The sequence below is a fragment of the Gasterosteus aculeatus genome, chromosome 3, assembly GCF_964276395.1.
Source record: "Gasterosteus aculeatus chromosome 3, fGasAcu3.hap1.1, whole genome shotgun sequence".
NCBI classification, from domain to species: domain Eukaryota; kingdom Metazoa; phylum Chordata; class Actinopteri; order Perciformes; family Gasterosteidae; genus Gasterosteus; species Gasterosteus aculeatus.
Genome location: NC_135690.1, coordinates 12829564 through 12890511, shown reverse-complemented (window position 1 = coordinate 12890511; position 60948 = coordinate 12829564). Strand labels below are relative to the sequence as shown.

Sequence of the window (60948 nt, the reverse complement as noted above, 5' to 3'; positions counted from 1 at the left end):
GCAATCAAATGTTCAGTAACAAGTTGGGAGTTGCCAAAACTTTTTCTGTCTCTAAATCTGGTTTAGAAGAAGCCCAAATTGATTTGGATATTCCCATCCCGATGCTAGCAGTGGTCATGTAGTGGAATGATGAAGCTCATTTTCCCTCCTGGGCTAAACACGTCTGTTTTGGTAGCTGTGGCTCTTGCTCTTAACGCAGAGCAATGGTCTCATTTTTCCAACCTCTTGTGCCGTAATCTTCATTTAAGTGGAGGAGACTTAACCTTGGAACTTTTTTGTGCCAATAGCTGAATGCAGCCCAGAGCCAGGATCAGGTGTCATGAAACCTAAATTGTACTGCACTAGCACGCCGTAAAGGCAATTGTCTTTCTCACACACACACACACACACACACACACACACACACACACACACACACACACACACACACACACACACACACACACACACACACACACACACACACACACACACACACACACACACACACACACACACACTCTGGCCCTTAAACACACTAAAGCTTTGTTTCCTCCAACTGTCGCCACAAACTGTCTCAAGAGTGCTACTCCACATTCAGGACGGCCAGTTCAGAGACAGGGACCTTGAACAAAAGTATTAAATCACAGAAGGCAATATAAGTGTTACTGTACTTGGGCAGGAACGGATTCATTTGGTTGAAAGAACAATTGGTCACTAGACCCGTGTCATCCTTATTAGCCCTCTGTACGGCCATCACGTTTTCTGCATTCTGCAGTGTATAAATATATATCTATCCATCATATGCACTTTACAATAATAATCGAAACACTAGGTCCTTCATTTACAACCGCTGGTCATAAGTTGGATCACCTATTTCTAGCTGACGTTCTTTTTATTTACGGTTGTAATGATAACATTTATTGCTGAATTCTGATTTAATCCGCTGTAGCCAGCTGGCTATTTAAGCCCACGTTTGCTCCGTGAGGTGCTTAGAAACACGGTCTCCAGCTTCTTGTTTCAAAAGGAGACGCCTTCCTGTCTCATAGATGATGTTATGCAAAACCACGTAGAGGACACGAAAATAATCAGCATTGTTGTTGTTGTTGTTTTGCAGGATAGAGACAGTAGGCCCGCCAACATTACAACTGTCTTGAGCACGGCGGCTTTACAGCGGCTCCTGAATGCTGAGGGGGATTAAATGTTCATTTTTTTTTGTCACAATATGACTGTTCCAAAAGATGCTCGTCTCTGTCAAAAAAGCTCTTTAGACTCATAGACAGTGTCATTTAATGAGAGGCACTTACAGTGGACTCTAACACAATTCGGTGTTTGATGACAACCTTGTTAGGAAAATTGAATCTCTCAAATGAAATTGGTCTCGGTGATCAGTGTGTCACCCGGTGGGATTCATTTCGAATCGTTGACCCTTCGTGAATTAAAGCTCATCTTCTGAACGGCGCCGCTTCTCAGAGGCTCGCGCAGCAGGATGCAGGCTTCCAACCGCACCAGCTCTGCAAAAAACCTTCCCCTCTTTCCATTTGATTCAAGGATTAGATTTGATTACAGACTTGAGCTGGACAACCTCTGCGACAGCCGTGCAATCTCTCCCCCCCCGCCAAATCTTCTAGTTAAATTTACATAGAGCAGGATATTCCTCCAATTGTCCCACGTTTCATGAGCACAACAAGGATGGTTACAACACGTTACAAAAAAAAACAACCGTTGTCATACAACTAGGAGTTAATATGTTGACCGATATATTGCTATCAGCCACTGTTGAGTCAACGATTGGTAGTTGTAGCTTTTCAAAAATCCTTTAAAATGACATTCAGCTATTGTCCTCGGCTTGTACATATCTACAAACAATACACTGTTTCACTCCACACATCAGGTCCAAATGGTACCACTTAATAAAATGACTGTTCAACAACAAGACAAAGACATGTTTTTCCTTTTCCCTTTGGTGGAACTGTATTGTGTGTACTGTAAACATAGTTTTGACAGTAGCTCTCAAATGAAGAGAACCATGTGCCACACAAGCAAAAAAAAAAAAAGAATACAAATAATACAACCAAACTCTGTGCACTCGTAGTCCTCATCCTGGACTTAACGGCAGCAATAGAAAACAAGTAATACATCTTTTTGTTTTGCTTAGTCATGAAAATATCTGTTTTTTATACAAAAATTAAATACAGTTACAGTATGTTACAACTTGTGAGCTCAAGCGTGACTACAAAGCCTCTGAAAAAGAAAAGGTATTAGATTGGTTCTTGTCAAGGGGCTTGATAATGATACATGTGCAGCATTTGGCAAAACAACAGACACCGTTTCAACAAAGAAGGATCACCAGAATCACCAAAGCACAAGGAGGAGAAGGTGATGGGAAGGAGAAGAGAAGAAGTTGGCAAGTAAGGAAGGAGTCAAGTAAGGATGGAGGCAGTGAGGCAAACTCTTTTAACATGTCCCCGTCCGCCTTGTCATTTTTTAATAAGTTCAGATTATCCTAAGAAATCACGTGTCTAGTTTTGTACAGTTTGCTCTCAGTGTTCCGAGTGCTCTATCGGAGTCTGCTGTTAATTAAGTATCGGCCAATGACGTAATCACAAGGGGAGGGGGGGGGGCAACCGCGTCCTCGGGGACATTATAAGCCCGCATTGACTTCTCCAAGTCTTTCACAAATCCATCTTGCATTCAGTTTAACCCGACAAGCGCACAATCCGTCTCACTGGTGAGACCGTCTTCCACCACTGTGGCCTTGAAAATACAAAATAGCTACGTATATTGTACGCCAAGCACATTGTCCACACGTCCCGCGTCCTTTTTTTTGTGTCCCTGCGCTTGAGAGTTCAAGCTCAACACACGTGTTCTCAGACTTCTGGTGGAGGATCGGAGGCCCGGGTCTCGGGCCTCTCAGCAAAGGGAAACAATCGATAGCGGGAGCACTGCGAGGCTGAGCGCGAGCAGGCGGCCGATGCCGGGGCGATGGAGGGCGGCCCGCCCGGACAATTGGTCGTCACACTCCCCGGGGCCCTGGCAGCTCGCTCGCTCGCACAGGACGCCCGTGAAGCCGGGGGAACAGTGGCAACGCTGGTGGTGGTGGCAAGAGCCGCCGTTCTGACAGCGCAGCATCGCGTTGTCGCACACCCGAGCTGCGAAAGACAAAAGGAAACAGGACAGGGTGATTAATAGATCACTCGGCGACAAGGGCGGCGGAGAACATAAACGGGCAGGTTCGCAGGGCACGAGCTGGCCTCTTCCCGTCCTTGTCCGCGTCGCTCTGTGACACGCCACGAGGGTGAAGCCGATGACTTTAAGCGGAGGGGTGAGCGGAGGACAGGGAGAGAGCGATATCCAGGGCGAAAAACTGTGTGAGTGCTAGAATGCAGTTCCATGAATGATTGTTGATGACAAAAGAACACGGACGGAGGTTTTATGGAGTCGGGTGGGGGGGGGGGGGTATTTTCGGAGCACCGAAGGGACTTCCGAGCAAATAATCAGGCGAAACAAAAAGAGCAAATAAACCGTGGTGGTGATGAGGTGAGATGAATGGTTAGTGAATCAAAGGACGCTGGATGAGTGTGTGTGAAACAGCCCCCTTGTGCAGGACGGGAGAATACAATCGGTGTTCCCTTTGGCACAATGTCACTCCCATAGAAACAGAAGGAAGACATGGAATCAAAACCTGGCTCTACCTGCACCACCGCTCTCTTTGATATGCAAATAAGCAGTTTTAGATATTTGCCAGTTATCGTTTTATTCTCTGTGGTTAGCATTACAACAACCAATGTGCAATTCCCGGTTTGGAAAGAAAAACAAAAACTAAATTGGTCTATTGGCCACCCAAGCGCTTTGCATTCATATGGATTGTTTAGGACTTCCTAAGCCAACATTCACATTTACAAACAAGAACTCGCGACTCAATTATTCCAGGAAGCCTCTTTGTTGGCAGAGGTGGAATCCTGGAAGAGGTCCTATTTTTCAGGAGATTTCAGTGTAATTGGATGTCTAAACTTGCATGAATACAAATCACCTTTTCGTTTTTTTGTAATGTGGCTCACGCATCAGAATAAACAAATAGTCCCATTATTCCTGCCAAAACTCATTAAAACGGTATTGGTTTGCTTTTAACTTAATATGACTCCCATCTTCTTTACTCAGACATCACTGCTGTTAAGTGCTTTAAATAGAATTTCCCTCTGTGGAAAACGTTTTTTTTATCATCAATATGGGATCTGTAGACCATTTTTTCCTTGCCTCGTCTGTCCCTACCTTCAAAAACGCTAAAAGATTTGGAATACAAACTGTATGTTTACAGGTTGGTAATCTTTATTAGTCATTATGAGAACATAAACACCAGCTCTAGCCAGCAATCAATCAGGCTCCTTACTTATATTTCAGCAGGGCTGTGTTGCATGATGGATTTTTCTCTATGTGATTGTTGAACACTGACACAGAGGTAATGAGACTGGCGAGGAGCCGCTGATCTTTGATTCAGACTGACGAGCAAAGCTGACATTTACAACTGACGTTTTACATAGATTGCAATTCTTTGTCCACAGAACTCAAATTGTTTGTTTAAATTCAAATTTCCACACAACTCAGCAGCAGCCAATAAATCCAAGTGCCATTTATCCTGTTGTGTGCTCACTACTTTTATTTCCTCATTTTGTGGCAGAAGTATTCCCCTACGCCCATCCAACAGGGTTAAAGCTTCTTGACGGTTCAATAATGCCCCAAAAATGAGCACTTTACTAGTGCCAAATTGTCCGTACTTTGAGCTTTGCGTGCATAGGAATGTACCCCGGAGTGTTGATCTCCTCTCCCCAGAGCGTTCACACATTAATGGCCTTCTGGCTGCGCCGCACTCGGTCATTTTAAAGCTGCTTCCTTTTTTACAGCTAATCGAAAACACCTGCTCGGTTTGTTTTGGTCAAAATGGTCCGAGGGATCAGCTGAGTCCCCATTGTCTGGTCTACACATTAACTTTGTTTCCGGTTGCCAAAACATAATCTCTGCTCCCTCCAGCACGCCCTCCGTCTCGCATTTAGAGACCAATTAGTTTGCAGATGCCTTTGCAAACTAATTGCAGTGTCAAAAAAGCGAGTCAACAAATTATTCTGTGCTGCTCAAAACTCACACAATGACATCACATCATCTGTAAAATTAACATCTTTGTGATGCTTTTAACTAAACAGGGAGACAAATTAGTCTCTTGTTAGTTTTGTGTACAGTAATATGCTAATGCTATTACTATGCTAGTAATATGTGCAGAGCAAGATGCGATTAAACTAATTCAAACCATGTTAGTCAAACATATACATTTAGAAAGTAAATTAAAAAAACAAGATCATCAGATATGATAGATGTACAGTTCATGGAAAAGTAAATTCTTTTTAGAAGAGAATTTAGTTAATATATTATTGCACTTTATTGTTCAGTAATTGATTATGAAATATAATTTCATTCTGTTTGCATGATTTTACATATTTTTACATATGACCGTGTCTTCAAAAAGGGGTGTTGACTCACTGCCTCCACATTTGTGCTGGCAACATTTGATGCATTTTGAGTCCTGGCTCAGCACCGGCGGACTCTCTCTGAACATATGGGCACCTCGCACCTCCGTTAAATGTGTGACATTTTAGCAGTATAACCGTCATGACGGATCTATGCTTGGGCCTCGGTGTTGCACGAATCAACAGAGAGACGATTCACTACAATAACAACACAACAGTGATGGACAAGATGGACCAACAGCTGAAATAAATGTCATATTGGCGCTTGTGTGACGGGAAGCACAGTGATATTGAAAGCAGTATGTGTTTTTTCGTACTGTGCCAAATTCTTTTACATACAAAAGATTGGATTATTTTGTTAATTAAATTATATTTAATATATTTTGATACTGAGATTTTTTTTTAATGGCAGTTTTGCCAAAAAACGGGGATGCTCATCTTGTTTTGCCAAGGGAAAATGGGAGACTATGTGCCAGTTAATTAGCAGTACAAACATGGGTCCAGCCCGTACCTGCATCTGGAGGAACATTTTTTTTGGCACTCTGGCACCTTATTTGAAAATTAAAACAAAATGTGAATCAATTTATTTTCATTGCGAACATTAATATGGTTAGTATGCCACCTGGTCCTCCATGTGGGTCGGGCCGGCCTTAATTAAACAGTTCCATAACCTCCATCTTACATCACCTTCTGATGTCCTCTGTTCCCTTCGACTGAAGTTTATTAGAGAACAGTTTATTTTTTTGAATTCTTATGAAAGTGATTTAGGCTCCACCTCATGGGAATTTAATCAAATTTGTACAAATTGACTGATTAGATTTTGGTGGTCAAAGGTCACTGTGACCTCACAAAACACATTTCAGGCCATAACTCTTAAGTTTGCATTTGCCTATTAAAATGATAAACGGATTTGGGATAGACTTGGATATTAATTGCAACATGACTAGTTGGCGGAGAAGGATTTTTGAAGTCCTTTTATAACCATAGATTCACTGGTGCAATTAAATATGACTGGAGGCAGTTCTCAGATACAGGATCGGCTAATTATATGTTTTAGAGATAATTGTATTACTGTTATTGTGTCTTTTTGCCGTTGCGTCAGGGTAAGTTGAAACCCTCCTGAAACTCTTATCATATTAACACGGAGGCTTCTTCATTAGTCATGACTCGGGGTATTGAAGTCCATCGTAGCACTTGGCAGTGGCACTGATACAATAATGCATCTGAAGATGGAAAGTGCCTGATTTTCCTTACACTGAAGTCCTACATTAGTAAGTGCTTGTCAAGTCAGAATTGGAAGATAAGAAAGTGCTATTAAAGGAATAGTTAAGGCGGAAATATTCTCTTTCTGGCTTAGAGTCAGATGAGAAGATTGGTACCATGATCATGCAGCAATGCTAAGCCCCCACCAGCAGCCTGGTAGCTTAACGTAGCAGAGTCAAAGAAGTCTGGTTTGACTTTGTCAAGTTGCACTTTGTTTGTATAATCTGTATGCAAATAGAAATGTAAAAATTAAAAGGTTATCAAAGCTACATGTTGTTACCATTCATAGTAAAAGAGAGGCTGGTTGCAGTGAGTCTCTGGAGTCTCCGCTGGCTCTTCATGGACGTTTTTCTTGTAAAGAAATAAGACGCAACACATTTCTTGGAAATATTTAGAGGTGCTGTTTGGTATATTTTAAAACAAAGTCTGGCTTACATCTTTTTTTCCTCTGCGTTCAATCTTGTTAAATCAAAACAGATTTTGCAAAATTTTTACTAATTCTTTTGAAATATTGCTATATATTGTTCATTTCAAAATACTTATATTGACTAATTAAGTCCACATTGGTTCAAATATCCGTTGATTCCCTTTTACTTTCACATGTCAAATAAATAAAGCAAAACCAATTCAAATCAATATCAGCCTCCAGTGTCACAAACATGAATATTTATCTCTTTTCTCGGTTTTGATATGACTGTAGACTGTTGGTCATACAAAAAAGAAATGCCGCCATTGTTTGATGACATTTTATAATTATAGATTGATTCAACAATATTGTTTTTGTGGATTGTTGGTTGCTATTGCAGTTCAAAATGTCACCTCTCTTTGCTCAAGATTCCTACTAAAACCCCTACTGCCTTTGAGCACTTTTCAAGCTGAAGTAATTGCAGGATGGACAAACATACTATACGTCAGATTCAAACTTTGCTGTGAAAAGTGTAAAATGTAAAGATGCAGATTACACAGGAAGGAATGGCCAGGAGTTGTTTGTAATTAACTTAAGTTGAGTGTCTCTTCACCTCTGAATGCACCAACGACTGGATCATTCACATTTGTTCACCTCGTTCCCAGCTTTGTGAGTCCAGAGAGGAGAAAGAAACAACTCGTCTCAATAGTAGAAATCCTGAGTGCTCGTTACGTTTTTTTTTTTGCCTGGCTGTGAGAGCGGTGGTGCACACTCACTACACGATATCTGGGTTTGAGGATAAGCCGGAGTTAGCTAGAGATCAATCTACATAAACCCCCCTGAAGCCTTCTGTCTCCTTCCCCTCTATTCTTTTTTCACCTCATGGACACGGCACAGAGGGTGGACCCCCAGAGAGCATGCTTTGTAATTAAAAAGAGGGCATGATCAAAGGGGTTAGGAGGTTGAGGGCGATCATGAGGTCCATTCCCTACAGTGTTCTCACAACTAAAAGCCTGCCTTGTAGGGATGTTTGTATGCATGCAGGATGAAAGCATCTTGGCTTTGGGCAAACAACCTATTTGTGAATTCTACATTAGCCTTTTTTCGGTGCAAATTAAGTATTGTTAATGTCATGCTGGAGTTACAAAGCCCATAAGCCTACCTTGGTTACGATTTGCAACACCAAGAGATGAAGCATTTGCTCGATCTGCGTAAAGATGGGAAAGGTTAAATATTACACCGAGTTGTCATATTTTTCATGCTGTTATTTAGTTAAAGCACAGGGACAGCATGCAGAAATTCTTGTTTATTCTTTTTCTTTTACAATAATCGGAGTTATCTTGGCTGGTTTGCCGCAGAATTATTGAAAAGTTTCTGCCACGTGTTTTGAATTAGTAAATGGACTGCTGTAAAATTGTGTGCATGCAGCCTAAATGAGTGAAGCTTGAAGACAATGGCAGAGACGTGTACATATGGTAGCCACTTTTGTGATCCAGTATGAGGAGATGCCTTCAGGCATTGACATGCTTATGGATGCATGGCGGAGGCCATGTCTTCATGAAAACGTTTTTTCCTTTCTCTGGCTCAGGGCAAATATCTTTGTTAAAACCAGTTTCAAACAAATATTCTTATGTGGAATGAAGCCCCAAAAAGCCCAAACATGCAGGACGTTTTAGAAAACTAGCAAATTATACTGCAGAAAAAAGCAAATTATGCTGCAGTTTTATGTATTTCCGTCTTTAAAACAACGTATTTCTGGAAGGTGGAAAAGAATTGAAGGAATTGAGTGTTCAAGTGTACATTGGTCCATTTCTATTCATTTCTGTATAATATGTAAATATCTGGAGTAATTCAACAAAACGTTTAAAAAGCTTGATTATTATTACATTAACTGCTACATGGATACAGATGAAAAATTTGCTATCAACTTAATTTAGATCAAGTATAAAAAATAGCAGAGCACGGTTTGCAAAGCTATTAGCATGAATCTATGTAGTGTAAACAACTCTAATAAAATCCCTTTTGAAATTAGTTTTTTCTTAAAACAAACCATTGTATCACATTTTTCATTCTCATAAAGGCATTGGAGAAAGTATGGTTTTCTCACAGCATGCACAGGCATTCATAAAGTAGGATATCGATATGTAATTCTACATAAACGCCTCGGGAAAACATACTGATGAACGATAATGGAAATGAACAAAACAATTTCTCACACTAACATTATCAATCAAACAAGAGTTAGTCGTCACTGGGGGCGGAAGACATTAGTCAGCATGCCAATTCAAAAAACTTGATCAACTTACGCACTGTTCCTTGATTGCTGGGGATACCTGCGTAAAGAGCAAAGACACAATATTTCATGAAAGGATGGAACTCTTCAAAATTGACTGCATGAGAAAATGTAATTGTTCCCCTTGAATAATTCAAAGCCCACCGACTAATCAAATTGATCTCCCCTGTGTCCACTGATTAGCAGCGGCTATGACTGTGCAGAGCACCCGGCCACTGCATCGTCCGGCACCCGCCTACATCTGATGATAATAACAGGTCTGCCAATGACGAAATGTCAACAAAATCATTCATCTAAATATAGAAAAAGCCTTTTCGTCGGCATTGTTTCAAATAAACTCATATAAAATGAATGACGTTCCCGAGCTTTAGGCCGCTGCCTGTGAGCTGGGACGGAGGTTGGCAACCCGGTGTCTGGCTTTGTCTTTGTGTTTTCGGTATCTGGCTGTGGTTTCACCTCCTTTCTGTTACGTTAATGCAATCAGCAGGGAAATCCTAACACCACAATTAACACAAATTGGGATCATTTCCTCATGCTTTATCCCTTATTCCATGTGTGATTCTGTTTCAATGGGCTTTCAAATTGTTTTGTACCATATTCATCCCTTTATTACCAATTCTGGGCTGTCACAACACTGCTGGTCGAGGGAAAACCACAGATGTGCTGCTGCTATTTGCAAGAAAGCAAGCAAATGGCAATTCCTAACCAATAGTTGTTCTCCATGAGGAAGGAAAGCAATTTTGCCCTTCGAATCCAAAGCACGAGCCCTAACCCCTCTTAACCTGCAAACCTGATTTTGAACACAAGATGAGTTGAGGCTTTCTGCAAAGTGGGCTGTCAACATAATTCTTGAAGTGATTCCTCTCCTGCTCTCCAGGCTACTTAGAGCTTTTTTCCTACCCCCTCCTCCTTTTAGGGAAGCCTAAGATTAGAATCACTCTCAGTCACACTGCTGATGACAGCTATGTCCCACAGCAACGCTGGGCTCCATTTTGGGCTCTAATTTATCAGATGAACGGTCATGTATGTCCATATATCTTTACGTGCAGGGATTTGAATATGTAATAGACCTCGCCCTGTTCCTATCTGTGAGATAAATGACTTCCGTGATTAAAGAGGAAGACCCGGTGACAGATGAAAGCTATTAGACCATAATTACATTTTGCACATTCAGCATATTCTTTTTGATACCAGGCCTGTATATTTAATACCCTCGTAGGAAATATGAGCTTCACATAATGTATAAAGGCATGTTGAGGGGCCTGGGCTTTATTTATGAAGGAAATAAGAATAACTCAAGACAAAAGTGTTCATTCAACACCTGCGGGTCCAATATTGTTACGTCACTTCCGTGACATTATTGCATTTTATGCCACTACCAAACAAGTGCTAATATTGCTTTTGATATTGCTAGACCTCGGTTTCATCAGTTCAGCGCAGATGCGGCCAAGTGTTTGATATTTTAATAACGGCCTGTCAATCTGGCAGTGAGCCCCACATTGAAGTTAGAATCATAACACAGGAGAGGTGCAGGGGTAAATCCAGCAATATCGCCTTAGTTCACAGATGCTCCCAAAAACAAACTCCCAATCACAATCAAATGTGTTTCTCACACACACACACACACACACACACACACACACCTACAAGCGTGCATGACAACAGACTCTCAACCAACATAAGACTCCTATAAATGTGTAATTTGTGTAATTTATCAACAATAAATAGTCCATAAGAGATGTGCATAATACTCAGACAGGCAGTTGCTCACCGTACAAATATACACCAAATTAGAGTATCAATTCAAGTGAGTACGAGTAAGTTTGATCAGGGCACCATGTTTCAAATTTCAAGTCTGACAATCAAAATGAGCTTTTGAAAAAAAAAAAAAAAACTTTCGGAGGCTGAATGGGTGCGACTGGCGGACCAGAGGGTGAGATCTTCCACCATCTGGCCTCGCCTGGCCGTCCACGACCACATCCCTGAGTGGCTATATTAGATTTATTGAGGCAATGAGCCCCCTGCCTCAGGCATGGGCTTTGATAAATGTGACTCAACTCCCGCCCAAGATCATAATGGGGATAATGCAAAGAAGCACCTTCTGCCCCAGAACCACCACGTGAACAGGCAGAAAGATATCGAGCTTTAGGTTACACAAAGTAAATCCAATGTTACGGTATTGAAAGAAAGTTATATGGTCATTTACCGTCTGAATAAAACGCACAATTACTAATCTATTATTAAATCCATACAAGACACACTTAACGCACTCAACAGGTGCTATTATTTAAATGACAAAAAAAATAACCAAGAGGCTTATCAAGGCTTTCTGATGAACCACCTTCTATGGTTGAACGTCAGGTTACATCCAGGCGACTAAAACTGCCTGTTTGACGAAATAACGTTTGCTGAAGGTTTGCTCACGACCCCTTTGAGGAGCTTTCCTCTATATCTCACCGCCTTACTGAGAACCGCGCGCCGGCTGAGGGATAGGCCTGGGCTTTGGACACGAGGAGATAAAAGGGGTCAAAACGATCAACGAGGAGTCGCTGGATGGCCAGACGGACGAGCCGAACACAGACACACTCCAACAGCCACAAGCTGTGCGTTTGTTGCCGAGCTAGTTGATGGCTAAGTCCATCCAGCTTGTGAATTGGCTATTTTTGGGGGACAATAGAGTGATGCCACCGTTAGTTCCATCTTCGCTTCTGAGTTAACAGACATGAGGCGTACAAGAAAAGACTTTGAACAAATGGCGCGAGTTGTTTTTATGCCCGGGTGCAGGCGTTGTGTTTTCAGGTCGTTCGTTTGTCCCATTTTTGTGTACTTTTATGTACTGATTGGACTCCAGGATGTACTGATAATATATTTGTTAAAGGCCAAGGTCAGTGTGACCTCACGTCCGGCCCATTTTGGTGAGCGCAACATTTCAGGACTGCCTTGAATGATTTCTTTCAAATTTGGCAGAAATCTTCCTATGAACTGATTACATTTTGCTGTTTGATGGTTACTTTGACCTCAAATTACACCTTTTTGGAAAGAATTATGAGAAGTCAATAAAATGTTTGATTGGATAAATGATAATTAAATGCTTACACGGCAGATATCCAATTTTTAAAAGTCTAATATTCTTTTCAATACAAATTCCACTTCTTTTGGTACTGTAGGATGGCCACGGCCATAAGGAAACATACATCAACAAAAAATAACATTCAGTGAGGTGCAGCCCAGGAGCAAAGAGATAATATGATAAAAAGATGCAGCAATCTCTCGAGATCAAAGAGTAAAACTTGAAAGGTACGATGTTTCATTTTTGCATCAGACACCAGCGTCGGCTGTAGCCAGACTGAAAAACGAGTCTGCATGGCCACTCGTTATGTTCAAGCATAAAAAAGCATAAACTGATATACTTACATATATTTGCGGTTCCCTTGGGTATAGGCAGGTAGGAGCCCACACTCCAGGCTCTTCCGTGGTAGTGCCTCTTACAGCGGCTGCAGTCCGGCCCTGTGGTGTTGTGTTCACACTCACAGCCCAGCTTCCCCTTGTCAAACACACAGCTGTTGGCATGCAGGTTACACTTGCACCTGAGGCACAAAGATAACAAACAAAAGACAAATAACGTCATTGAATTGATACCCTCTGGACAGCATGCGAAAAGTCTGCTTGTATTTATAAATGCTATTCAAATTTGAGTGGAAATGTTGATGGGTTGTCCGACATGGATCTTTCCAAAACACAAACTAGGCCTCATATGTTGTTGCCTTGGCAAAGCCAATACATCCCTTTGCCTCTCTCTGAGGTAAAAGACACTGTAGGATTCGCTAATTGAGCACAAAACCGGGATCTGATAGGGAGATGATGGCGCAATAGAGAAGCCGTGACGGCGATTCACTTTTTCAGTTGCTCTGTTATTTGACAGCGCGGGTTTATTAGACAGAAATGTGACAGAGCTCACAGACGCTGCTGACTGGAGAGGAGAGGAGACATAATGGCTCTCAACGCTCAAGCAAACCCAACCCCTCTACTGACCACATGGAACAAGCTCACTTGTATTTCCTGCGATGTGTTTGTTTCAGTCTCACTTGTTTGTTTCTAACAACGTGAAAGGTCATGGAGGAAATAATGTGTTGTCAGAATGTAACCCTTTTGTTGTCGTTGTTTAAGTGAAGGTTGCGTTTACTCCCGTTTCTGTCTGAGGAAGAACAGTCCCAAGTGAGTTGTTACAGTTTCATATTTATATAAATCGGGGTATTGGATTTTAATCCTAACTAAACCTCGGCTTCTTACGAGATTGCGGGGTGGGAGAATAATTTGGAGGGACGGCCACCTTAGGGAGGGTGGGTCTGACACACTGCCCGTCTCCAAGGCTTTGTGCGGCTCATAGTTTCACATCATGCCGGTGTGTGTTTTTACAAAGTGCCTCCGAGGGAAAGATTTCCCCCATTTGAGACGGAGAAGCTGGGTATCTGTTGCCTTCGTTCCCCGGTGAACATGAGGCAGAGAAACGAGGGCAGCAGTCAGAAAAACATCCATTCTAATTGACTTCCTGGCTTTACTTTGACATCTCACATTAATGATAGATAACTGCGGGAAATTGTAGCCTGCTCAGTAAATGTGATAAGCAGCAGCAAAAAGGGCTCTAAATACGGATTTACTGGTAACACCCTTATTGGCAACACCTTATTTTAACACCTCTTTTTAGTATTTTTTAATATTATACCCACAAAGAAAGATGAAATGTGCTTGATTATGGTTTGAAGATATCCTTTTTAATGGCTTACTCCAATCCTAGTATATAATAAACCACTGATTATGCAAAAATGAAACCAAGCAAAACCTTTGTACATTAACAGATGTATTTTAAACAGAGTAGCAGCAAGATCTTTATACTGTACCTACACTTTCACTGCATTTTGAAAACATGTCTGTGTACAACTGTAAAAATATGGTAACCTAAATGATTACGACAATTAGTAATCACCATAATCGTATAAAAACATCACTGCAATTTGATAGATTATTATTATTATAGAACAGATTTTGAATGTTTTCAATTACTCAAAATACTCAAAATTGATCAAGAATATACTTAAAACATAAGATGATTATGGGATCCTTTTATTTGTCTTTTCAACATATACAATGGTTCGTGTAGCATTTTATGCGTGTCAAATTCCGCTTCTATGTCACAAGCATGTAGCAAACAGTAGCCCCTGCTGGTGTTTGTTGGACACCTCCATGAATATCAGCTTCCCGCCCTGTGTGGTCTTTATACTTCCTTGTTAATGTTTACATGGATAACAAACAGAAAGTCCATCTGCAAGATAAAGTCATCATCTTTCCTGGAGTTAGTTGCTGTCTCACAACATTAGCAGCCGTAATGGATGAATGCCAGCTCACATTCACACCAACTAAATGCTTCTGCCTCTTACCCCGCACTCCCCGTAGTCCTTAACTTTTTAATCAATTAAAGTCCCTGCTCCACAAAATTAATGACTGGGAGTCTCATTTCTGCCATGCAGACAGCAGCGGCTCCCTCAAGTCAAGAGCGATGAGATTTGACCTTCCACTTAATTAAAAACCAGCAAAATCTCGATCATGGAGCCCAACCGGTGCACGTGGTTCACTCCGGGGAGCTCTGGGATGTGGTGCTGGTGCCGCTGTCATTGTCATATTGAAATCAGAGAATGTTTCTGTCACCATTTTGGGCCACGAGAGAGACCCACTATTGTCCAGATCGTCAAACGGGGATCAGTAGGAAGACATCTTTTTCGTAACATTTTGATGATCGTATATTTATTGTACAGCACAATGACAATCTGTGTTATCCATTATCAAGTGAAGGGACCCTCCCTTAGGAGGCCAGACCATTTAAAGTCTTGGTCCCTTCCTCTTCAGTTGCAGTTCTTCAGCTCGGTGTTGAAATACTTGCAGAAAGGAGGGAATCAAGACGGTTCTGGGTGTGTTATTGTTCAGGGTGTATGTGAGGAAAGATGACATCGTCTCACTGTTATCAGGGAAATGTTCTGTGTAGGCAGGTCACTGGAGGAGTATATTACTGTGGCATTTTACAAATTAAATTCCTCATTGTTGTGAACTCAACAAATGAAATTACGTTCTTTGAACTGGTGTGAAGCAAGAAATGTAAAGGGAAGAAATCTCTGCAAATATAATCAAAACTATCTACAAGGTTAAATTATATTCTGTCTGGGTAAGACAATATTTAATACAACAACAATATAACAAAGCCTTCATGTCAATCAGGGTGGACTCGGGGCTTCATGGAATTAGGAGTGTTATCGTGACCTTCTAATTTCATTATATTACCTCCTTTAATCCCCACATTAAGAAACCAAACACGCAGCCTCTGCTGAATAACGTGGCACAGACAGAGGAGTAAACGTAGCCTGCGCCAGATGTGACAAAGAACATATATCTCTAAAGTGAAATGAAGGGGAGGTCATGCTGATATTGTGGACGGTGTGCTCTGCGTCTGCTGCCTAACCCCCCCCGGCTTCTCCTGGCTGCTCAGCGCCGACAGGCTCGCTGCGTCAAACACCGCTCTTCTAATTCGTGACAGCGGCTACGTGTAGCATCTCTGATTCAAGACAAAAAGAGCAGCACAGGACTTGTTAAGAGAACCTCAAAAAAGGAGAAGAGATGAACACAGCTTTAGATTTCTCACAGATTTTCAAGTTACGTCTTTTTTTTAAATGAGGTGTATGCTTTGGTGTTGAAAGTAGATGAACCGTTGAACTGCATTTTTGAGTCGATGTTTGTCACTGTACAGCATACAGCCCTGAATTAATAGCTGAAGACTGAAGAGCATGATAAAACTTCCATTTAGCGCCATGCCTCTCAAGACAAATTCACAGCACATTAGTTACATTACATTAGTTTACTGGGTGTCAACTGATAGAAGTGTTCATGCTTCTTGGAGTCTAAACGTCAGAATACAGAATGCAGCAGAGTCAAACAAATATAAATACCTTTATACCATTGACATCCAGTGCAAGCAATGTTTTAAAAAAAACATTGAAGCCTTTGAAGCCTAACCTATAACCTTGATGTGGGCTCTACAAGTCAACTCACTCAAGTGTCCTTGAGACGGAGTCGGCGTGTACAAACTGTGCTTGGCTGATTTCTTTGCACCTGATACTTGCAAATTCTGACGAGTCAAAGTAAGAAGAGCTCAGGTGTTGATTATAAACTTAAACGATGGCTTTGTTGGATCATGGGACACGTTGATGGAACAGAGACGTCCTTAATGTTATTAGTAACACCTGTGCTTTTTCATTGTGACAAGACGGCTTCATAAAAACACCTAAAAAGTTATTAAAGGACGCTTTTGTGTAGTTGTACAGTTAAGGTGACAAAATCTCCTTCCATCCCCATAGTGTTGTATTGTGAGTGTAATTCTTTGCCAACAAAAAAAAAGTCACACAATACACAAAGTTACAATTTAATTTGCCTATTAAATAAACCTTTTAAAAATAACTTTTCCAAATGCAGACATTACTCATTGAGAATTTAATTCATTCTCTGGACTTCTGGAGTTCTTTTTCTGTTTAGTTTTTTTCCTTTTTACCCATGAGAAAACCGGCCTCCCTCAGCTCCACACCTCAGCTGTTCCCTCTCACCGGTTGCCCATGGTCAGATCCTTTAATGCGCCTCCATGCTGTATAAATACATACTGAGGTTCGCTGAAACTTTCCTCAACCAGACACTCAGAGCCTCCCACATCCTGCCCAGTGACAGATGTGAAGAGATGGAGGTTGTTGAGGGGGAAACTTTGGCCTTGCTGAAAGTTTTTGATGAATGTCAATGTGTTACCTGGACAAAGCCGAATAACCTGCCAGCACTCTTCAGGGAGAGAGATGCTGTTTGATGTCTTCCACATAAGCGAAATCAGTGCTGTGAAACACGCCTGGTGTACACGGATCCAAATTTCAAGAATTTCAATTGGAAATCTGGCAGCTGATCCTTTTAACAATATGTGATCCTGTCTCGTAACGTTGTGTGAGGACCTTGACGTCCAGCTATATGATGAACATCCAGACCTCTCAGACGATCTGGGAAAGGCTTGAAAATGCTATTGAGGTGAATTTGGCGTACTGTATATTGCACTGCACTAATTGTTATCTTTCTTTGTTATATATTCATAAAAAGTTTGCTCATTCGTATCCTCTATTAGACATTATTTTTTTATCCTGTCTTAATGCCTTGCTTTTACATCTGATGTGAAGCTCTTTGAATTGATTTACTGGTGTATAAATAGCAAAACAAGAGAACATTTTGTTGACTTAAAGGGTGTTCCCAGAGTTTTTTTTGGCTCAATATGTTAAAAATGGACTGATCTGGAGGAAAATCTATTAAATATTCAGTATTTTGTCACAAAATTTGAATTGAGTGGTTAAGGCTTAAGTGTGTATAAGGTTTTGAAAAAGCATTTAAACCTTAATGTTAAAAATTCAATTTACTGAGGATACAATATAACAGTTAACTGAAATATAAGAGTAGGAGGGACTCATGACTTCATTCTAAAATCTTGTCGTTGGATGTTACAAAGGTATACAAATCCACTGGATGCTTTCATGTGGGAGCACATGTTGAAGGCCATCTTGTTTTAAATTAAATAATTAAAATCAAATCAAACGCAGTACATATTTCAATCAAATCCATAATTAGGGTTACATGAAGCTAAAAATAATTATGGAGCATTTGCTAAATACAGTTAACAGTTAATGCTTCTAAAAATGGCACTATAGGTAAAAAAAAGGGTAGCAAATACAATATACAATATTTATTCCTAGATGAACCATCATAAGTGGAAGGGATAACATACAGTTTGCAAGGACAGGGAAAACAATAATAAAACAAGAAGTTTAGGAAGAACAAGCCAAATGAGTTTGAGACTGTTACTTTAAATTGACTCGTTTTACATTCCGGGTTGGCATTGAACTCTTCCACAAGGAGAGCCGCAGAGTCACCTCATTACACCGGGCTCTGTCTCCGTGAAATTGAAGAGTCCGATTAGGCTTGTTTTCGTCGCTCTGTGCTGTGGCCAATTTTGCCATTCTTCGGAGTGTAATGTAATACATCTCAAGCAAATTGTTTGCGCCCCCACCCCCCCCGTCGAAATATAAAGTAGACACGCCGGTGCTCTCCAAATTGTTGGAGAAATATTAGGAATGGATCACAAGTTAATTCCCCCTGCTCCAATTTTCTGCCGAGGCGAAATGAAATTTGAATTTACGTTGCTTGGGCTACTGCCATTGAAGGCCTGTGATTTGTTTCAATGACAGGGCCTATTATTGAGGTTGTGCATTGATGTAGACATACAGTATGGTAATGTCTACCCACCTCAGCCCCAGGAGGGCTGTCTCATTCATGTGATGTAAGCCACTGAGACAAGGAGGAAGCCATGACAAAATCGGCACAGGGGAGATATATTAATATGGAAATCAGAGTGGGTGTGCGTGGGTGTCTTTGTGTGCTCATGGAAGCTATGTAAGGTGTGCATTGCTGCATGCATTCACCCAACAATGGCGTGAAGGTTAAAAGTACAAAGAGCAATGATCTGCACTCCGAAAAAACTACTATCAATACTTGAGTGTAATATATAGATTGAGTATATATACATTAAAGAAATAATGCTTTGGCCTTGCATTATTCAAATCAGGAGACACACACGTAAACATACGCAATTTATACTCATGAAGGCCAAGCAACCTTGTCTGTTCCACTACTAGTCAAGCTTCATCCTGCAATAAGCACAGCAAAAAGACATGTTGATGATATGACTATTCATTGCTGCGGGCCCACCAGAGACAGCTTATGTTGGTGTACTTTCCCTCCATATATTATTTAGAAAGAAAGCCTGTGCCTTAATGAGCACTAATTAAACGCTGGAGACGAGGAGATGACTGGCAGAAAACATCGCAGCATGTGACAGACATCTGTTGGAAGATGAGTTAGCAGGCAGTGGCAAAGCTGGGCAGGGCTTTACTTTGGTAGTGGAGTAACGCTGGGAGGGGGGTCGTGTGAACCTGCACCTGCACCTGACTCTCAAACCCTGTCAATCAAGCTGGCTACAGCTGTCATGGTCCACAGGGCCCGGACGTGGAGGATTTAAGGCGTGCGTGTGTGCATATAATGTATGTGAGGGGCTGGATAAGAGCCAGTGAGTTTGTGTGTGTGTGTAGTTTGCGTAGCTGGTGTTCTTACGTGAAGGGCAAGACTTTAATTAAGCAATTCAGAGGAAGATTTAAGTCAAGGAGTAAAAAAATGACCGTTGTGTGTTTAATAGGCTCGACTCGATGTTGACTTGGCTGTCAGCTCCCTTCCCAAATAGCCTTTTTAATTTCAACTAGAGAAAGCATCCATCTGAGGCTGCAAATACTCCAAAAAGGAGAGAAACCAACATTGCTCAGACGAGGGTGGATGTGAAAGGACTGGAGGAACACAAGTACAAAAACACAGGCTACATAATATGCAACTGCAGTTTTTGTGTCTGTACTCTGTGACGGTCAAAGACGATGAGAATCATTGGTAAACTGAACACTGAGCAAAAACTCGGAGACAAATTCCATCAAACTGCTGAACAGCATCCTTTACGCAAACACTCCAGAAGAATATTGATTTCTTTCCTCCTGCTGCATCATGTCTTACCCTATACATTAACAATCAATAGAGAGGAAGAGGGAGAAAGACACACAAACAGAGTAAGAAAGTCCCCGTGTTCTGGTTGCAGGGTTGTAAATGAGCACATTGCGCTGGTTGATATGTTGTAATATCCTGACACTTCTTTTTTAAATTTCCATTGGAAGGCAAATTGTTGGTATCTTCCAGGTTAGATCTTCCATGTGGGTTGTGAAGCCCGTCTTGTGAATGCTCTGTGGAGCAGCTGCATTTAGCTCTTTCTTTTAAGTACACAATACAGTTGAAATGTGCAATTCTGTATCTTTTTTAGCTCAGGATTCCCACAGGAAGAGAGGAGTACAGTGTTTGTCTGTATAGCTTGAGGTAACATTGGGGAGCATATAATATCAGTACTATTTTCATATCTTATTTAAAACTACTATTCTTTTATATTTAAGTTATTTTTGAATAACTTGTGTATACCTCGCAGGGATGCGATTCAAGATTTTTTCAGATTTAAATTGTCTTTGTTTAATATTTTTCAGCATATTAAATCGAAGGTAAGAATTTCTCTTTAATTTCATTTTATATATATGTGCATGTGTGTGTGTATATTTATATGTGAATCTATAAATCAATGCAAAAAAGAAAACATTCTTGACAGTTCCCACTGTGGCTCCCACGTTCCTCATACAACATATGTACAGTATATGTGTAGCGATAGAATAGCGACCTTTGACCCTCTTAAAAAGTGAGCCGAGAAAGAATTTCAAGAGAAACGGTTCTGGCAAAAAAGGAGAATGACAAAGGGGGGGATGAGAGAAATAAAACATTAGCACTTATGGATTAGCTGCCTCTCATTCCCAGGCCCTGCTGCAGCCCTGCAGATGTGCAGCTCTGACCGCGCAGCACTGCCGGTAGCGGTCGTGTCTTAATTAATGAGTAGACGTCTAATCAATAAGTGAGGAACGATGGAGGGCCGTGAAAGGTGGAACCGCTTGCACGGTTCAAGGTTTGTGTTTTCCGCTTAATGTCGAATAACTTAAAATAAAATCGGTAGCACGGCTCGGCCCGCCACGCACTACTCAGAGGAGGTGGTCAGGACGGGCGTTCTCTGCAATGATCAGCATCACACATGATCACTCACCATATTTGTGTTGCATTATGTGCTGGGAAAGAGAGGAAGGGAGGGCGGGGGGCGGGCTTTGAATTGCAAGACTTTGTCATGTGGGTTGGGGTGAATAAAAAGCACGGAGGTTCACAAACTACACTCGCTTCCATTCTATCGGGCTACATGAAGGGTTTACCAATTCCTTCTGTGGTACTCATTAAAGGAATTGGACATCCATCATGTGCTGCAGTATCATCCAATATGATTGTAAGTCCTGTCACCCGCGTGTATCTATTTTGACTTACTGCAGGTTTTCTGCTATGCAACTTTATTATGTTTGGAAGTACACCAAGGTGAGAAATATGAAATCATAAGAAAGAATTCTGTAGCTTACAGCTTGATTTCAGGTTTTTCTTCTTTATTTTTCAGAATTATCTTTTCATTTTTGAAATGACAATCATTGTTTGTACCTTTCCAGTCTGTGGAGTTAACTGACATTGCACACAGAAAGCAGTGTTAAGTTAATCAGCGTTTGTGTATTCTGGGAATTCGCAAACCTCATGGCCATTCTGGGTTAAGGTTTTCACATTTGGTTGTAGCCACAAGGCTGTTGGGAACTTCAAGTATCTCTTCACCCATCCACGGATCCACCTCTGGACAGAAGTAGTGTCTTTCTTTTCTTTTCTTTCTCACTGCAAACTTATGGTGGAAAATTGAATTTGATGCCCAGGGGCAGGATGGGAAGGGGGCAAAAAAGCTTATTTTCTTTCCATCCAACCTTTTACTCTTTCTAATGAATGGCAAAATAAGATATCTCTGGGAGACATTATTCTGTGCTTGAAAGCAAGCCTTGCAGAACTCATCAATTCATGTCCACAGTGCGAGTTTGGATATTGAATAGTGTGTCTGACTGCAGAACATGTATATCTCTCTGATAGGAATGAAGTGCGAGTATCACTCTCCACCATTATGAAGAACCTTGTGGCATTTGATCAAAGAAATCAAACATCATCTCCAGATTCATCTTCCAGATTTTTTGCTCGTTATGACGGTTCAGTGACTGATTTGTTCGAACCAGCAGTCAAAGATCATTAAAACATCCTTGAGATGTCTGAAAATGTGTGTTATTTAAAGCATAACATGTCTTGCTCTAAAAAAAACCCCTCATAGATACAACCATAAATCTCCTCATTAAACAGGCCGAGGCTAAATTTGGAAACCGCAGCCTGGCAAATTTGGAACGTCTCCCCGTTTCACTGATGTGTCTCCGATGATTACCATTTAATCAGCTGCAAATGCTCTTAATTACAAGATTAGCCACCTACCAATTAGCCAGCGTGCTAATGGTTCTAATCTGCAATTGAAGTCGGCTGAATTGTAATTAGGGACTAACTGTTTCAATTCACCGAGGGCCCATCTGATGGGTCATTACCAACCTAGTTATCCTCAAATAAACTAACTGCAGCAAGCAACACAAGACCCATTTGCAGAGCAGCTGTAGAGCTTTTACGACCATCCTGTGGGCCATTTTCATGCATCATGAAATGACAATGTTTTCATTCCCGGAAAATCACAGTGGCATTCTGATGACTCACGGATGATTATATCATACGTTGCAGAGGAGGGCTGCTTTATTTGACTGAAATTTTTTTTTTTCTGGGGGAAATTATACAAAATAATTTTAGAGGCAGGTGTAACATAAATGAATAGTGTCTCTTTAAAGTAGTAATCATCCATACTATCATGTTTAATTAAAAATGGTCCAAATGAAAGGAAACGTTTGTATTAGCTAACGCACACACGCTCTACAATCCTCTGATAAACGCATTGCTCTGCGGTTTTCTTTGTACCATCCATCCAAAAGAACAAAATGTCAGAACAGACATTTAAATAGCCCTTAAATCACCACATTATGAGCAGTAAATCACATGAATTATTTTCTCTTCAGGGAGACCAGTAAAGCTGTCTACATAGCTAGTGGTAAAGTACCCAAATATAATGGATATTTGACTTTTTTTCCATAAAGGAAATATAATGCCATTCAGATTCGGGGGTCATACTTTTTTACTTGAATGTTTAAATGCTGTAAAGTAAAAAACATATGTGTGTGCTTATATTGTCTGAATAAATCATTCATTTTAAACACTAATAGAGCAAAAAGATGGTGCACCTTTGCAAAGTTCTCAACCCGGGGTGCTGTATATTCCAATGATCCTGCATGATGTAATGTTTATGAGTCCACTCCGAAATGCTTGATGAATCACATGTTTTCATATTCAGGCAGCCCTCCAATAAGTGACAGGGTTGTTTTATTTCACAGCTTGTGAGTTGGTAGGCAATCCAGATAGCCAATTGTATCTTCACAAGCACTGAAAAGGTGAGTTTTACATAATATTTTCTCATTAAGTTCTGCTTCACATAAGGCTCCACACAGTTGTTTTTTAATCAAATAATAAAAACGTAACGTTTGCAGACACAGTGTGTGTTGTGTGAAGACAAATAATAAACACAGTACATATTTAAAATGTGCTTGAAACTACAGCAGCTGACCGGTACTTGTGCAGGCTGTTGTATATGGCAATTGTAAATGTGTGTTGGAATTGTAGATGGAGATTTCTGTATCCTTTTGAAAATGAATTATTTATAATGAGAAACCTTGTGTTACTAATTGACCTACCTGAAGTGAAAACGTTTCAAAATGTCATCGTAATAAAAGAAATGATCTATGTTGTTATTTATTAAACTGACAATCTTTCAAAAGTTCCGCTCTCCAGAATCGATGCACCTAACCCAGTAATTGTAATATAATGTATATGTAATGTATAAAGTTGTCTCTGCATGTGTCTCTGTGATAAAAAATGCAGGGAGACATGAATTAAAACTCTTCTCTTCACCTCGGAAATCTCAGCCCTCTGTCCTTGTCAAGTTAGGGTTATAATAAGTAATTTAGGAGAGCAGAGTTTAGCATCTGCTAAGGCTGCTCCATCTTTTCCTCATTTGGACTTATTTTAGAAACAGAATTTTGAGCTGGGTTGAACCTGCTCTGTCTGCCACCTTAACACTTTCGCTTCTCCGTGTCTAAAAGTGAAAATTATTGGGCTGAAGCAACTGATGCATTTAAGCTTCTTTCCTTTAAATCGCTGATTAAGACTTACAAATACAAATACAATGCCAATGTTGACACTCATAGGCTCACAGACGTGGACGTATGTCTCAGCTCCATGAGGGTTTAAGGGTTTACGGGATTTCCCATTGTCAACTGCAACAGACATTTTGAGCCTTTTTCTTTTGCTCTTCTGAGCATACTTTCAGTAAGTTTGCATTTCTTATAACTCCATATGAGGGAATTAGCCACAATTCATAGATTTGTGATGATAACCCACGTTAGAATAATGCTTAATATTGCACTAATTAATAAGAGTAGCTATTATTAAAGTAGCTGCACATTGATCATTGATGTTCAGTGTAGAAAGACAAACAACTAGGGGTGTAACGATTCATTTTAACAACGAGATTCATGGTTGCCGATTTGATTCATGGACGATCTGGGTTAATTTAGAACGATTCGATTCAGTAACTTTACTGGACAGTGCAGGCAAAGTTTGAGATCCCTGTTGTTTCTTGTAAGGAAATCAGGTTTAAATTAATTATGGATATTATAAACAAGCAAACAACAATTAATGGCAAATGTATTAACCTTTTATTTGAATCAAGTGCCATTTTCAATGTAAACATGACACAATAATTACACAATGTTTGGATCAATTCACAGAACCCCGGATTTGCAACCTCATTGTAGGGTCGCATGTCTTTACAGATAAACTTGGCAATTGTTACTGTGATGTTGAGTTTGGTGCTGACGAGGCCTGAAGTGTCTGCAGAGCTGGAGTTACCTGCTGCTGCTGCAGCGGTAACGCTGCTAGAGGTCCTGACTGTCGGCGTTGTTTAATCCCACGGCGCCTTAGTAGATGGCTGGAAAGATTTGTCGTGTTTCCGTGTTTTTTATTTGTCTTCTACATATTCTACAAACAGCGACCGACTTATTTAGAACACCTCCGTGTTTGCAAAAGCCAAAATGTTTCCATGCGCTGGATCGATAAGTTGTTTTGTAAATGTCTCGCTCTCAGTTGTCTCCTCCACGCTGTGTTTTGTTGTTGTTCCGAGTTTCGCGCGGCTACCGTTTTTGTGCTTAAATCCAATGTGCAGTTTCCAAGTATCGATTATCGATTATGTACCATTTCAATTGATTTGTAATCGATATATAACAACAAATAACTCTGGAGCTACAAAGACAATAAAGAGCCAGTCAAAATATTGAAAAACTGCTCTCCAAATGTTATGTGGAATGGTTTGAGCTCACCATGTTTAGTCCTTAACGATACACACAGTGGTTTCTGGCGAAAAAACACAGCATACAAACAACTGTTTGTTGCACAGAATACTGTGAAAAGTAAAAAATTGAAGCTGATGTCAAAGACAGTACAAACTGCTAAAGCACCCAAACTATATAACACTAGCGGCAGACATGGTTTGTTTGTCAGGAAAACAAGTTCAAAATGTCTTACCTGCCCTGCACTTTGATGTCGGATATGGCGTAGAAGTATCTGGAGAGGTTATTCTCGTCCACCATGGTGGCTCCCGTGGCCGGCTTCAGCAGCTTAATCCTCAGATCAGTAATGGTGAAGAAGTCCCTCAGGTTCTTGGTGGTATCCAACTGGCCGTACAGCGAGGCCATGTTGTGCAGCCGAGGCCCGGCAAAGAGGGCAAAGCGGTCCTTTATCTCAAAGCGCACCGTCTTGTCGTTCTTCCACACGTAGCCTCGGGAGTAGTCCTCGGTGCAGATGATATCCAGCAGGGTGCGCTGGGTGAGGTCGTTGGCCGTCTTGGGTTCCATGGTGAACGCGTCAAGGCAGTCGGTGGCGTAGAACTGGTAAGGGGTCCAGGTCCTGCCGTAGTCGAGTGACTTTTCCAGGACCATCTGCTCTGGTCGGCCCGACTCAAAGGTCAGCACGATGTCGTCGGTCAGCTCGACGGTTTTGTTCCACGACAGCGTGATGTTAACCTGGAGAGGCTTTGGGTATTTCTTCCATGAGCTCGACTGCCAAAACGTTGTGGGGTTGCGACCCTCAAAGTCAAACATCAGCTCTGGAGGATGAGCCAGCTCCTCGGTGGTGGCGTCACATTCATTGTTGCACATGTAAGGATTCTCCTACGGAGGAAACATATTGATGCATACGTGTAAGTGCACAGTGCAGCCAGTGGCATAACAATTTGCAATTTGTGTAATCCGTAGTGTGATGTAACTTTTGGGATATTCTATAATTACAACTTTTTGGGGTTGAGTTGAAGGCACAGTAGCCCATGTTTGAAGAGAGATATGCACCCGCTGAAGTTATTTTAAACACATTTTGTAATATTATTCAAAACATACATCTTCATAACTAAATGCATTACTTGTTGAACTCTGGCTGTGTGATTCAGTGCCGCTTGTCTGATATAAAAAAGTCAGTGTATACATACATCAAATATATATTTCTATTGAAGAAATACAAAATGCATTTTATTTGGGAGGGGTCCGCTGTTCTGTGGATTCTTTTTTTATCTATCGGAGAGCAGCCGTCCTTGCTAGTGGAGGAGAGGGCAATACTGGAAACTAACTGATGACATTTTCTTGACAGGTGGTGAAAAACTAATAAAACACTAAATATCGCCCTCGCTGAAAATATCTGGAATAATTACCATTTCATCGTTGTGAAGCAAGAGTTTTGTCCATTGAAAGTAAAATATGTAAAAAGGGACATGTTGCACTATATAGTTTCAGGTGGGGAAATATAAAAAAATGTAGTTAACTATTTAGTTTTATATATAAACTATTAACTGGAAAAGTGTAATCCAAGAACACTTATGAACCTGCTTGCCTTAATAGTCCCACTCCAACAATTATAAACCCTGAAGCATCTCCCATGGCGGCTGTACACTTAACTTTTCCAGTGCTTATTTGGCTCCTCATCTCATCATGATTCAACCACCGTACTCAAGAGCACTTCTATCACATCCAGGCCAACGTGCATTTCATAATCTCTGCAAGCAATGTGGGCTCCAGAGCTTTAGGATCCGGCGACCCTCTCGTAAAAATGACACCGTGGACCCCATATTCCCGTTCAGCGCCATTCCGGCCTCGCACTGCCCCCCCCTGAATTACCAGTGTAATTGGTATTCCTGTGTGGTGTTTCGGCTGAGATGGGAACGGAATCCTGATGAGAGTTTCTTATGAAACACGCAAAGGGGTATGCATTTTTCATGGGCCCGGTTTCTGCTTAGACATCCACCCAGTCTGGATCTCTTTGTGCATCGTCGGGGAGAAGGAGGAACTCTCGACATGTTTGTGTTTGTTTGTGAGAGGTTTAGAGAGCTCTGAATGTGGTCGCTTGTTTGTGCACATGCTGTATATATCCCTGTGTAAGTGGATGAATGGCTCAGGAGGGAGAGAGAGAGAGAGAGAGAGAGAGAGAGAGAGAGGAGGAATGCTAAAACAGGGCCAAAGACACACTCCAATTGACATTCCTCTCACCTCTGCTCCAGGAACAATGAGGTTAAGTGCAGATGAGGTTCAGATCAACTGTAAAGCGGTTCGATAATCAGCAATCATCCGACACTCTACACGCAAAATTATCCAAAGGTGAGAGGAGGGCTATCTGCAACATTACTCGCTTATCTCTCTGCTATTGCAGCGGAGACTGCCACTCCGTCGGGGGAATATCGCTGGCAGGAATACTGATAAGCAGACGCCATTATATTTTATTAGAAAAGACCAATTTGTGGTTTTTATCCCCCCTTCAAAGCAGGTTTTTTATTTTTTATTTAACAGTTAGATGTTCGCACGTTTTCAGACACAGATCTCCCCGGCCCTCTTTATTTCCTGCGTGAGTGCGATATGCTATCAGCTCCTCAGCTGGAAGCGATAACTATTGGTAGAAGTGGCCCAAGACTGAGGGATCGCGGGTCACTGGACCTAATCATGTGATTTAACAGGAGCGTTGCATGATCCAATCAGGAGGGCAACGAGTGTTGTGCTGCCAAGACAAGACAAAGTAAGAGCGTAAGAGAGAGTGGGAGGTGGAAATAAGCGAGTGCATCGTGCATGGTTCTCTGACGGCCAGTATTCTCCTCTCGTGCTCGTGCACACCCACCCACACACACGCGCAGAGACAACACAAAGCTTACAAGGTGACACTGAAAGCAGAAACTCAGAGAGAGATAGAGAGAGAGAGAGAGAGAGGGAGATGTGACAGAGTGAGTTAAGGGGTTATAGCAAGAACGTTGGCTGCTTGAGTTTGACCACGGGAACAATAAATGACGTGCCAAAGAATCCTATATGCTTCTAGTCCACACATTCATTTGCCCAGACCTTTTGTGTGCAAAAGCTAATGAGATAATGATCTAACATTTAGATTATTTACTTTCTCCCAGAAGAGTTCACCTTACTGGAATGCTTTCAAACAGCCCGGTGAAGGTGGAATGACAGAGAACTAAGGAAAGGTTAGAACCTTTCATTGGATTTCCTGTGGTGGTTAGTTAACAACAAAAACAGTGCCTTATTAAGATCAATACCGTCTGTGGTTATTTAAGACCCAGAGATTCAGTATTCTGCTGCGGGTCAACTATTGAAAAACAATAAGCTCTCTCAGCGTGATCCTTTATCTGTGATCATGTTTATGGAAAAGAGAAATGTCTGCAGAGAATTAGAAAGAAACCAGAGTTTTGTACCACAATGAGAGACCAATTGATTCAGCAATGTGACAAGCCCTCACAAATGAATTGCTGCCATTAAAGTATGAAATATATCTCCAAGTAGGAACTATCATCTCTTTTCTGTATTACATGGTTCACCTCTTCAATATTGTTTCAACACCACATAAGATTTTATGTTATTATTTTTATTCTTCTCTAGGTTTGCAAGTTTAAATGATCTCTGTTAGGTCATTTCATATCAGTCAAATAGTCTCCGTAAGTCTACACCTATTGACATTACACACACTGCAGCTGGAAGGTCTTCTAATACCGTGTCTTTTGTTGGCATTAGTGACATCTCTTTGGCCACTGAGGCTTCTGGGTAAAGTAGCCCGACTGGTTTCTATCCGCGCTGTAATAACTTGTCAGGGGGGCAGCGGCTTAGTGCAGGAGGCCTGAGCAGCAAGTCTGTGGCTGGTCACATCTAATGATGTCCTGATCTCTGCAGCCTATAAGGTCAATCCAATATCAGGGTGTCACACACAAACAAGGAACAACAGAGGGGGGAGACTTGAGCTGATGATGCGCATTCCAAATGTCATTCACCGGACTGTAACGCAGGCAGGACATTCCGGTCTTCGGATGGTCACCGAGGCTCAGTGGTTGTGAGAAGACAACTACACATAGAATCTATCTATTGGACACTGATAATATCAATTGCTGGTTTCTCTCCTGGATGGGCTGCACTGAACACAACATTTGTGAATATTCAGTATATACACACCATGAAAACACACATAAACACAGTTTATGCACGTACATAATCAGGTTGTGTGAAGCAGATGTTCAAATAGGTGACATATGGCCTGTGAGATCGACGAAGCTCAACCTCTTGTTGATGCCGCTTTTGACACAAGACGTAGCTGGAAGATAAATTCTACGGCCAACAACAACGACGACAGCTTCAGTTGAAGGATGTGTGCAGGCAATCCAACCAATCGGTTAAGTTGACAGATTTCTGGAGCTCAGACCACCAATGTTCTCTAGTGAGGCCATTTATTTTAAGTTCTTTCACCTTTTGGAAACGTTAAGGTTTGATAAGCGTTCACCGCTCTGTTTTTTGTAAATTCAAATTGTAAAATTAATTTAACATGACAACTCTGGAACGGTATGATGACAATTATTTGGGGCGCAGTCAAAACTGTGCGTCAATCAGATAATGACTTTCTTTATTGGAATGATACTGTGCATGCATGAACACATGCAATAGATAATTTGCAGATGGATGCGGATCAATCTCTCATATTCTCTACAACATAGATAATGAGGTTAATACAACTGTATGAATATACTTTTCTTACCAATATAATGCATTAGTAATACAGTTTTACATTAAAATACATTACTTAAATGCACTGGTTAGTTTTCTTTAATTTCTTTAAAAAGTTGATCCAAGTTTTTATGCAGGTTGGTTTGTTCGATTCTGACTCGGCTGCTGCCAAGTTTATTTTTATAATCCTGTGACGAACCCTCCCTCCCTCCGGGGGTCTGTGTCCCGCTCGCTGGCTTATCTGCAGTTCAAGATGTTGATCAGCCTGGTTTGGTTCAAGCTCTTAACACTCGACCACCTGAACATGGATCTCTCTCTTCCTCCGCTGACGCAGCTGCTGTTTGGTTCAGTTTGCGCCACATATTTCCTCAAATCCACACATGCTGATATTACTGACTCCATGTGTAATGTTGTTCTTTAAAAAAAAACGCGGGTTTTTATAACTTTTCACCCGTGTGCACTTCATTAGTTTGTGCTGAGTAACTTGGTGGCCACAACGCCGCTGTGGCAGCAGGACAAGTCATTCCCACTGGACCCGAGGTGTTGCTGGATTAATCAGCCGGTCGTCCTGCTCGGCCTTACACCTCCTCACCTCCCGCGTGACACCTGCAGACCCGTCGCCGGCCCAAACCCCCTCCATCACACCTCCGGATGCCCCTCCTTCATTCACTGGGCGCACCAGAGGAGAATGTGACAAGTGACGGCTTTGGTGATATCACTCGTCTGTGATTCGGTGTTCAGGGAGTCGACAGAAAAAATGACGTTTATTTGAGCTGAAGCACCACTTGCTCATTTTAAGACAAAATAAAATCTCAACCTTTTCAACGGGGGCAACAAAGCCAGCTCTCCGTGCTCTGCACTCACACGTAACTGATGATGATATGTTTGTGGTGATGCACAGGAGCCAGTCCAAAAAAAGGATGATGTCAAGGCGGATCTCATTCAGCCTTCTAGAAGAGGGAATGTTCAACTATGCTGCAAACACGGAGACTGGGTGTTGATCCTTTCAGCAGCTGATATAAGCCCCGATGGAAGAGACAGCTGAGATGAGCCATGGTGAGATATTGGGAGAGTCGGGGCTTTGGCAGAAACTCAATAGAGCTTTAATGACCTGCAGTCAGAGCCAGCAGTGGCTCACAACAGAGCCAGGCTTTTCATTCTTCTGACCTTCAGAGAAATGAAGGGCAGGAGAACTGCTCATCTGACCTGTGAGTGCATCGTCAGATCACACCTGAGGTTCAAGGGTTATGAACGTCTGGGACCTGACAACAGGTAATGGCAAATCAATATATGTACAGGCTAAATGCACTTTTGGGAAATGTTTTAGCCATCGCAGCCAAACGACAGCTTACGTGAACTTCTGTACATTAGGCCAAACTTGCTTGATTGATGTAATCAGGCCGGCTGTTCTCATACACCATAAAACAACATGGACTAAAGCACTAACACTAAAAGATAACGTCACTTCCATCAGCTGAACGCCAGTTCACCTGCTGGTATTGGCCAAGTTTTTAACCGTGAGAGGCAGGAATAGTAAACAAGATAATTAAATAGAGAAATATGATTCTTATCTTATGAGATATTGGATACATTAAACCTTTTGGGACCAGAAGAGGAAAAAAAAAGTGGAACATAAAACAGGTATGTTGATGCTAAAGAAGTCAGTACTGTAAATCCTGACTTTTAATCTCCGGTAAGGGTCAAAGTTAGGCCATGTCGTGAAATACAACTTAGGCTAAGTTTATGAGTTCATGTGTTTAAATCAATATTAAAAAAAATGCTTTTAGTGTTTCAGTAAACAACACATCAGAGGGGCGCGGATGTGGGGGCTGTAGCTTCTATCTGTGCCGACGTCAAAAACAAATTAAATAAATAAACTTCTCCCTGCGCTTGTGTTTTGATTTGCCACGTGCCGAGCGCGGACGCCTTTTGGGACGCAGCCTTCGCCAAAGCGCTGTCTTTAAGGACTGCAGTACAGCCGGTCTGGGCTTTTGAAGTGCCACCCAGCCTCGATTGGGATTCACGGGGCGTCGGTGGACCAGGGGAAACACACTCCACATTAATTAACACCCGGCATCATTATCTGTCCCACCGGGGTGAATTTAACACCACCTTATTATCACGGGGTGCGCTGGTGGACTTTCATGGGTGTTGTATTTGTCTGCAAAACCGAATCAAAGCCACGACTGTTTCTGTGTATGTGAGCGTACCTGCGTATTTTCCTCCTGTATTAGTCCGCGTGTGTGTGGAGGCGTGTCTTCATGTGAGGATGTTGTACGTGGGATTAGATTCCTGAGGTGAGGATTCAATGAAAACACTTTAACATTACCATAATGACAGGATGTTTAACTCTCTTTGCAGCGCTCTGTATTCCAGAGCCGCTGCCTGCAGAGAAGATCTCTGCCTTGTCATGATTCTTTAGAGAGAATACTTAACACGGTCAGATATGTGTGTAAAGTAAACACATCAAATTCATTTTATAAGCATCTCTTTTGATCCTGGAGGGAGAGAGATTCACGTATTAAGGGTAACGCTTTTGACTTGATCATACTGCACGTTCTTGTTGTTTAAGATAATAGCAGGCATGATGGGAAAAGCCTGGCGGTTGACAACAAACAACACATCTGGTAGAAAAAGCATTAACATTTTCTGTCTAATTGTAAAAGGCATAGTTAGATTATAGAGCATTAGTGTAATTCTCTGCAATGAAGGTTTAATTGGTTGATACTAATAGTGAAAGTAATTTATATACAGTACTTTTTTTTACAGTAGCAAAGTGCTTTACAAGACAGACGTAAAGATAAATGACAGAAAAAAATGCATTTTTTACACATTTTGAAGCAAATATAAATAGATCTGCACTCTAGGTATTCAAACAGAATGTAAATATTCCCGTGGCTTCCTGAATATTCTTTTAGGAGAACTGTTTTGGAAACGGTTTGCTTTGACCACACCTTTGAACAACGGCTCGTGTCCACTTTACCGGCGAGGCGCAGCTCAAGAATGAGCCTATCGAGTGTGGGAAATTGGTTATTGGGAGCAGCTTGCCTTTATTCTGGACCAATTCAGCTATTGTTTCAGTTCAGCTGCTTCTTGTTAATGTTTCCTGGGACTTTTGTTCTTATTCTCCATTTTCTTCTAGTTTTTGGTTGATATAAATCATAAAACACCTTTTCCGAGTTCCTCGACACTAGAATACATCGTCGTGCAACATGAAAAATTTAATCTGGAGTTGGGTTTGGTTTCAGCCCAGAGAGTCTTCACGAGGTTTTGTTTATTTATGATGGCACTGGTTTCCCCTCTCCTTTCTCATCTCCTCATTCCATGTGCAGCGAGTAGAGAAAAGTAATTTAAATGATGATAATAATAATAATAATAATCCATTTACCTCCAATAAACTAATCTATTCAATTATTGAATTTGACTCGATTTTGCTCGTTTCACATACTGTGCGCAGCTTTAAAACACATCGGCGGACGCTGAGGGATTCTAAGTGCTTTCTCTGTGAGAAGAAAATCAGAGGACACATTTTTCCACAATGAGATTCAGGGGTCATTGCAGAGAAATTGATAGAAACTGGGATGAAACTGAAAAAGAACAAGAGACAGAAAGAGGAGAGAAATTGCGGCATTGTTCACAAGTGTGTTAGCTCATAGTGTATCAACTCGTACTCCATCTTTTCAATCTGCATAGTTATTAGAGGCTTTTATTAATTTCAAATGCCATCGTGAGGCATAAAGCATTACTGAAATGTCACCCTTTCACCGAGCACGATAAAACCCCACCAGTCACCCATCTGCCATTTCATCGCTGCCTCTCACCTTCTCTCTAACTACTGCACAGTCTCTTTAACTGTTTCCCAGCGATCGATACTGCTTGACAACGTGATGACTGGGTTACCTAAGGGGAGGTGGGTCACAACAGTACGCTGTAATTTTGGCATTATTTCTCGGTTTTGAGTCTTTGTTCTCATTATTTCTAAAATTAAAGATACAATAAAAAAGGAATACAAAAAAACTCTTACGAGGATGCGTAGAAAACAATTCTACCTGCCTCGTTTGACCTTTTCATAATAAAACAACCACCGTCGAGGGGAATTCTGGAAGGGAAACAGAGTAAAGTTGCACATATCACAGTATCCCCTTTGAGGCATAATTCAACTGTTTATTTGTTTTCTTTCCAAGCTAAAGATGAGATCAATCTCATTCCTCGTGCCTTTTAGATAAAGAGCTGCAGCTGGGATGTATCTAGCCTAGCTTAGCATAAAGCCTGGAAACAGTGGGAGGGAGATAACTTGGCTCTGGCATCCATCCATCGAGTATATCTTTCATCAACCTTTCCAATAAATCAAAATGTGTTCCAGTGGTTCAGCCTTCATTGTCTGATATGAATTAGCCTCCGTTGCAGCTCTTATCTTATCTGAAGATGTTAGCTGTAAGAACGTTATATGATTTTTTTTTTTTTTAACATGCATGAATGAATACATGTCTAAACTAGCTGCTGACCCATTGCAGGATGCATTGAGATCTACGGAGAAAAGGGCAAAGGTTCCCTGTGTGGGCCGTGAGTATTAGAGAAAGTATAGTGGGGCAATCAGGGGGGAGTGGTTAATAATACTTCTATTGAAGTATATGATTGTAATATTATGAGTTAATGATGAATCATTATTATAATTATTCTATTTATAATAAAATAAAAAAAATAAAAAAGTGAGATTGAAGATGTGGCTGTGTTTCTCTCTGTTTTCCGAGCCTTCAATTCAACACTTGACCACTGCAAGGGACCCAACAGATTTGTGTTACCGTACTGTATCCTGAACAGAATCGCATTCTTCCTCATGTTTTATATTCAAGAAGACGTCCTGGTGTTTTTCCCGTTAAATGAATGAGGCCTTTTTAAAAAAGGCCGTCTTTGTAACACAGCTGCATCCCCACTAACACGGACTTTTGAGGTTGAGGCTTTCAAAGCGTTCCTCTCCCAGGAGAGAACTGCTTGATGGCTTGACACTTCTCAGTGTTGCCAAAATTATAGACCGTATCTTGCGCGAGGGCGAAGTCCTTTACATGCACTTCCCTGCCAAGTATTGACGGGTGGGTGAGCAAAGTTGAGCTTTTTTTGAGAAGCAACAGAGGGCCAGCCTGCTAAATAGCTTTGGAGTAATTCAATTACTGTATGTTTCACAAGAATCCCATTCAGCTTATCGGGCATAAAGGAATGGTGTACAAGCATCGAAGACATGGAGGCCTCAAAGTCTCCAAGTCAATGGCGTAGCGTGTATTTACTGAAAAGGTATCACAGCCGAGAGCACAGCGGTCACCACATCAACGTCAACACTAGGCAAGCGCTTTATGCGAAGCGTTCAAAGAACTACTGTCTTGCTGTTATTGAGATAACAAAATAGCACACAGTTTCCTGTTGGGGCCGAATGAGGTGTAAGACAAAGCCATTGGTTCACCAATTAAACATTTATGCTTGTATTACAGAATGTCTACACGTGGGCAAAATGCATTGGCCTGTGAGTCCCCGGCAAATTAGTTAAATGTGGTTGGACTACCGGAGGACAGTAAGCTGAGTCATAATGTGAAGTAAGAGATCTTTTGAAACATTTCCAAATACCCTCTAATCTCTTGTAGTTCGGGTCCCCGGGGACGAAATGCTAATGAAATTCGACTTTGTCACCCTATTGAAATATTCAAACCTAAAGGGACGGAAAAAAAGATTTAATATCTTGTGTGAAGTCTGTTGATCTAGAATAGTAAAGGAGTTGGGAAGTAGGGATGCCGATTTTCCTATTTGAACTTAAAACTACTAAAAAACTTTGTCTGTTACAAATGCAAATTTCAAAATCACATACAAATGTGCAAAACGTTTATGTAACACGTTTCACATGAGTTCAGAAAGCTTTGACTGTTTCCACACAGCTCGGTTTAATCATACGTTAATGAAAGTTGAAAATTAAACTGTACAATTGGTTCCACAGAAAGGTAAATGTTTTTTCTCATCAAATGATTTTTGCGATTTTTAATAGGAAAGATAATGTACTCTATATGTACCTCAGAGTCAATTTCGGTTTACATCCAGAAAACGAAACCAGCTGTTATTATTTGTGCTACATTCTTACACACACCTACAGAAAATATGTGTTTATCTATTTTTTCAAGTAATATGTCTTTTACTTTCATATAGCGTTTTGTTTTTAAAGACCCCAAACACACATTCAATTGTTAAGCAACTTAAAAAGTCTCTGTGCAGCCCATTGCTTCCTTTTGCATCTCGATGCATAATTCATCTATGTTTGTATTCACAACCCTCTAAGAATTAACATGTCGCAGATCCCAGAGAAGAACGCCGTATCTCCCTCCGCTAGGTGCCCGTCTCACATGAAGCATTCCAACCCCCACGCGACAAAACAAGGCATGGATATTATGCATTATCAGCTGACACAAAAACAAGGGAAATTAAAAAGCCAGGAGACAAAAGAGGTGGCAGTCGAGTGAAAGAATAAATGATGCCACCCCCCCTGTCCCCCCCTCTCTCCACTTTCCACCCCGCATCCTGGTGTCATGGGACATGTTGCATGTCATCTAGGTGTCTTGGTACGCAGTGGCGCGGTGATGATGTGCTGGGGAGGGCCAGTTTGGAACACAGTCAAGGGCACAGGGTTGACAGGACGCTGAGCGCTCCAACTGTTTCCTGTCCCATAACAAGTAAGAGGAGGAAGGGCACAGGGATCAAAGAGGCGAGTCCTGGTTTGACCTCTGAACCGCTCGGCCATTCAGAGCGCTAGAGGTGCACAAGAGTTTCAGTGAAATGTATGAAACCCCCTTTAAAATGTTCACTACAGAATAGAAAATTATTGTACACTAAACTGCTTTCTGCAAACGCAACATAATTTTGTGCCTCAATAAAAACTAGAAAATACAATAGGGAATGCATTTATTTTTTCAGTATTTGACCTAAAGCTGACCTTTCTCCAACCACACCATGTGTTAATGGCTTAAATTTTGGATTATCAACGTTCTAATTGATCGTCTTTCATTGGAATCATGTGGTGAAGCTGTAATATGTAATATTAAATGTGTCTAAATTGCTAACCACAAATCACTCAAAAATGTAAATGTAATGTAAGAAGTTACGTGTTTTATTTAGCTATTGAAATACCAGAAAACAACAAAGCCATGTTGCGATATTTGTCTTTCTCGCGATATGAAAGGCATATGTGGGGATAGAGGACCATTGCCAAACTGCAGCAGTACTGACAAGGAATACAATTTTTTGGCTCTGGTTTTACTTCCTGAAAACCCCCATTGAAACCAGGCAGCCATAGCCTTTCCTCCGAAGCGCAACTGGCTAAATGGACGAAAACAACGGTTACTCTCCTTCTTCTTGTCTATAATCAATTTACGTCAATTCCTGCGGGCGTGTAGGACGCAGATTAAAAGTTCACAATGACCCGTCATTGCCAGCGGAGATAAGTCTGCAGCATTGACTGTCAATAACGTGGCGGTCTCCCAGCGGCTTAGCGGGAGCTCTCGTCTCGTCTCTGCTTTGTAAGCCTCGGAGGGGGGGGGCTGCGTGGTGAACTGGCAGCCGCCAACTCCTTTCATCCATTCTGAGAGAACTGAACAAAGTTCAGTGGAATTACAAGAATCCGCCCTGCTAAGACTCGGGAGTTGCTGGAATAAGCGCCATTACCGAATCGGTCACACAAATGTTTATACAATTGCCAAACGTGGCGTGGATGTATCGGCTCGGCTGCGGATCCCTGGGAGCGTGTTGGGCCCGATGACGCCTAACTGGGGTCTGAGAATCCCGTTCGTTCGTTTAGAGCTGCTGCCTGACCGGTGTGGAGGTTGTTGGAGAACAGGGGTGCTCGTGAAAATGTGAGCACCCCTGCACATGTGTGCTCGGGAAAATTTCTTTCCTGCCGTGTTTCAAACCACTGGGAGAAAAGTTCCGTAATGAGCAAATCCAAACAGTGCTCCACCGTGGCAGCCGCAGTTTGAAATGCTTGTCGGGGCGTTCTGCTTAACAAAACAGAGCGTATTTACCCAGCAGATTCAGATTGTGAAAACTTCAAGATCCTGCTGCAGCCATCTGCCAAACGCTTATTTACATTTTGTGGAATAAACACGCCTGTGCCCATTACTTGGCAACCACGACGGATTTGGTTTGACTCTGATTTGCATGGAAAATTAAACCTCCTCGCTCAAAGAAGACGATGTGATGGCCTGCTACTCGTATGAATTGCTGTCAAATTAACCAGTCAGCTTGATTTGGATTTTAAAAGAGGGATAAGTGCTTAAATGAAATACAACTCAGGTCTGTTAACCATAGAAAAAATATTACAGGTGGTTTCAGATGCAGACAACGGTCAAGAGTTTATTACGGGATGTTGTTCATTAAGGTGCAAGTGGTGCGATCGAGTATTAATCGAATCAATTGTATCAATCTATTAAAATGCTGAATATGAGAAAAAAATGGAAATGAATCCAGCATTTTCATTAGCCTGCACACAGCATTTAAGTGGAAAGAGAGACCTTAACATGTTGTTCAGTTCAGGTCAAGTGACTCAGGAGAACAGCATTATTACCAAAACACTTTGAAGAACCCCCGAAGCTTTGCAGCTAAAAATAAAAACGGGGCTAACTCCCTGACACTGTTTATTCTGAACTCCCTTTATCATTTGTCCTAAACATTCTAGGCAAAACAGCCCCAACATCAAAATGAATTATTGAAATGATCCACTGTGACGTCGCTACATTCAGCACAGCTAATTTTGGACAGAAAAACACGAACATCCTTGAGCGACAAAGATGGGAAGGTACGAGACGGAGAGGAGGGACGGGGAATGAGGCATCGGGAACTCTTTGACCATCCACTACGAGGGAAACCAACCTCCTGGGGAAAGTGATTAGGTTATGCCGCAGGCGACTGTGATGGTGATTGACTGAAAGAGCTCATCTGCATGCTGCTCTCATCTCCAACGAACTCTCAGGAAGCACCGGCGGATAAGGTCACCAGTGTCATTCTGCCTTTGCGCCGGCCGAGGACGTAAACAGATCAAACGCACAACAAGCGGGTGCAGGAGGAGCTTGTGTATTTGATCATTTGGACGGTAATGACCTCAGATGTGTGTCAAAGGTGGGCCTGGCCTCCTGACAGATACAGTCAGGACAGTCGTGTGACCGCTTAAATGGTATGAGGCTGGTGTAGAGGGGCAGTTATTTAGTGATCCACGGATTGAAATGGAAGCAGCAGGGGGCGGGACTTAGCTAAGGGCATAGCGTTTCTGTGAGCTAAATGTCGCAACATTTAACACTTTACTATGTACGCCATCATGGCCGCGCGTCCTCGGGAACGCGGGATGAGCCGTTCCCTCCCATGGCCGCCCGTATGCGTTCATAAACACAGCCTTCCTAATGATTTGGAGGTTGGCTTCAACATTATTTGGTAGCCTTTTGCTCTTGTTGCTTCGCGCTCTCTCAACATTAAAGTAAGTGGCATGTTTTGTTAACAAAATCGAATGATTACACTAAACCACCTGGTTATTTAAATGTAGTCGCTAACCACACACCGTAATACAAGCGATGGGTAAGCAAGCTTTGCATGAGTGAGCAGTCCATAAACAAGTATACATTCACTCGTTGTAGCTTTATTAATACATCTATAAATAAATTACTTTAAAACAATAAATAAAAATTAAAATTAAAAAAATTAAAAAAACTATAGTCAGTATAAAGTGACAAATTAGCTAAATCCATGAAGGCAATGTGTATGCTGTATACTGAATAGGAAATTATATTATATATTATATATTTTTTTAAACATGGACAGAGTCGTGAGAAAGCATTTTTAACTGCAGTTTATCCGGTTGACTCGAGGACCGGCCTCACCTCTGTTTCTATTTTGTCCTTATATTCCCTGCGTTACGTTAATGTTGGGTGTTTACAGAAATCTAATGTGCTGATAAAGATTTTTCTGTTTGTTCTGCTATAGGAGTTCACAGAACGTCACTACTGACGTTCGGCTCCTTTTTCATCCCATAGTGGCATTAAATGTCCCAATGCCATCTGGAGCTGCGAGGATAAGAACTCCCCTTTTAAAGATGCCCGTTTTAATTGGTAAATATTTACTCCAGGAGCTCTCTGCGGGCACACACACACACACACACACACACAGCTTTTTACGAAGCACTTTAAAGCTTATGGGCTCTTGCTCTTACTTTGAGTGTGATACTGAACAAATGCAACCTGGGGTTGAACTGTTGATAATGGTTGATAAAGGCCCATTGAACCATAAGGCTGAACAGTGAGGGGGTCCGTGTAATGCATAACAACTGCATCAGTACAATTACCGACTGTTTAATCACTGTTGATGCTGATCACCTCCCTAGTTTATGTGTTTGTGTGTTTGTGTACGTCGGACTGGTTTGCAAAAGCCAATATTACATTTTTGTCATTACAGAATGCTGCATATTTATACTTGTATTTGAGGACACAAACAACAGAACAACACTTGACTTCGTCAATTGTATGCAGGATTTTTTACAATATATATATATATATATATATATATATATATATATACACACACACACACAAGACATTATGTTGAGATGAACCTCAGTACTATTGGAAATATGACAAATTCAGTGTGGTCAGTTAGACCACACAGAAATGTTATTTTTATTAATTACCTGTTGCGTATTTGTACTACACGTGTATATGTAATTATGTATGCGTGTGCGTGTACCTTTATTCTCCAAGTTGCGTGCATAGATCGACTAGTGACTGCGCTGTGCCGTAATGCACAAGACCAGATGTGCAAATGATTCTGTGCTGCACTGGCAGCACGTTGCATTGTATGCATTGCTCTCTATCCCTGACCCAGTATGCTGTGTGATACTGCCTACAATCTCATCCGTCTCCATCGCGGGACAGGCGAGGTTACGACTCACCAAAGCGCAGTACGTTTCGGGCGGATCTCCACACGTGATATTTGGGGGGTCGAGGGCCACTCTCAGGTACTTTGTCATGTCGGTGGCTTCAGGCTGACAGGCCATGTAGTCCCACGCCAGGCCCTCCTCTGTATAGATCTGGGACTTGCACACGTCATAGTGTCCCCAGGCTGCCGGGTAATGTTGCATGGCATGTGACACACTGGTGCACACGGCTTGCAGGCTGAACAATATGGGCCAAAGCATCGCTGATGTCGTTCTGTGTGGTTTCTGTGGAAACTTCTTTTATTCGTTTACAGCCTTACTGCTTTGTCCACAAAAGGCTTCTTTCTCTGGGAATTTTCTAATTCAACTGCAGCTTTGAGAGGTGCAACAGCGCAGTCGGGGACTGGGGCAGCATGTTGCTACTTTTGCGTGAGTGGCTTCAGGCAACGATTAGCCACCGTTCAGTTGTTCGCTATTTGATTGCTGCCACTTCGCCCCGGCTGATGAGGTGTGTCAACCAGGGAGTTTCTTCACGAGTGTTGAGCGTTGATGAAAGGGTCAACCAACGGTCAGATGGGATGTGCAGAGAGGAGTGACACTCCTCATAAGTCAGTGGCTGTCAGATGTCTGAACTTGATCTCCTGCCGTTTTTCCAGCATCCTAGAAGAAATGGGGAAAAATACAGTTTGGTAAAAAACAAAACAAAAGATTTGACACACTGTTATTGTTACTATAATGTTAACAGACGTTCTAAATGGGCTGAGGACATACATGATGTATCCACAAACATTACACTGTTTATACGGATCCCACAAAAATAACCTTGCCAAAATCACTGCATGGAATTCAAATTGAGCTAGTTCAGCGAAGCCTAATCGCCATTTGATTTTCATGCAAAACGGCTTATTTCAGTGTTTTAGGTCACAGGAGTTATTGCTTTTTCCGATTTTCTTGCTCTTTCAGCCAAATGTAGAGTTCTGCTTGTCTATTTGAGAGAGCTATCACGAGCCATCAGTCAAATGGCCTTACTCGTGTCCTCATGTCTCATGTACAAGGTGTGTGGGTGGCAGTGGAGGAAAAACATTGAGCAGTAATATTCAGCCACCTGCAATAGAGTAACACTTTGTTTGCCCTTGTGAAAAAAAGACTATTTTGTCGTAAGTGAACATTTTAATTGAACGTATTGCCACTGAGGGCACAGTTTCCGCAAGCATGTAGAGTTATCCCCTCTAAATTGTCAGTACGGGTCACTTCAAATTTGTAACACAGATTCAGACTTCAAAAAATGCCACAAGCTGGTCCGGGCAGTGGATCTACCAACTTTCCAGTGAACAGCTTTAGACTCTTCCCTGCAGGCTAAATCTGTGACCGACAGTCACTGTTAGAATAAAAAGTCGAGATAGTATGTGGTTTGAAGCATGTGGAGTCTTTCTTGTTCAAAGTGCTACTATTGCTATTGTGTCATGAGATTACAGTTTTTATCATGAGTCAAATCAAATAAATTAACAAAAGTGGAGGAAAGTTTATTGTTTGAAAGGAGAACGATTCATATCACATTTGGGAAATAGAAATTCCTCATAATGAGTTGCTGCGGCTCCCACGTGCAGGCTGGTTTCTGTTATCCCTGCTGGCATATGGAAGCATTAGAATTCAGTATTTTAACTTGGCCATCTTGTCTTGGACTGAACATTTTGACCACATCTAAAGCAATTACTGCTTCTATTCTAATGCCCATTTTACAAAATGACTTCTGGCTTGAATACATTCCAACTGTAATGACAGAGGTTCATCTAAGCCAGAAAAGTGATCCGCACTGCCGTTCAGGCTCGGCACGCACTTCAAAGTGATTCTAGTCAGCTGGTACGGATGGCAGCCTTCGTGTGACAGACAAGAAAGTGGTAGAAAAAAAATCACACACTTTAAATGTGCTCATGTCAATCAACAAGACTTCAAAGCGAAGGCCAATTACAAATTTGATGACACACCTTTGAGGCCTGAGTGATGAATACTGTAGAGTGGATGTGTGTGGCAAAATGTATACCTTTAAATATCAGTTTTAGAAGAAAAATGTATCATGGGATGAACCGTTCCCTTTCTGCATGCGCTCCACAGACCTAAACATACCCTTCTTGACGATTTGGAGGTTGGCTTACATTATAAAGAAAGTTAAATTAGCTCCCAGCTGCTATTGATATAAATATCCTATTTCTATTTAATAGGTAAAAAGCTAATAAATTAAAGAAAATTGAGCTGACCACAGGAATATTGGATTGGAACGCCAAATATTTTGTTAAAATGACACAGTGAAACTGTAAATATACAGCCACATTAAAATATTTTACCATTGCTTAGCCTGCACCAGCATCTTCAACTCATACCCAGTTGCACTCGCAATGCAAGAGAAGCACAGGAATGTTGTAATTTCACTGAGAGAAATATGAAGTCAGATTCTATATTAAATGTCATCAATATTTGAGCAGCTCTCCATATGCAGGGAAAGAACAGGGCCTGGAGCTTAGAGTGACCACCTTACCCTCTTCCCCCCCTCTCTCTCTCTCTATTTTCCCTCACTTGTTTTCAAAGCCTCTGAAACACCCCCTTGTGTCCGCTTGCATTCCATCCCCTGGGCAGCTCAAGCATGGCAGAGTGTTTTAAAAGTCAGCAGGCAGCAGTGCCCCGTGGCTTATATTGGCTACGAACTCCCAGCCGGTCTCTTCAAAACCATGGCGCATGTATTCCATTCATTTTATAGTAATCTTGCTAAAGTGTGGCTGCGCTCTCTGTCTGAGTGTGGCTTTCTGGTCGCCTCTTAGCTCCCATACAGGGCAAAGTGGAGGGGAACCTTCCATGGTGCTGAAATACGGGACAAATACACCTCTCCTATGCTACGAGGATTTGTAGATGACAGTTTTATTGATTTTTAACACACAAAAAAGCATCCGGCGGCCCAAACAAATTCTCCATCTGTGGATTATCATGCAACAGTTGCTATTTGGTTCCTGGATCAAGCACCTGGTCAGAATTTGCACAAATACAATAAGGCCTCATTGTGTTTCTTGATTTCCGCTGACTTACAACCAGTAGCTTCTGATCCACAGCCAGTTTGAGCAGACTTCAGCTTTGTGACTGGCTGATGAGTGCAAACAATGAAATTGGTTAACGCTTCCAACGTTCTCTGTGCCAAGAACAAACCCCTCATATGAGTCCCAGGCGCATTGACTGGCAGGCAGAAGCGTGTCTGTACTGGCAGGTATTTGTCTTCTTATTGTCTTTCACTCTTTCATTCTGTCTTTCTGATTCGGCCTCTCAGTCCATCTTTCTTTCATCAAACCCTCTTCCTTTCTTTGTCTCTCAACAGCATCCTCGCTGCGCTAAATCCGTTCAGGCATAACACATTACAATCAAAGAGGGAAAAGAGGGACCTTGAGCACACCTTCTATTTACAGCAAGAGGCGTTGGGCTTTCATGCAAAGGTTTTTCTCCCTGAGATACATGGTTGACGTGGAGACAATGTCAGGGTCCCCCGGTGTGGAGCGCAGCCAGAGAGCCGGCCCGTCTGCACACATGAAATCTGATGCGATGCATTATTCAAAGTTCTACCTCAGAACCACTAACATGCTAAAACGCTGTCGCATGTTGCGAACATTTTAAAATCCGGGACGTGTAGGGTTCATGCAACAGGACAGGGGCCAGGGGAGAAGTCCAATCATTTTAGATGTTGTCAGGTCGTATACGCAGAGGCACGCCTAGATCTGACTTTACTGACCTGCTGCTCAACAGGTTAAAGTCACATTATTCCTCTTCAGAAGAAACTGCCGATGAAGGGGATAGTTTTAGAATAACAACAGCTTTAGATTAAGGGCATACGATGAAAATCTAGATCCAGATCTAAACGCTCCCATATCTTGAAAAACAAAGAAAAGCATCTCAATGTAAGAAAACTTTTTAAAGTGGAACGAAGCGCTTTGGATTGGGTTTATTCTCTGTCATGAGCCACTCGTGTCTTATTCAGTTAACCCACTTCATACTTGATAATGATTAACGATCCGCCCATGTAACAGCCAACTGCAATAACCCCGTAATTGCCCGTTTGGCCGCGATTATCAACACCAGACACAAAACGGTATGCAGCCTGAATGCTCAAAACACAACAATACTCACATTTAAACGCGCTCCTGGGACCAGCTGCTCATTCAACAAGTTATGTATGTTGTCTCTAATTTCTATTAACTTTTACAATAGATGGATCAATGCGAGATGATTCGGAGAGCACAACGACTTATCTTTCCTTTCCAACTTCTCTTTCAACAGATGCGTTGAACGCCACCTTACCTTTCATGTAAAGGCGACTTGCTCAGTAAGACCGTTTCTTTTCGCGCTTAATTACACCTCATAGAACCGTGCGTCGAGGAGATGGTGGGCTTTACGCAGCGCGGCGCTTGGTGCAGCATCCATCGGAATGGCGCACGGGAAATACTTCAAGTTGTTCTTAAGGTGATTCAAGGTCGCAAATTCATTAAAGTCCATCAGCGCGGATTAAAACATCCCGCCAGTGAGCAGCTCTTTGCGATGTTTGGGGAGATTTCCTATACCCAGCCGACTTGTGGACGAGAAAGGAGGGGACAGATAAGCAACCTTCCTCAGATGGAGCCGCTATGTCCAGTTATAGCACCGCTCCGCCGGGTCCTAAAGACAATACCGAATCTCAACTTCTGTAGATGTTTTACGCGGTTGTTAAATTTGAGCGTCTGCGCAAAACGTAATGCAGTGTAACAGGAGAATTATCAGGCAGATCTGTTTCTGACTGTATTGGATATTGTGTGCAACGCAACTCGTTGGAACAATTCAACAAAGCGAGGTTTTTTTTATTTTTTATCTCGCCGTGATGCTTTCTATAATCCCACGAAATTGACTTTCTCCCTCATGTTTTACATAAAGAAAATAGTCTAGAAGGCATGATAGTAAGAGGTTTGTAAATAGCCTGGCAGTGCGTGGCACTGAAGTGGAGTTTTCCATTTAAAGTTTCCCCATAATTACTTGGCGAGGGTTTGCATCGCATTTTACGGCATTGTCCAACACAAACAGATGAGAGCCAATGCGGAATGTACAACAATGGTCGACAGCATGGCATAATACGTATGAGAAACCTTCACCCGGGATAAACTGACGTTATATCAAATGTACGCTGCGCCATGCAAATCAGACCCACGAATAACGACTTTTCTCACCATCGCAGTTCAGCAGCACCTAACATGAGGGTGGATGCACGCGGAGAGTAAATCCAGTGAAACTTAAGGACCAAAGTCCTCGGGCGCAAATTCGAACTAAACCATGATAAGAATTCAGCTTAAATTAAAAAGGATTGTCGAGGAAATGTATATAATTAACAACATGATGTGGTTGTTACTCCGAATGACCAACCAGAGGTCAATTTTCACTCCGACGCCGCTTCAAGACTCGACGCTTTCAGAAAAACAACAACAACAAAAAAGAATCTTACCTTCCATTCTAAGGATAGAATTGAAGCTGCGTTTGCCAAGAGAGGAAAAATGAAACATAGAAGAATTCCTCTTGCCGGAGTTGTCGGCGTAATTATTCGGCCGAGCTGAACGAATAAATACAGTTAGGTGCGTCTACCCGGGCTCCCTTGGCGAGGAGTCACAGATGTCACCCTCTCCACTACAGGGTGCCAAGCAGCACGGCAAACAGCCGCGGTGACAGGTCGCTCTGTACACGCATTTTAATTGTGGCGTGATGCCTACTGGTGGAGATCGCACGATACGAACAACCGCGCCCATCTGAAGGTCACCGCGGTAATTGAGCGGCGCAATGAAGGCGCAAAACTACCGAAGGTGTCGTGTAGGTACTACAACTCTTCTCGTGTTTTTAGAGGTGTGGGTAAAATGTTGATGTTTCTTTTGAAAGACAGAAGAGAATGGGGAATATTCTCATTTAGGAATGCAGGTGTTCATCTGAGAAGCTTTTTTTTTTGCTTTTACATTCTACGGGTTTTCACAGTAATAATACTTGCAGGCGGATTCAGTACCATGGACAGCTCCAGCGCCCCGTAGACCTTCATCCTTTTCTGGATTGGATTCTTCATACAAATACGTATTACTTATGCTATAAATTATGCTGTAGAGTTGTTTGTCGTTATTTAAGGAGTTTGTAATGAATACATTTTATTTCAGTAAAAACTATTTTTTAAAGAACCATCTAATTTACAAAGGATCTAGTTGACCTTCGTTTTCTTCATTCTATCTTTTTGTGTAGGAAATCACAATATACATGTTAAACTGCCAGCTCTTTATCCCTCTTTCTTAACAATATACGCCGAGCAGCTGAGTGTTCAAAATGCACCAAATAGGAGCACAGCCATATTGATTTCTGGCAAATTAATATGCAATGAAAGCTGTAATCCCATTAAAAACTGACAAAGCCATTTCTGTTCTGATAAAAGCAGGTTTTGGTCAGGACCGGAGCTGAATGACAACAAGTCTCTCATCCCCACTGAGGTAGAGTGGCTCACATTGAATCAGAGGGTTCATCCTTTGCTTGGAGCGACTGCTGCTCTTGACATTTCCATTAAATCATTCCTCCTGGAAATACTACTGCTGCCCTGACAGTCACACGCTTGGTGCTCAGGCATTTTGATTATGAGCAGTGTAGGTAGACCGATTGACAGGTGGGTGGATAGATATGCATATGCCAAATTCTCCAAAAGTGGTCATTATTGACGCTAAAATTGGTTAATAAGTCTTAAACAGAAAATACACCATGGCGTTGATGAGTGTCCCTGGTTTTGCTGTTGCTTGAAGTATGAGATGAAAATGTTGACCTGTAGATGGTGCAAAATTATTAGTCTGATCAATATCAAAGTGATTACAACTGCTTCAATACCACTAAATTCATTGCAATCCTTCCAAAAGTTTATGAAGCATTTCCCTGAAAACCACAAACTGCACAAATCTAGTGGTGCGATGGGAAATGTGAGGGGACCACCAAAGTCAGGCGGAATCATTCTCTGGAGACCATAAATGCCTGATGAAATGCGCAGGCAATCAATGAAATATAGTTGTGTTATCTCAGTCTAGACCAAAGTGGCGGACTGACTGAATGCTATGGCCTCCCCCTGCAGCCATGCTGCTGCTGGCTTGCCTAAAAGAAAATCTCCCCAGAGCCCCAATGTTAAAAGAGCAATCCCCATGAGAGGCTCAAGAAATCACAACAGCGTCGCGAGACTGCCTTTGCTGTCCCTTGTTCAACTGCAGAGCAACAACCATCAGATTGCAGTTTCTTAAATTTCAATGTTTGCAAACTACAGCGTCCTGGGAACACAGGACGGCCCTCCTCACGACCCCCCCCTCTCCCCCCGCGCCTTCCCCCGCGGGTCAAAGATCATCTGAATGAATACACAAAGCCCGCTTAAAATCACATCAGAGAGTCAGGAATTCCTCCTTAGCTGCTTCGCGGGTGTTTTTTTTCTTCCGCAGCGCGTCACGGTGCACAATGAGGACACGGAGGGATTCTGCCCTCTCACCCTCTGCGCGTCCTCTCCCTCGGTGCCACCGAGAGCTCGCGCTGGCAGAGATGGAGGTTTTGCTGTTTGATTCAGCTCTCGGGGTATATTGATAGTTTCAAAGTGGAGTCCACCTGCCACTGCTTTAATCATCTGTGACCCCGGCTGCGGGTTGGAGGACCACAGAGGGGGACGGGATCAGACGCCCTGTGTGTGCGCCTGTGTGTCTGTGTGTGTTTGTGTGTGTTTGTGTGTGTGCAGTCGAGAGAAAGAGAAGGAAAGGCAGCTACAGAGAGAGGACGAAGGGACTTAAAGAAGATGATGAAGATGATGGGGGAGAAAGAATCTGCGCGGACACTTTTCAACCCCCGTCGTCATCACGTGTGGGTTGAGACTTTCTCCACGCGTTTCCAGTTAGAATAACACTATTTTAATTCCATACAGCTTCAGGCTTGTCTTTTTTTTCTCATTTAGCATTTCTGTGTGGTTTAAATATATTATTAGTGTATTCAATCAGATTTTTCTCCAGAGGTGGAGCAGAGTGAATCAGCATGCAGGCAAAACTTATAAAAGCCAAATTCATTTTTATTATTTGAAAGCTTTTCTTACAGCCAAGGTTATAATCATGGCATGCAATTAGAGGGTATATGAATATTAGATAACTTCAAAATTCCTTGTCAAAGTTGTCTTTTTTTTTCTTACGGTTGATTTACATAGAGGTATTTGGGTGCTTTAGGCTTTAATTAAATCAAAATTCACATACTGTTGCCAAACGATGCTCATCTATTAAAGAGGTTTTGTAAGAAGGCTGTCATAACAGTTTACTTTGTCTGCACTCTACTGATAATTGGTATGAAACATCACCTTTAATTAAAGTGATAAGTAGAGCAGCGGCATGTTGGCATGTGACAGTGAATTTTTTCTCCAAGTGACACATAGTTGTGAATTTGAGTTGGTTGTTACGACACATAAAAGTCTCCTGTGTACAAGGAATGTGTGACACTTTTCTGAAGATTATGCCAGCTTAGAAAAGGAACTGATTAGGGTAAGGAAGCAGGTGGGATGGCCAAAAAAAACCCTCATTGAAGCATGGCAACGGGTCTGTGTGGGAGCTAAGATGCTAAGCATAAAATGTGTTCATTGAGTTTATTTGTGAACATCCCTATTTACTTATCCGTTATAAAACATACTGCAATTACCGTTCTCTCTTTTCATCCTTTTCTGTATCACCAGCACAACGATCTAACTGTGTCACCGCAACATCATTCTGCAAGACAGGGACTCACACAGTTGTAACCTACAAATCAAGTATTGTACTGTATTGACTTTTCCCTTTAAATGTTCACCCAGTGTTGGATTCACAATAAATAAAGCTTGGTAACACAATAGCATTCAGCTGAATCCAAGTGACATTCTTGTATACTACAGAAAGCAGTTAGTCTCATAAGAAAAAAAAAAACAGGACGAAATAAATACTGTCTGTAAGAAATATTTCCGGCGATGACTGCCACGGTGAAAAAGACCTTCAGCTCACACGATGACAAAAGTACTTTCCCTTTTGGTGGCTTTGGCCAATTAATTGTCACAATAACTAGATTTTGAAGCATAAATGAAATGTTCTGGGTTATTTTCTACCTTTTGACATTAAAAGTCACACAATGTGAACAATTTCCCTTTACAGTTACAAGATAAAACTGAGACTGATTCAAGCTAACAAAAACGTACCTTTGAGCCGGAGGGGAAACGCATAGATCATTCTATACTTGATCAAACAACACGGTGTTTGAATACCGAGAGCATGTCCAGTCTAATCCCATCAACCGCCTATCACAATGCACCGACCAGAGGTAGGCTTTGTTAAAAAAAAAAAGGCCAGTTAATTCCAAAGGATGGATCCATTAATCCAACCAAATGCAATACTGAGTGCAGTATTCACCACGGAAACATTCTAAATGCCACATTTTGTTATTGGTAAACATTATTGTAATTCCACTACTGATATATGACATTCAAGAAAGCTGGATGGGTCTGTAGTCTCTGCACTCCTGGAATCTTATTGCTTACTGCTTGTTGAGTGGGTGGCACACTTGCTTGCCAGATATGCGCGAGGTGAGCGGGTGACACCTCGGCCGCCCAAAAACCAGAGCATGTTAGCAAGCAGCTGGAAGCCGGCATATCTATCTCGCCTTTAGAGAAGCGGGCAAGACGCCAACCTCTCTGAAAGCTGTGCTACATTTTACAACATGATGGATGGCACCACTCATTTTGAACCATAACAGCAAATCACTTCCTCGATATTTGAGAGGAGATGAAAGTGTCCTTTTTGGACCGAGGCTGAAATTAACACTCTAATGAGGTGATAAATGTGAACCATTCCCGGGCCAATTGACACGTTAAGATTATGTGCTGCCTTTTTACTTCAATGGGGCAATGACACGATGCCATTGATAGTTTAATTGATGGATAAACGATTGACTTATAGTTTGTACAGGCTTATTCAAATTGTAACGACAAGACGATTTAGACTGAAAATGTCATTCGTAACGATGCAATCGAAGTACGCAGGGTGTCCAATAAAAAGCTTTAAAGTAATGTGAAAAAGAGCCTCCCATTCGGTAACAGACTTAAGTAGGCGTTGCATGTTTTTCTTTTGTTGGTTCTAGTGTTGATTGACATATCTAAAACCCCATGTAAGCCTCTTGACATTTATTAGGTACGGCATGCCAAAACGTCCATACATTTCCTGAGGTTATTTTGCTTGATCTTGACAAGGTTTAGACTTGGTGGAGAGGAGAGCTGAGATTTCTGGGGAATTGGCATGTTTTTAAACTCTCTCCGGGGCTCCTGCAACGTGGGTTCATATTTCAGATTGCAAATCCGTATCAGCTGACATAACGTGTTAATTGCTCCGTGGCTCGATCTTTAACAGCATGACATTTGGAGTGGTTTAATGTCTAATTTACTTGGAAACTGTGACGTCAATTGTTGGAGCACGGTGTAAAATGTATTAAATCACATCTCGTCGTCGGAGGGAATGAAAACAAAAATCATTAGAATGAATCGGAAGAAAATAATACTCGGCTTTTCTGTGGTTGCGTGAACACTAGTCTGCTCCCCAGAAGGCAGACGCAGATGAAAAAATGTCCAAGAATCAATTATCTATCAATTTGATTATATTACAGAAAGCAATAGACCTGACTACGTCCTTTAGAGGCCTTCAGGAGACAACAAACCGAGTGTTACCAACCAATGCTGGGGCCGTGTTAACACGTTTTAGCACAGATTAACCACTGCCACATTCATCAATTAAAACTTCATAGTAGCCATTAATTATTCTCTGTTGCTGTTACATCCATCTCTATATTCTGTAGGCAGTGCTATGCAGGTGTTGTCTCACAAGCATGACACTATTAATGGATAGGAGTTTTCTTGTGTTCCTATATATTAATCACCTGACTTGTGATTAAGCCTGCGCAACCTGTGCAGAGCGTGTTACTGTCATATATCATGCTATTTGTGTCTGTCATGTTCTGAAAGGTTCATTATTTCCAACATGGGCCATTGGCAGCCGACAAGGTAGTCATTGACCTCTACCTAATCTACTTTTGATTGAGGGTAACACATTTGGATGTGGAGTCGGCTTGCTAATGTTTAGTTGCACTTAGAGAATATTGATTCAGAGTGTTGGCATACACTGTAAAATAAAGTCCCCTATCTGGATTTATGTGCGCGCGTGTGTTTATGTGTGTCTTGTGTGCGTGTTGTGTGTAAATGCTTGACTAAGCATTTGCTCATCCGTGTCTGATCCACTTTTCATTGAGGTTAACCTGCTGGGATGGTGAAAACCACAGGGACTCAATTGCTGAAGCTGGTGTTGTATCCCGAGGAAGGAGATCCCATCTTCAAAAACTCCCCCAGCTCAAGAAATAACAAGCCTCTCGTTCCCACTGGCTCCCCTAAACTGCATGCATTTCATTTTGAAACAAAACAGCACGGAAGTGGGCGTATTCTGACATCATTAACCATCTTATTTTTAGCCACAACACATGGAAAGATACTATTTTAAATACATACGTGAACTAAGAAGCAATACCTACTGCAGGTCATATAGTGGTCACAAATCACACGACATGACTTCTGCAGCCTCTGGGACAGAAGGCAGACAGCCACAGATGTCAAGTTAATTCTCCGAGCAAATCCACTTCATGGATTGTGTTATCAATGCAAACTTGATAAGCCGTAATGTTACAATATTGAATTCCATGTAACAAAGCCGAGGGATTACAGTCAACGATTATAATTTGCACTTTTCTTGCTTGAAGGGAACTTTTACGCAACGTTGTTCCTGTTTGGAGGGTTCCATGTTTGGTGGGAGTTAATTTATAATAATTAAATAATACTGGGTTATATATCTATATATATATATATATGTGTGTGTGTATATATATATATAGACATATATATATTATATTGATAGATGGTGAAAAGTATTAAAGTAATAATAAAATTAAATGTTACAATAAAGCTCCCTTTTCCTTGAAGCATTTCCTCATAAAAAAAAAGGATTTTCTCCACCGATCAATTAAATTCCTTTAATGTAAATTGCATGTAAATATTTCTAGATGTGAAATGTTTGTAACTTAGTAGGGAAATATAATAAACAGCACCCTTGGATATGGCCATTGTGGATGTCTCCTTTATGTAAATGTGTGCTTTTTACATGATCTATTTCAAATAATGAAAATAAATTAGATTAGATTAGTTACATGATTAGTTGACTGATTTAGTCAACAACAAGATGTGCACTACTTTGTCTGTAAGGTTGAGGTTTTCAATCAATCTTTGCCACAGACACACACACACACACACACACACCATTTTAGTATATCAATATAAAATATTATATTGTGCTTAATCCGTAGCAGTTTTTAATAAATAATGCCTGTCTGATGACTAAATAGAAACTTAGGTGATTAAAAGTGTGAGGGAAATACAGTTTTTGATAGTTGTCTCACCCACAGGTTTTCTGGAATGTTGCTTGAGCAGACTTTTATGTGGAAGATATCTGTCATCGTATCTTTTTTTCTGCCAATCCTATCCTCCTCCAAAAAACACAATATTTTTGGAGACAGAGCTACTGTTCTTTTACCGGCTCACGTAATCACCTATAGAGTTCTCTCTTCTCCCTCTATACCAGCCCTTATATTCATGGTACCTTGATATATCCCCCAGCCCACCAACACAAACAGATACATGTACACACAAAACACCCTGACAGCAACTCACTCATTCCAACACAAATACACATATTTGTAAACAATGAAACCGAGGCGTCCTTGTCAATGGTTTCCCGTAGTTTTCCTGATTCGGGCTCCCCCCTGATGTAGCCGTTCTCATTCTAAAAATCCGCAGGCCGTCTTCATTTGGGTGTGTGTTTGGGTGGGCCTGGTGGACACTGCATTATTTATGATGAGGCAAACCAGCAGCAAGTGGGAAGCGCCAAAGAGACCCGGACCCTCATACCAAAGCGCAGCAATGCAACATAGTCCTCGAGAATTTCGTGACGCCTCATGACACCTCCTTTCACGAAAAGGAGAAGCCGTTCACAATCGGGAGCGTGCCAGCATATCTCACCCTAATGTTGGTTCAAATTAGTTGCAGTTGATTTATCAGAAAAGAAAAGAGTGTGAATCATGAAAAATATGTCTACAGATGAACAAGGACAGCCCCCCCCCCACCCCCCCCCATCTAGTGGAAGCATTGTCTTCCGCAATAACAAAGCTTGACATCACCGCAAATAGCGACAGCCGTCTCTTGGATATATACAAGTCTGATGAATTCATATTACAATGCAAATATCACTTCCTCGTTATCATCCACCAGTGAATCTTCTTTGTTTGATGGGATTAATAATAATCCTCAGAATGTGAATAGTGCCTGAGAGACAGATTTACTTAAAAATGAATAAAGCATGAATGCAAAGTCTTTGGCTGCAGAACAGTGGCTTTGTGGAGAAGACAGGCAAGCGCTGAAGGGCTGGGAGACTTGTTGGTTGGTGGGATGGAGGGCAGGGTGGAGGCCAAAGGGTCCTCAATCTATGTATATATATATATATATATATATTTTATTTATTTATTTATTTTTTCTTCACTATGCGCGAGGCAGATGCTGCAATCCAGCGAAAGCTCTGAAATATTAAACACCAACCACCTGCAGTTTTTTCTCTCACTTTCTATTCAATAATAGAGGACAGCCGTCGAAGCTGTGATATTTCTGTGTGCTTGAGAGTAAGAGAGAGAGAGACTGTGTAGAGCGCCGATGACAGAAAATGACGTGCGTGTTAACAACAAAACCAACACATACACACAACATGTGTTACCAAGATATAGATTCTGAGGGATGAATAACAAACTTAAAATGCACCAATACCAGTTTCCCTTATCGCATGAATGCTTCTCAAGGAACTATGAAAACCTTTCTCTTAAATTGTTGACTCCCCCTTTAATATTTTACAAATAGATAGTTGGTTGATCTTTTAATTCCCAGAATTGACTTCAATCCCCAGGAAGGATTTGGGTGTTTTTCTGGAGTCCCGGGTCGGCTGCATTCCATGATCAAAAGAGCTCTACGTCCCGGCCTGGGATGGATCTGGAATTAAATGGCTATCTTTGGTGACTCACTTAGCAAAATGAAAACACTGTCCCTAAAGATTACCCTCCTCGATGTTTTCTTTTGTCCCCCCCCCCCAGATGTGAGGTGTGGTCCGTTAAAAGTCTTAATTTTAGATGTCTATTTAAAATGAGAGCTTTATGTGCACTCAAAAGATAATCCGAATTTCTATCGTAATCATTGTGTATAATCATAATGGTATCTAAAAATCGTAAGAATGCACTTCACGCTCTTTGTCAGTCAGATGAAAGAATATTAGAAACATGGACACATATGTTTGTCATATCTACATATCAACAGAAAAAAATAGAATAAACATATAGTAAAATGTTCCCATGAAAGCAAGCGTTATCATTTTAAATATTTAAGACTTCAATGACCAGAGGTCCAGAGAAGGAGAATGCTATTATGAATCCAGATTGAAGTTTTGTGCCCCGGCTGTTGGAATTGTTCTCTATGTTTTCATTTGTCACTTCTTGTCGAAGAAAGTGTCCAAACGACACATTCTATAGAAATGTACATTTTTATATGGATATTATCAAACACATAAAAATGGGGCATTGCAGGGAATGGCAGAAGCATGAAGAGAAGCAGTTGTGCTGATTCATGTTGTTGTTGAGTGTAACCTCTTTCCAGTCCAATCAGTCCTCAATGCTATCGGTGAAACGCTCTCAAGCACGGCACTTTGTTCCTACTCAACATGCCGTTTACCTTGTGGATTTGTGTCCAAACCATAGTCGCCGGACCAATCAGCGGCCTGTGTGAAGCTATTTGCGCTGAACAAGGCCTTTTAAAAATAAATCTTTTTAGCTTTTGTTTGATCACAAGGAGGAAACTGTTTCATCTCAGCAACCATGGCGGCAACGAAAGAGGTTGGTGTTGGTGATGCTGTAGTAACTCCAGTTGTATCAGAGAATATTTCTTCACAGGAAGAAGAGCAAAGAACAACACTGAATGAAAATGCTTTTGCTCCCCAATTTGGACCGGCAAAAGTTTGATTGACAGATGGTTTATCCAATCACATAGCGGCTTCTTTTTGAAAGTGCCTACCTGTTTCCAAATAGTTTCCAATGACAACTTTTCAAATGGTTCGGTGTGAAATCGTCATCTTTTGAAGGTTAAAATGCTGTTCCAATCTGGATAAACACCTTTTTTAACTATTAGTATAAACTTTACCAACATTGAATTTGCATCAAATTCCATTTTATGTTGTGAATATTTTTGATGTTTTGTTATATGATAATACCCAATCAAATGTCACTAAGCCTGACTTCATGTCAGTGCTCTTAGTTAATCGATAATGAACAAACCCCACAGACATGTTGACAATAACCTCGATTCACATCCACTGAATCCGCAATATAAAAAAGTCAACACCCTTGTAATAGATCAGATTGTTTATTTCTCCTCTAACTTCATCATCATAGACGCATACTTTCAAGTTAATCCCAATTGTTGTGAATGTGGCCCACTAGTAAAAGGGTATTACACCTTGGTGACGGTGGTAACAAGGCCCAGTAGGGCACTATTAGGGTGCATTTCAAATGTCGCCATCGTGTCATTATGTTGCCCGACAGCTGTGAATGGCAGAGACAGAGAGGCCATAACGGGGAATTTCATCCCCTCTCTAGCGAGGGACGAGCAGAGACACACACCTCTTTCACGGCATTCAGAGCTCGGCTGACAGATAACTGATACCTTGGCTTTAAAAGAAATGAGAAACGAGAGCAAGTCTAGGGCATTATAATCCCTTTGGAAAGGTTTTCCATCTGTCACAAATGGTGGTCACCAGGCTTTGGTAATTTCCCCACAGGATTTACAGGGACCAATAAAAAAAGAGGCATGTAATATTCCCTCCATCTCAGAGAGCCCGGTGGGTAGACAGTAGCGGCACTATCAGGTACGGAGGGATGGACTGAATCACCCTTTTTGATTTTCACATGAAAGTTGGGGTGCATGTTTGTATGGCTTGTTGCGGTAGATGTATGGAAATGTAGACGCAGCTGTATCGGTGTAGTTTGATCTGATTTGACTGACAGTCGTCTAGAGGTCAGGGGTCACTGGGGCTCATTAATCTTGACAAGCTTCTGCCTTCCATAATTGAATGCTGCATCGTAATGGTGTGGTTCTAATCGACGGAAAGAAGGAGCACAGATCTGGCAAAGGATTTGCCTGCAGGTGATCTTAATGGTCCATTGCTTTCGTTTGTGTACAGAGTCCCAAACAATTGGCACATTACATGTTTTAATACAGCTCCCGGAATACCAAACAAACAAAGGGTTTTGAGGTCTGTATATTCACTCAGGCATGGTGTATATTTATTAGATCACTGTGGAATTTGCACTACTTTGGAAACTGCAATCCCATTTTCATTAGTTGGGAAATACATTTATGGGCTGAAAATTGCATTAATATGTGCATATACAGTAAGTTTCATCATTCACGTTTCGTATAAGTATTGTAAGATATATTTAAGAACACTCAGGGCCTCTCCTCGTGTCCCTGCTGTGCACCGGGAGGAGACCTTTGCATCTGTGAGACGGTGGTTTGTGTGTTGAGGTGTTATTCTACTTCGTACACCTGCCTGTTTTGCTTCCCACCACCTACTGTTTGGCAGCTGCGATAGCTGGTGGGTGGCATTTGTGGTTGATGGGAAAGAGACCTGTGGACCAAGAAGAGACCTGTGGGTGCGAGAGGCAGATGCCGGGCCCCACAATGCTGCGCACTCAGTAAAACCTTGTGTGATGTACTCCTGTGTGTCTCCACCACCTTTGCGAAACTTCCTAGGAGGTGACATATTTCCCTGATGGTTGCCGTCAGGTACAGTACGCTCTGCTCCGGGGGAGAGACCTGTGGGCCTGAAAGACAGGTGTTTTTTGTCTATCACGATGAGAGGCACTGACACCAGAGGTGTCATCCGGGTTTCCCACCTCTTCCTGCATGGCGGAAGGAAAATGTGGTATGTGATGATTATTCTGTTAAACTTCCTGGAAAGTGACAGGTGCCCTCTTGCCCTCGGCCAAGGAGCACTCTGGGTCCACAGCATGGATGCATTTATGTATCACTGTAGGAGACACCGAATGTATTTAAAGAGCTGAGTTCCAGACTGACGCTCGAGGGGTATTCCGTTCGTCAAAGATTAAAGGGTTTTGTTTTTAAAAGTTGATCAATGCGTGGCACACCAACTCCAGCTTTTCTTTTGTTTGGAGGATTTTACGGTAATCCTTTTGTAGTGAATCAATGGTTAATTGTATCTTGTCGGAATTTATTGAAATAAATATAGGTACCAATTAATTGTTGTTCACAAGCAATAGGAATATGCTGACATGTGCTGTACCTCAGATTTTATACAGGGACCACAATAGGTGCACAAGGTTTGAGGCTGAGCTAATATGGGTAAACCGGCACATTCTCAGAGCACTGAGTAGTAAAAAAAAAGCTAAACCTGAGCTAAAAACAACAGGATCACGAATTGAGCCGCCAATCTTTTTTTGTGTACTCCGCGTTTTATCATAAACTGTTATTTGCAGTCGAAAAGACGAATGATGATTTCAAGGTGCCGACAAAAACATGTAAAACAAAGTGTGCGCCGTCATTTTAGCCTTACCTGTTCAATCCGTCCTTCCATTACTCAACAGGTAAATATGACGCAGAATAGTAATGAGAGCGACAGTGCGTGGCTGTGAAATTATGCCTGTCTGATAGTCACCCTGGAGACACAGTTGAACAGTTCATCGCTGAACCAGAGCGGAGCAGCGTGAATGAATATGCACTTTGAATGTGTGAGTGGAAACCATAACCCCCTCAGCCGGGCTGTCTGACAGCCTCCTGCTGTTCACCACTCCACTTGTGGCAGCTTACAAAGTTTTTTGTTTGTATTATGGATGGTATGTTTTGGTGGCTCACAAGCTAAGCCACCATGAAATGAGATGAGCAAAACCTTTTTTTATATTAAGTTAAGACCCCTTGACTGCTTTATTTTTTTGACAACTCACAGGGAAGCTGTTTGTACAGACAGTATAAACCATAGTCTATTACTATTTGGATATCTCTTAGATGATTTTAAGATGTTTATTTTTAGATAAAGAAAATAAAGAAGAGCAGAAATTATTACAGGGAGCGAGTCTTCCAGACAAAATGCTATTTCTTCAATTCAAAACCCCTGCTGATTTGCGGCGCACAAAGCACAGTCACCTCGCCCGGACCACGAGGGGAGCTCGCCGGCAACCGTCTGGTGGCCAAGCCTTCGCCCATGGGGCCTGGTTAGGCTCAGCCCAAAGGAAAAACATGGAGGTTCACAACCTCGAGGTTGATGCTCGGGGGGTCGGGTGCTATGAGGACCGGTCAGGGGGCCTGAGCGAACAGATTGCAGGACAGCATAGACCGGCTCTTGGGACGTGGAGCGTCGACTCACTAGCGGGGAAAGGACCACCGTGTTGGAGTTTTCAGCCAGAGATCGATCCCCATGTGCCATGTGCGGTGAGTAAGTCTCTGACTGTTGTTCCGATTATCCGGCTTTCTTCGAGTCGTTGGGAGGAGATCCTGGAAAGGAGGCCTCCTGCCGACATCATAGTTCTCCTGGGAGGAACGGCCTGCATGATCTGGACCCGGGTGGACTGCTAGTCATGGTTTGTCCAAAACAAACACCATGTTCGAACATAGGGTGGATAACAATGATTGACTTTGTAATCTTATCAGCTGACCTGCGGCCGCATGTCTTGGGCACTTGGACGAAGAGAGGAGCGGAACTGGATTAGATGGACCTGGCAAGCCCAAACCTGTGAGGGTGCACTGGGTCTTCACCCGAGGCTACTCCTTCGTGTCGAAAGTAGTCAGCAAAGGCGGTTCTGCCACCTAAGTATGCCTCCTGGACCCCTCCCACTGGTGACGCCGGGGGGATTACGTCTCCCAGCTCGCCTTGGGATCGCTCAAAATTTGCTGGACAATGTTGTGGGTGAGAGGGACGGTTCAACCTGCTGGGCCTGCTGCCACCGCAACCCGACCCCGGAGAAGCCGAGGGTAATAGATGGGCAATAACAGGAGGTGTTCTGTCCTGCAACTTGTATTCCATTTTAACTTGCTTATTTGTTTAATGTCTTTCTTTTGAATTTCCTTTTCTTTTGCATTATGTTTTGATTCTTTTAACGGTTTAACTCTGAATGGCGTTGTTGTGGAAATGCACTATACAAAAAAAAGTGTTTTCGGCCCACAGCAGCACTTTGATCACTTCTTCAAACAATACAATCCTTTTCTGCAAACAGTTAGTTAACTCACTGTAGAGCACTGAGCTGCATGGCCTGTCACAATGAACAGAAGCTCAGTGGAGCGAGAGGAGAGTAGAGCAGAGGGGCATGTGGAAAGAAGGGCCCGAGCTAAGTGTTGTGTGGAGACAGGCTGTGACCCCTCGTGGGAAAGGTACACACCATCTCAGTTTATGAATTGGCTCCAGATGGGAACTGGCAAGTGGCGAAACTTTAGAGAATTGTACGGACAAGCTTATGCCTAGGCAAGCCCCCGAGCAAGGCCATTAGCCGTGTCG

The 60948-nt window shown here is 41.8% G+C and overlaps 1 protein-coding gene across 2 annotated transcripts; it reads right to left on the bottom strand.

Annotated features, from left to right (window-relative positions):
• Positions 1-1252: 1252 nt before the first annotated feature.
• Positions 1253-46972, bottom strand: LOC120816427 (netrin-G1). 2 transcript variants are annotated; one of them, XM_040172023.2, is made up of 7 exons: positions 46722-46970; positions 41237-41881; positions 25781-26424; positions 12875-13047; positions 9474-9500; positions 8330-8374; positions 1253-3131 (listed from the first exon to the last, which is right to left on the bottom strand). In XM_040172023.2, exons 2-7 carry the CDS (start codon positions 41480-41482, stop codon positions 2893-2895), a joined length of 1374 nt encoding a protein of 457 aa, XP_040027957.2. In that variant the 5' UTR covers positions 41483-41881; positions 46722-46970; the 3' UTR covers positions 1253-2892. The 2 variants fall into 2 exon arrangements, with proteins under 2 accessions (XP_040027957.2, XP_040027961.2); XM_040172027.2 differs by lacking the exon at positions 8330-8374 and having other exon boundaries at positions 46722-46972.
• Between the last annotated feature and the right edge of the window lie 13976 nt (positions 46973-60948).

Bases quoted from the DNA above. Each gene is read 5' to 3' on its own strand.
- LOC120816427 (XM_040172023.2), bottom strand. From the start codon at position 41,482: ATGCTTTGGCCCATATTGTTCAGCCTGCAAGCCGTGTGCACCAGTGTG. The intron at 9,501-12,874 runs GTAAGTATATCA...CTCTTTACGCAG, and splicing joins CAAGGGAACCGCAAATATAT to GTATCCCCAGCAATCAAGGA. The intron at 3,132-8,329 runs GTAGGCTTATGG...TGTCTTTCGCAG, and splicing joins TGTTGCAAATCGTAACCAAG to CTCGGGTGTGCGACAACGCG.